The following is a 72,089-nucleotide window of genomic DNA, read 5'->3' as shown; positions in this document are numbered from 1 at the left end:
CTTTCACCCTGCAGTTTTCTACTTCAGTTCAAAACAAAGATCTTTCCCTCTCCAGTCATCTTGAAAGTGAGAAAAGTGAATGTACATGGAAACCCTTAACACAAATCTGTAGGACCCTAAAGGACTGCATTGTACTTATTCTCACGTTAAGAGATCTATATTTTGCTTCGGTTTGATTTTTACAGCTCATGTGCACCCACAGTCAGCACTGTGAGGGGAAAAAAAAAAAAAAAAAAAGAAAAGAAAAGCTATCTTCAGTAGCATGATAAGTTATCTTTCCAGTGATTTCCCCCCCCCCCCCCCCAATCTGAATTTAAAATGAGTCAGATCTGGATGGAGGAATACCACTTGCTGCTTTATGTGCATATGTACTGCATTGGATGTGCTTCTATACAGGATTTGTCTATGTGTGTGCATTATGAATGTGTTAATAATGACTTTTTTTTGTTGCTTATGAGGTTTTAGTAGATAAAAAGGATAAATGTAGTGTGCTTATACATAGCAGTGCACTGGGATTAAAAAAAGAAAAAAAGCATAGTTGAGAACCTACTTAATTAACTCATCTTAAGAAAAGAAATTCTTTCAAACACCATGCAGAATTAAGACACATTCAGGCAGGTTTCTCGGAGACCAAAGTAGCAGACAGATGCCAAAAGGAACCAACAAATATTTCCAGTGAGTTACCAACCTAACCTAATCTGTTTAATTGTGTTTGTAAATTCACGAGGCACCCAACTGCTTATCCAAATACCCCACTTCTGTGGATCAGGTCCTAAATTACGATGTGTGTGGCATATTACTTCAAGTACCAGACTTCATTAAAGATCAGTCCTTTCCTTATTAACGTCCACTCCTGCAGAGATGGAAGCTTCTGTTCAGAGGCACCACGTCCTCACAGATCCTGGTGGTAACTTCTGCATTTAGTAAAACTATCCTTTGTAGTAATTATATTTTCCAAGTGAAAGCAAAAGAAATCAGTAGCCTTCCCAAAACATAGCTTCTTTCATTATCCTTTAGCAAGCAGGCTTACTCTGGTTAGATACAGCCAACAGAAGAAATGGATATCCAGAATTACCCGTATGAACACAGAAATATTGGCCTGAAGAAGGGAAAGAGACAAGGAAAAGAATATTTATACATGGCTATTCTATTCCATTTATTCTCTACAGGACAAACTGACATGCATTCTTGGATGTGTCTTTGTGACATGAAAATAGGTTCATTTCAAGTGCTAGCCAAACAAGAGCGATCCGTTTGATGGTACATAACCATTACAGGCTTCCTTACAGGTAAGGCTCAGAGAGGAACATAATTTCTCAAATGTCATCTTGCCTCCAAACTCTTCTCCTCTCAGGGGACATAACCTTCAAAATAGGAGACCCCTAAACCAAATGGACCTGAGAGCTAACGTTTCACCACAAAACACAATCTCAGTTTTGAAAGTAACATCCTACTATACAGAAGAGCTAAGAGCCATTCATCTGATCTGGAAACCATTGGCTTTTTCCACTGAGCAAAACCACAACATGGCAGGCAGTCACAGAAATAGCTGTTACTCATACAAGGTTGTACTCTTCCGGGGTTTTTTTCTGGGATAATATTTCATTCTGTGCCACATCCAGCAGGTCAAGTTTTCCCAAGGAGCTGGCAAATGCTAATGAAATATTCTCAGTAGTACTTCCCAGCTAATTCATCATTTTCCTAAGATGGACCTAATGAAAAAACACTACTCGGAGTGCGATATCACACGCCATCAACATCACCCCAATGAAACTGCATTATTTAATTCTTTTTTTGTTATACCCCCAACTATTTGATCACTGTCAACCCACCACATGAGAAAGGCAATCCTAATTGGGTATTTACAGTTCAGCACGATGTGCCATAAATATTTTTGGAGCACTTTGGTCACTTTGGAGGGACTCGAGAGAGATTATACTCTTTACTGTTTGAACCCCACAGGAACTGCTTGATACGATACAGACTTTAGAAGGGGGTTGATATCTTGGTGTGCAAGACTGAATATCTGTTTTTTCCATCTGATTAATATAAGGAATCCACACCTACCCCATCCCTCTACAGAGTCTCTCCCTCCAGTTCAGTTAGTGATAACCACAAAAATGCTAAATAGAACAAACAAGGATTTACCCTAAAGTAATCTGCAGGTGCCGCATCAGCCAATCTTCCCTTCAGATACACATACAGAAAAGATAACACAAATATTTAGCAATCCATTTTTCTATTCTGTTTCATTACCACCTCAATGGATATACATATAAATACACACACGCGCGCACGCACACACACATATACACATATATATATATATGGAATGGGGGCAGAAAGAGTGAAGATACAGGAAAACATAACGTTTAAGTCCCTATAGTCAAGCTTATTGCTGCATAATCAAAGAGACAAGTAAATCCAAGAATTTGCAGAAATTCCGAGCTGAGATCAAAACTGGAACTTGTTTTCCTTCCCCAAAACATTGTTTGCCTTTAGGGCATTGTAGTCTTCCACCTTCTATATGTCCTCAAAAAAAAAAAAAAAAATTGAACTGTGTAATGGAAACAGGTGCCAGTAATAAAGCCTAGAAACTCTATTTGTCCTCGTAAGAAATTGTCATCTCACTACATAAGTACAGCCTGGTACTGTCGATAAATAGAAACAGCATTTTGATAAAGATAAATTATAAAGCAGTTCTTTGGTCTTCTAAAGAGACCGGGTATTGTGGACAGCTGTTTGGCTGCTGGAGCTACATTTAATGAGATTTATGCACAAAATTGTTTGCACGTTTGAGTGATATATTTCACAATGGCACTGAAAACAATTGGGTGTTGTGGGATAAGTACCTTTTACAGTATATCAAGGTCAAACCTTTTACTTGATGTACTTAACTAACCATGTAAAATATTACATCAGCAAGCCTATGAGGCACTTAGAGATATATTCATATTTGCATAATGTCCTCTGTAAGTTAGTCTGCGGTCCTTAAGGGTGTTTAGAATAACTGCATGCAAGAATATACTTAATCCAATCTCATTTTAGCTTTTGCTCTTTTAAGATTTCAAAATTAATAAATCCTCCTGATACTCCAAATTACCATGAGCTTTTATAAGCATAACTTTGTAACTTTAACCCATTTATGAACATACCCTACAGGCATATGTACTAATGAATAAGAAATAACATTAGAAGTTTAAAGATGGTCTCTTTATGAAGTAATGTAAGAAAATCCTGTTAGCTGGATCAAGTACAAAAGTGTGATTTCTTAAAAATAGAAAATCCTTCACAAAATTACTTGTAATTACAATAACCAAAGGATAAAAAGTAAGAATAGTTTAAGTATTGTGCATTATTTAACTTGGTACATGAAATATGTTTTATGTATATGTATGAAGCATGCAAATAGAAATCTGATCTAAAGTGTGCTTCCATGGCTACGGGATTTTAATTTATTTATTTTCTATTGTGCTTGATTGCTGTCAAGAATACTGACAGATAAAGGATTTCAAATTACCTTAAACACTTGGTGCTTCTTCAAGTGAATTAAGCTCTTCTCTTGTTTGCCTGTAAGACATTTGGAAGAGATGGGGAAATCTTCCTGGTCAAAGATCCTCCCAGCATCCCACAAGTTCTCCAGGATCCACAAGCTAAACGCCTTCTTTGGAGGATTAAAAAGACGATAAAAAATCACAATAAATGGGTCAATAACTGACATTTCTCCTTCTGCTTGCCATGGGGTTGAAGCAGCACCCGCTGCCTGCCCACCATCAGGAATCATTACAACCCATTGAACGAAATATCCCGGTGACCAAACCCTGTGAGTAGGGGAAGGGAAGGGGACTGAGTCCCAGACACTGATGCTGGTGGCTCATGGGGAAAAGCAAGCCATGTGGGAACCACATGGAAATGGGAAATAAAGGTTCATTTTGCCCACCACCTACTTAATATGGGCAGAAAAAACCCAGAGCATCTCCTGCTTCCCCCCACCCCTTCCCACTTAAAGTTAAACATTAAATGGCCAAACTATAGAGACCTCCCCTTTCCCAGTTATTACTTATTATGATAATCCATCTTGTTTTGTTCCCAGATCAGCCTTAATCACTATTCTCCTTGCACAAAATAACTAAAAAAGGGATTTTATCTGGTATGAGCAGTCAGTGTGTATCATCAGAGCTGCTTTAGATCAATGGAGCTATGATACTAAGAAAAGCTGAACAGCTGGCCCTGAGACCTTAGTGTTCCCAATAGATTAACTCTGTTGATTTCCTAAGAGTGGCATTTCAGCATATCGAGAATGTATTGCTTTCAGAAGGAGGACAGGTGCAAGTCCCAGACGTCAAAGGAGTCACCCTTTTATTGTAAGGAAGCTGAAGTGTATTGACAGGTCTTACAACGAAAGCCATTTCATTCATCACATGTTGACTTTGGCAAGTTTTTGCCCTGCTCAGTGGAGCAAGAATAAAATAAATTTAAAGCAATGACAACCGAGATTTTGCCAGGTGGGTGTGCTAGAGATGCTCTACCGCTCTTCCACTGGATGTCACTCTGACATTGAGCCGAATTCTAGACTTTCCGCAGACCAAAGTGGCTTTGTTCAGGGAATAATGTAAGAGCTGGTGGAGAGAAAAGCTAAGTGACTTCTTATTAAAGCAGCTTCAGATATCCAATAACTCTTTGAGAAGTAGGATCGTGCCTTGTCACAGGGATTGACGGGGCAAGACAGCACATAAAGCATAATTCTTCGGCCTTAGCAAAAAAGGCTGGTAGGGGATAGATCTGCTGTAAATAAATCTGTTGGTTTAACTACTGAAGCTAAAGGACAGTAATGCACATGAGCATAAGAGAGTCTTGATCTTATTTAGGCTGGAAATTAGAGGAAGGTTTTGGAGTGTAAGATCAGAGAGGGTATAGAGTTGCCTGGCTAAGTGGACTGGCAGGACAGCTCTACCCCTCCACGCAAGAAAACAAACCCCAGCTAGGATTAAAATGGACCTTGATCTGTTTATGAATGGCACTACAACACATCACTGCATGGGTCAGGAGGTGACCTAACTCTGTGACCTGGGAGGTCTCCTCTATTCTTCAGTTAGCGGCAGCACCTTAGCTACTACCCACCTCTACTACACACTAAGGCAAAGGATTTTTTATGGAGTACATTCCACAGGTGAGAATGACCGGAGAGATTTCTGCTTCTTGGCATTCTCCTGCCTCCCCTATGCTTGCTCTGTCACATTCATAACTCGAGGGGACAAACAGGACTAAGAGACATCCTGAATGGGGCAGGTTTTACAGCACCAGAGACTAAATCACCGGGAACTGTATTTATCTCAAGTCATTAATACTTGGTCTAGACAGAGGACTGAAAGTGAAGTGATACATGATACATAGCTGCTGGAGACGTTACCCGTGGTATCCCAGGAAATTCTTTAATGGAGGCAAGCTTGTTTGCAGAAGTAATTTCAGATCACTTCCCTTGCAAAGCCTCAGAGGCTTTTGGAGATGATGGTTTAGGTGCTCTCCACACTCCTCCTGTCCCCCCATCTGCCTACCGGGTGGGATGCCATGATACGACTGAGCCCGAGCACACAGGGTCAGAGGGCTTCAGGCCACCCCTTGCTTTCCTTCCACAATGCTGCACTGGAGTCTGGCAAAGCTCCCCTGCAGCAGAAACATCTGGATTCCCAAATCTCTGACCTCTCAGTGGTGCTGCCACGCATCTGCTCTGACAGCACAAATGGTCTTACAGCTGCTGTCCTCCTCAGCGCTTGCATGAGGGATCCCCTGTGTGTCTCACCCCGTCCTCCAACTTCCCAGGCAGGCTATTGGAAAGACAGTCAACTAAATTGCTACCCTAGTAATGAAGAGAAACCCCTTCACAAAGGAATTCGCACCATCCCATTAAAACAATAATTAAGAGTCTAGTCACCTAGACCATCTCTCTGTTCTTGTAGTCTACATTATGAACACTGAAAGTCGTCTTCTGTTCGGAATCAGCCTCCACCAGAATACGATGATGCCTGAAGAAATGGCAAGAGGCAGGTCAGGGTTTGGATAAGCCTATCTAGCTTTCACTAACCGTAGGTAATAGTTCAGGTAGCTTACATCCCCATGCCAATAGCATTTGTGCAAGGAATAATATAAAAAGACCACTGTTAGTCTCCTAACAACCAAGCAAAAAAACATTAATTAACTACTCTTCCTCCTGCTTGTGATCATGGATTCTCATGGATCATTAAACAGGCCTTGCAAATGCCAGTCAAGATCAGCCTTCTTCAGACTACCATCACTAATGTTAGAAAAAGACCAAACTGGAAAGCAGCAGGGCTTCTTGTTCTTATGTGGATGGTTATACCTAGATGTTTACTAAGCAAAAACCCCTTCCTTTCAAAATATAGCATTAATATGAATCCTGAGTTCAGACTGTGGGCCTGTAGAAGATCTAATAGGAGAGTATGGAAAATATAGGAACAGCTAAATAGAGTGAGCATAATGAAATCCAAATTGTAGCAATAGGATGCAAATGCTGAGTGTGATTGAAGAAAGGCCAACTAAGCATCTCTGGGAAGGCCATGCTACAGGCATTCACCCTCGCAGACAACCAGAAGACAAAGAAATAAAATCGAGCATTTCTGAAAAATTCAGAGGTCCATGAATTTTTGCAGAGAACTACCAGCATGTCCTGGACAGAGAGAAAAGAGGGCAACTTATAACAGCAAAGATTTCTAGTGTCTGCAAAACCAGCAGCAAAAAGATGATTTTGCCATAGAAAGATTATTCCTTACATCTAACGGTATGAATCACTGTCCACAGAATATACCTATTTGTGACTGCATAATAATTTTATGTACACAGTCAACAGTGTCAAATGTACAGAGAAAAGATGTCACTGAACCTTAGCCATATGACAAGTTTGAAGTGACTTTACCACCGTATTACTGAAATTATCAAGGAAAGAAGAGTCTGACATTCCTAAATTTCTTAAAGGATGAATAATTTAATTTAATTCCCACACTGAATAACAGATTTACTTGTAAATGCTCAGACTTTCATTCTGCACTCAGGGTAAGCACCCTGGCTTTGGGGAAGAAACACTGTATTTTCTTTTATACACAACAGGAAGTTTGAGACAACCCTTCAACTGTAAATCTCAATTCCCCTCATTTATTGGGCCATCATTGATGCCTGCATAACAGAAGTCAGAGATTTGAGAGTTTTGAAAGGGTTTAGATACACAAGTCCCATTAGACTCTTAGGAACTGTTCCTGTAAATCTTTCAGGCAGCTCTAAAAAATTTTAGTCTAAATTCCTTCCCCCTCCCTTTGCATATTTTAAAGAAACTAGATACAGCCCTGGAGAAGAGCAGCAAGCAGAGAGAAGGCTACATTATCATCGGTGTTAGCAAGGTAAAACAAGAGAATTGGCTTTGCATGGTAGGAAAGTTTAATAAAAGGGCCTTAGAAGTGCCATCACGTTTGTCCTGCACGTGTAGCTGTCACACGTGGTATCAAGTGAGGGATGTTGCAATGCCATGTGGTACAAGGTAAAGTTAGCTGCATATAGTGGTTGGCCAGAGATGAAAATGCATCTGAAAGACTGCAAGTTACTACTGAACATGACAAGAAAGATAAGTTTAAAAAGCTGAAGAAAGGAAAGAAATTCATCCCATTTCAATTAATTGGGAAGGCTGAATGGAAATATTTACTCCCAAATAGCACTATCAGCTTCAAGTCTGATTCTCCTTTAGGGGACAGAAAGTTTGATAAAAATGCAACACCCTGGTGCTGATTACGATAAATGCTCATTGAAGACGTATTTTGGTGGCGATAAGGAGCTGCGTGACCTTGTGGAGACCCAGTGCTCCAAGGCAGACACTTGCGGCGGCAGCAGCCGCACCTCCAAACAGGAGCAGCCCTTCTGCAGAGAAAGCAAATAAAGAAATGAGCTCAGCTCTGACACAAAACATCTTTTAACTCAATTACTGTTTACAAACACAGCCTTGCTCCTGTCTGGGGAAGCAGAGCCCAGATACTGTCAAACTGGATAATGAAATGGAAAAGGAAAAGGGAGAGGGGAAGGAAAAAAAGAAAAAAAAAAAAAAAAAAAAAAGCCTTTGCCCCAGCATCCTTCCTTTCCCTAGCCCTGATCATTTGGAGAAACGCATCCAATCCCACCCGGAGATGCAGTGAGGATTGGCCTCCCAAGAGGAGCAGGCAACATAAAAGTCTGGAATGTTCTCTGTCCTACACCCATCACGGCATGGCATTTGAATATTGGATTTAGTGTTGTGCTTCCACAGATATAAAATTAGGCCGACAGAAGTCTGGATTCAGGCCCTTGCTCCATACTGCTAACTTGTAGAGAGCCGGTAGCCAAAAGCATTTGGAACGGTTGTCTCTCTCCAGATGCTGCCATTCATTTCTGTGGGAACAAGACCACTTACATCTAATTACAGTTTCTGCTCAAATTAACAGGACAGAAATGACAGCAAAAAAAAGTTCTCTGGACTAACTGGGAGACCTTTCGTCAGCACAGCTTATAAAGCAGTTGACTTTCAAACATACCGACTTCTAAATAATTTAAAGTTCACATGTTCCACTGCTCAGTTTGTCTCATCAGCATATTAAAGCAAGAGCAAAAGGGAGAGAAAAGGGACAATTTCATTAAAGAGATCTCCTGCTTGTGAAAGATTTGTTAAATGACCATGCAGTCAGCTATGGAATTGGGATCATCATGGCATAAAACATTGTTTTCATTATCTAACCAAATGCAAATTGCACATCACATTATATGATGTGGACTAGAAGTTATTCAAAGATACATGTTTTCACTGATATTGCATATGGACTGAAACATATGTATGTAGTCTTACACATGCATACGCATCTGTCTCTCACTTAATTGTGGAAATCAGGTCTAATTCCACTGAAGGGTAAGGAAATCTGGAGTTTTCAGATGAGAATGAAGCCACCCATGTACACCTCCCTTCCTTGCATTACATTTACCATCTGGATCATATCAGTAGTCCATTGGATGCAGAATATTTCTGCGCTTCTAGGTCCATAGGAATTTTGCTATTGCCATCAGCTGGACTATGTTATCATCGTAGGTGTTGGCTAACTTTGCTTAGACTGGTCCAGTCACAAAAAGGATGGAAATAGAGGAAAGTGTAAGGCTATGAGGTTCCTTCCCTCTATTTCATCAGGCAGCACTAATGCGGTGGCTACAGTCCCATAAGGGTTCTCCACGTCCTGCTGGTGAATCGACATCCGATTCAGGTTTCCTCCCTGCCAAACAGACAATCTGCGCATGAAAATCATTCTGTGCTATTAATCATTATTGATTTATTATTCTGGTCCAACCTTGGATAGTTGCTGTCTCTCTTAGATCTTAATCAATGTCTGGTAGATAAAATAATTCATATCATTCCAAAAGAGGGGGTTACATCAACATAATTAATAGCTTATACATTCAGTGGAAAATTCTGTTCCTTTTTTAATGTAAACTCATCAGCAAACAGCTTCTTTTGCAGTTCCTTACCAGCAGTGCTACTGCATTTGGTTATTCCATGGATGCATTGGTGCAGCTCTGTTCTAAATATGAAAGGGGGACATAGGCAATGCACAGCTGTCATACAGTGTAGGAACACACACTGTCCCACTTACTAATAAGGGTTGTTTAATCATTCCTAAGCTCTGAGTGAATCTACACCTGATACATACAGATACATACAAGCAAACACTTATCAGCTCAGAATGAGCAAATTACAAACTTGAAAAGGAATGGACAAATAACCATGCACAGAAGTTGCTGCTAGATATGAGCCCTCTGAAGTTACAGGTAGGTAAGGGCCAAATACAAGCAATGAATTACACTTTGTAGGATACCCATAACCCATCTTAAGACCCATACCACTATCAAAAAAATTAAAATGAGTTTGTAGCTGAGTTCCAATATAGCAGCTCCTAAATTTTGAAAGTTGTTTCTCCCCCAGACTTCACAATTGGACACAATTTTAAAGGATCTGATAGCCAGGTCCAGCTCCTGACTTGTCCCAAGGGGTGAAGTAAAATCACAGAAACCATCAGACATCCATTTTGTACGTGCCAGTTGTGAAGGCAGCTGATTATGGAGCAAGAATTTACAGACTGCAATGCACAAAATTTGACTTTTCCTTCCATTTCAGCAGCAGAGCCCTTAAGACACCCCTGTCAAAGTAAAAATCCTTCTCTAGAAATATGGACTTCACCTCACACTGGACAGACTTTAAGAAATATTTCAAACCTGAGATGAACAAAAGAACAGGAGGAAATATTATACAATGTGGATCTAGATCCAATTCATAGGAAAAACATGAATTAGTTTTAATTGAAGCTTTTCTCCCCTGTCCTGTCTTTCCTTAGGAGAAAAGAAGGCTCTCCATTTGTTCCCACTTAGTTATTCCAAACACACAGACATGGTGTTTCAGCACATCGTGCCTGTTTAAAAGTGATTTTCAAACAAACACTGTAACATCTATTGGACATGCACAGAATTCCTTGCTAAGGGTCCAGCCCAGTTTCCACTGAAGTCAGTACTTGGAGTTCAATGGCAGTTGTGTTGGACCTTTAAGGTGAGATTTTCAAAACCTTCCCAGTGACTCACAGGGTATCTACAGTTAGTTAAGCTTGTGTCTGAGCCTGCTCCTTAACTCTATAATCATCTGCACAGTTAACCTTCAATGCACCTATAGGCTGATGCTTGAAGACCTTCAGGAAGTGTAGGGTAAGAGAAGAACCAGCCCTTTTGGGGAGCTGGGAGGGAAGAGGATGGGAACTCCTTCCATAGGTGGTGCAGTAGGAGCTCAGGCTGAAGGAACAGCTTCTCGGGATGCTCCGCAGCTGCATTGCTGGTGATGTTAACTCCACTGTTTGACTTTGCGCTGAGAGGGACTGCAAGTGTTCACACGGTTGGTGACAGCAAAGCAGAAACTTAGAAATTTAGGAGCACCTTTGCAATGGAAGCACTGTTAACTAAGAGTACGTGAATATTGCCACTAGACCTGAAGCCATTTGTATACTGAATATTAAGGTATGTTCATCTCTTCTACTGAATCCAATCTCTAAAATCTCTCTAAAATCCTACTTTCCACAGAATTGATACTTCAGCCTACCCTCCAGGGAGGTTCCGTGGAGTAGGGAACCACAGCAGTACAACTCCATTTTTATGTATTCTTTAAAACAAGTTAACACAGTTTTAGTTTCTGGGAATTAAACTCACACTGGTGATTATAAGAAGAAACCAATAGGTATGAACCAGGTAAAAGAGAAAAGAAACTTTTATCTTCAAGCTGCTAAGAGATTCAAAGTTATTTTCTAAGGGACTAGCTTGATTTTTTTTTTTTTTTTCCTGGTAGAAAAATCACAGAGCATTGAATTTGTATAACAAGGAAACAGACAACTATCAATTTGTGATCAGCTTGCACCATCTTAGTCTTTCCCAGAAGAGATTTCTTTCTAGCCAAATATTAGGGATATTGTCAGTTAGTTCCAAGGATAAGTTCCTGGAATAACAGCCACTAAGTTGACAGGTTTAAAGCTTTATCTAGAGGGAACACGATAGGGAATGTGCAACAGAACAGATTTTTCACTTGAGACTCATTCCAAGAGCTGCAAAACTACAACAGTTTCCAAAATATAGGACAGACTTCCTCAGGTTATTGCCTTACACGCCTGTCTACACAGCCAACGATTAAAAATTCACAAGAACATCTTGTCATACAGCTCAGCATTCAACTTGCTTTCCAGTCTCTGGATCTAATCTTACCTTGAGCATTCCTTATCTCAGGAGGAAGCTAGTCTTGCAGTTAAGACAGGACTAGGCTGCAAAGTCACAAGAGTTCAGGTCCCAATCTTGCTTCTGAGTTTTGAAGAACTTGTTTAATCCCTCCAAGATGCAGCTTTCCCTGCGTAGAATGGGGATAATACCACTTGCTTTTGGTTGTCTGTTCAGTCTCTCCAGACCCTAAGTTATTTAGGAAATAGTTTCTTAGCATATATTTACCTTTTGCTTTGTGGAGCAGGACATCCAATGCCATTGGAGCCCTTAAGCAATGTAGCAATATTAGTGAAAACCAGTGAAATAATGCCAAAAGGTATCATTGCGTATGCAGCTTTTAAAGCCAGGTTAGACAAAAAAAACCTCTCCAGAATGTTTTAAACAAAACTGATCCTGTCTGGAAGACCATGGATCAGCTACATCATTGCTTCTCAATATGGTTCGCCACTTAAGAACTGTTTCTTCTCTCACCCTGGTATGAGGCTTCTGGGTCTGAAGGGATTTCGTCTCTAATTCAATGTTTATTGCATGAACAGCAGGAAGGCATCACTGAAGAAGGAAGTTTTGTGACTCCTACCCCGACAAAAGCTGAATTGTATTTCAACTTAAAATTGATGGTCCTGATGGAGAGACTTCAGGATGAAATTCTCCAGCTAATATAGGTCAGATGTCAGGACAGATGATCGTAGTAGATCCTGCTAGTCTTACAAAAAATTGGCTAATCCACTGTGGCCAACTGTCAGCTCAGGCTCATGAGCAAGCAGTGATTTCTTACTGTATCAACATGCAGGCCATGCAAGGAGCAAGCACAGGGAAGCCTTTGCAAAATTCTGAGGAGCAAATAGCCCAAATATTGCAGGCCATTCGGTGATTTTTTTTGCATATCAGAAAAAGGGACGTGTTCGGAAGAATACAGCCTGCAAATTGTTCACCCCGTTCCACTAAGCCTACTAAAGCATCTGGAGGTGTCCCAGTTAAGCAGAACTACAATCCCTATTAAGTGGCACTCATTGCCACTAAGCATCGTTGGACTTACATGATTTCCCTTGTAGATGTCTGGATTAAGTGGTTTTGCCAACTAAGCACCTCCTTTTTCTGATTCAGCGGAGCGTACTGAATCGTATGTATTTTACTGCTTTATATATTTCAAATAGCATGAAAACTGGCTGGTTTTGTGGAAATTAAAATACAGTTTATCTGTTGCACAAATTTTCAATACACGTGAGCTCCCAATGCATGTGGAATACATTTCATCCCATCTATATATACAGTCCTGCATTATGTACATAGTGGTTTTCAGCGAGCAGCGAACAGCCTTCCCATGCACTTACCCTGGTCTGATAACATTCTTATGAAACAGAAATCATATGCTGAACGTTGGAATAATGTCAGCGCACAAAGGAAGGGAAAATAAATAAATAAAGAAAACCAAAATCCAGGCACCTTGAAGCAAAGCTCTGAGAAACCGTCTGTCTCAAAGGAAAATCCTAAGGCTGGTGCATTTGGCCACTTTCAGAGCGTAGTTCAGCGAGTAATGCCTCTTTCATTGGACACTCAAAGCTCTAGAGTCACATCTGTTTGTGCTGGCGTGAGATTGGCACGCTGCTCCCGCTGATGAAAGCTGAAGCGATGGTGCCAACCTACAGGGAAAAGCATGGCTTTCAGGATTTTTCCTTTCTTTCCTTTTGCTGCACGTATTCTCATACAGTGCCAAGGCGGCGAAAGAAGCGAGCGCGCACAAGTTTTCTTTGGAGGACGAGGGGAAAGGAAGGAGGAGGGGGTGAGGAGTGTGAGGGGGGAGAAAGGCATCTTGTCTGAAAGCTGAACCTGTCAGAAAGCTCTTTCCTTTTTGATGATAACAGAACAGGTCAACAATAATCTGGACCATGGAAGGCAACAGAAGGTTTGCCATTAACTTCTGCAGAGGCAGCTTCAGTCCCTGTGCCTTCAGTCCCCAGCCTTGAGCGTGAACGAGCCCGATTTTCATAATTTAATCTTTACAAATTGCTCCCTTTTCAGGTGAGGCAGATCAAGCATTCAGGTTTTTAGGCTGACACATTTGACCCAATGAAGCATTTAGGCACTGGTGAATTGGGGGTTGCAAAGCCTAACATCCAGGCGTTTGGTCCCAAGAGACCCTACAGCTTCGCAGTGCCTGCCTAGGTTCCTTCATCAGTGGATGGGGAGAGCTGGAGGCCTCTCAATTTGGCTGATGAATCTTTTGCAGCTCATGCTTAAAGCAGTAAGTCTGTGACCTTTATTCAGCACGGTCCAAACAACTCGCACTTCCATTTTTCTCCGTCCTTTCCTGAGATTTGTCAAGGAACAATATGCCCATAGGCCAGTCTGTAGCCCAAGAGATGCAGACTAGGTCCAAGCTGCTACCTCCACCGCAGGATAGGAGCGATGGGCCAGGGACAGGCACTTCATTTCTAGGTAGGCTCAGATTAATAGGAATTGATGCCATGGCCCACAGTTTGAGTCCTAAAATAGGGCTCATCCAGGAATAAACGCGAGACCCAGGCTCTACTCTTCTGATGGAGCAGAGGCTGCAAATTGTTTGAAAGCCAGGTTTCAAATATGGTTCCCTAAACATCAAGTGGAAAGCAGGGCCAGGAAAACAATACGTACTCTACCTCTTGAAACAGCATCACCAGAAGGAAAATAGCACATGATTCATGAGGCCAGGTCTCAGGGAGGTTTTCAGTGCCTTCATAGGGGAAGATTAAAACAAAAATTAAAAAAAAAAAAAAATTTGGAGTTGCAGCAGGACTGAGATTTCAGTCAGCCTCATTCTTGTGCCCTGTAAAATATCTGAGAATAATTAAATCTGTTCCTTTTCTTTAATTAGCCTTGTGTCTCATTAGAGCAGTTCACTGCCATGTCTTTATTTACTTGATTATATCTCCTCTGCACCTTTGCCTTCCCTCATTCACCTAATCTTAACATCTCTCTCTTTCTTCCCTTAAAGGTCTTTATTTTAATGCTTTGATGTTATATTGGCTTCCCCGCCACATGCTTTGTTTAAAAGAAAAACAAAGATAGAAAATCTATACACAAAACAGAAGTCAACTACATCTTGACAAATCAAGCTTTTAAAAAGTCAGAAAAAGGAGATTTAAAGATGAAAGCTCATTCTTAACCCAGCTTCCTCCTTCAGAGACCTTAATACGATCTCTTTATGTAACTGTTTGCCAACTAATTCAAAATATAATGCAAGCTGCAATTTCTCAGAGACATGCATTCATTAGATTCATGGAGAATATATAGTTTTCAGACTCTGATTTATTTTTAAATGTCATTGAGATGTACAGAACGAGACACCTTTTAAAGACATCAGTTGTCCAAACCACCACTGTTTATATCTACAAATTCACAAGAAACAGATGTTTTTCACATGGGTGGAAACAGAGTTACCCTAGAAGAATGGTAACAGCATTCAATCTTAGAGCAGTGGCAAGTCCTGTTCAAGGTATTACCTACGCAGAGAGAAAACAGCAGTTCATCATCAGAGTTTGCCTTTCTCAACACATTACCAAAGCTTATAAGCAGGGGCCATGTCCCAGGCTATGAGAGATCAGATTCCTGATTATAACCTGTAAAAGTTGCTCTGGGCACTTGTAGTTATCACTTCCATCCTCCTGAAGATGCCCTTGCGTTGCACCTATGATACAAGGACATGTGGCTTTACAGGTAGACACATACCTAAACCCAGCCCAAATGAAAATAGGAGTACAAAAGTTCTTTACCACCACTTCTGCTTGAGAAATACACATCTTAAACTGAAGAGACAGTAATTGTAGGGACAGACGTTTCATAGGCACCATTTGAAAGCCCTTTCTGATTTCATACCTAAATAGTGATGCTACCGCAAAGTTGTTCAGCTGATCCTTCACACACTAGCTTGCTGTCATACTCTGAAATGCAAGGAAAGATAACAAGAAGCCATAAGCGGTGGAATATGTTTTTAAGGTTTACTGGCATGTGTTTCAGGTACCCAGAGTATTCATTAAACAGGAAAGGGTTTAATTGAGCTCAACAGATTTCGTTTGCAAGGAATCCTGAGTGGAATCAGGAGTCCAAACACCGATGCCTTTCAGATCTTTGCACTCCTGACTTATTGAAAGCGCTTCGAAGTCCCTGCCCTGCTTTGCCTCCAGCTGCAGCATTGTTACTGAACAATGATACTGCAGCCTGACACCCCATCGAAAATGGAGTCACTGCCTGGAAAAAATGACAGACATCCAAGTTCTGGTAGAAACCAAAGTATTCCCTGCATTTTTCACATGTAAATGGCCTGAAGCATCAAACATAGTCCCATGGTATCATATTTAACAGGACAGGGTAGGAAGACGACCAGAATCTTTGAGATATGTTGCAGTACACATTGGTTAGCTTCCAAGTGAGCCTTCCTCTGCAAGCCTCGCATTTTAAAAATTCCTACCCAGAGATTTTTGTCACATCAATTAAATGCATTAGCGTATAGAACACTAAAGCTAAAATAAACTGCTAGCTGAGCATTATCACCCATAGGATTTGGTTGGAGACCATACCAGCTCTGCAAGCATAAACACTCAGACCCTACTATGTTCTTCAAATACGTAATACAGACCTTATGTTAGAAAGGGTACAATAATACATCTGCAGTTAGAGGTCTTTGAGTGTGGTAGGACTCAAACTTCTTATGCCACCAGACCTCAGGTGATGCAAGCCAGGTGGAAAATGAAAAATAAGCTGAGAAGCAGATTGATGAAGGAAGCAGACTGACAATGAGAGAGAGGGCACAGTACAAGCAAAAAGCAGAAAAAGGAAAGCATGTTGCTATCAGGTGAAGTCAACTTTTGGCTAACCAGTAGAAAAGAAAAGGAGCAGAAGAGAAAGTCTGTTACTAGCAGCATGGAGGCAAGGCACAAAAGAGAAGTGCTGGACTGTGGCCCAAACACACTCTCCCCTTGAGCCAGGAGAGGGCCAGGGGTAATCATACATCCTAGTCATTCTACCCTGCATGCAGGGATCAAGGTCTAATAACAAACATTGAAACTGCAGCTGGGCATGCTCTGACCAAGCCCCCTTGCTCCTTTGGCCACCCTGTTGTTACCCCAGCACCTCGGTGTGGATGGCAAACACCCATTCCACAGGCATTCACCACTTGGACCTTATTTCCTAGTAACAGACCAGACCTCTCAGGTCTTTTCTCTCCCAACATGCGACACGTCACCGGCTGAGTTAGAGGACCAGGAAAAGCTGAGTGCTCAGCTGCAACCCAGCAATATGCCTCTCCCTGGGAGAGCACAAGATGCCACGGGGACACAGGACCCAAGCTGTGGTACAGCACCATGGCCCTTCTCGCAGTCCAAGACCCTTCTCTCAAGACAGCTCCAGCTGGCTCACGAGGTAGAAGAGCAGCACAGGGCAGCAACACTGCACTGCCGGTGTATGAGACACCGGCTTTCCATTTCAGGGAGCAGGAGCCAGCTTTGAGCTTCACATTCAATGCATGAGACCAGAAATTAGTAAGGAGGTGCTCTTAGCATAGGAATGAATGGATGCCAGAATACAGCCTTAGACCTGGTTCTGACAGGGTCCAATGGTGTCCCAAAATCTGATGCCATTAGAGGTTACGGGGAAAAAAAAATTTTAAAAAAATCAGGAAAACAAGATGACAATATAGATGGGTTCCTCAAGAGTCCCAGATAATCAAGATCCTGGCCCTGTCCTCTTTGCTCAGACAAAACTACTGAAGAGAGGAATTTCCTCTGTGACAGAGCGTGCTGGAAGCATGCCCAGGCCCACCACGGCTCCATCCCTGTAGTTCAGCGCAGAGCCCCCGGTGCTATTCACGATCAAGAGACTGAATTCTATAGCCCCCTGCTTCCCCCTGCCCCGCTGGCAGCCAAATTCCTACACTGGCGTTATGCAAATGCAGCTCAGCCCCCCTGCCCCCCAATCCTTAGCTCTATGCAATATTTTATTGAGCTATTGTTTCCCTAGGACAGTACAGAAAACATCACGTTTTGTCCTCCACTGACAGTCTCAAGCCACAAAGGAAAATATTCCTGCCCTCACAGATGAGTTTTGCAAGCACACAGCACGTGCTTACGCCCCATTCGTGGTAGCACACTCTCACGATGGATGGTACACCAGATTATAATCGAGTGCAGCCTAATTCTCCCGCTGATGTTACCCTAGGCACTGTCCCAACAGCGGGCTCCCCCCTCGGCCGGCTGACAGTCAGCTTTCTCCAGCATCCAAGGTGCAAAACTATGCACCCAACATCATCCACTAATTGGCCCATTGCAGCTTACAGGCAGCTGCATTCCCTGCAGACGGGGTTGTGTAACTGGGGTTTAAACACGTATATCCTACGGCATCGGGCGCTGCCGGGATCCTCCGTGGGCTCGAGGAGCCGGCGTGTGCGTCCAAAGCAATTACAGAAGCATGCCTCGTCGAGGCAGTTCACTGGTGTAGCAACATTTTATTTCTCCCACCTGACAAAATAAAAAGCAGGAGAGAATTATTTGTCAGCTCAATCCCTGTGTTAATCTAGTTGCAAGTATAATGTGATTTCCCTCCTGCCCCAGTAGTAGGTATTGCAACACCTTACATATGGATCATTTTAATCTAATATAATCTGGCTGGCTAGAAAGAAGGCTTCCCTCCACCACAGCTGCTTGTGATTAATGCTAAATATACATGCCAAGCTTCAATCAGCAAGAGTGTGCATCTTAGCTAGTCTGTATTTGGTAAATCAACAGTAAACCTATAAAATGCAGAAGATGCTGCAAAGCTTTACATGCTTAAGTTTATCCAGCTTTTTTCAAACGCTTCCTCTATTTGCCATTTCTAATGTATCATGATCTGTTACTTCTTTTCTTTAAGCAAAATTGATTTAAAAGCTGCTGATCACAGAAGATAAGAAGTGTCACCTCACCTTTACAAATAACAAACCGTGGGCAAATACTCATTAACTGTTTTGTCCTCTTCATTTTATATTCACTTACTGCAAACTTCAGCAAGAGGAGAAGCATTTCTGTTGAAACTAAGATCAAGCACATATGTTATAATAAAAACCACAAAGGCAATAAATTATAGCTTTTTTATCATTATTAAATACAAACGTATTCTTATTTTACTATAATTATCAAACTAGGATTAATATAATCTTGTATATGGCTTCCCTTCACGGTGAATTAAATTATGTAAAAAGTCTCCCACTAGTATTCTTACCCAGCAAGAAACATTTTAATTGTAAATTTGCCTTTTGGAGTCTTTAAATTACACACGCACGTTAAAAAAGGCCAGTACTATGGATACTGTGTATCCACTAATCTGTAAATAGACTCCCAGTCCAGGACTCATCTCTGAAATGTGGCATCAATTGCACAGGCTCCCATTTAGTTTTAGTTGAATAAAGCCATACTAGATACGCAAATAACATCAAACTTGCCGGATTAGAAAGGGGCACCTCATACTCTAAATCACGATTGTCAATCATCACCCAGGATTAAGGGATATAGTTTAAAAACCTAAAAGCAAGCACTTCCTTTTAACTTCTGCCTACTGTGCATTTTGGATTATCGCCCAGAAACAGCATTACTTGAAACAAGGCTGCCTCCCTTCTACCATCTCAGGGAAGTGCATCTTCACCATCTGCTTACCTCTGTTTGGGGAAAAAAAAAAGTCTCAGCAAAGCACACAATTTAGATTTGAGAACTACTGCTGACTGCGATTATATTTATAACTCGCTTTTCACAGAAAAATGGGGGGTTATTTTTGGCTTAATAAGTGCTTTCTGAACACACTCACCATTCTTATCACAAAGATGTAAGGCAGTTAAAAACCAGAGCAGCTACTCTATTCTTATACAGACCTGGCAGCCTTCCTGAATCGCTGCCTCTCACACGAAGGGTCTTAAGAGAATTACTTGGAATGCATTTTATTGTACTTCCAAAAACAGAGCAGCATCCCATGGATAATTCTGCCTGTCCTCCTGCACGCAAGACAGTCAACTCTCAGCCTTCTTACTCTGTCCCCCACTTCTCCCCTCCAACACTTCTCCTACGTTCCCCTGGTTGAGATACAAGACGCTTCGGCAAAGCTAGAGTTGCCGCTTCGAAAGTCTCTCCTTCGCTGTTGGAAAAGGCCATGTGAGAGCGAGACTGGTCAACAAATGTTAACGTTGAATGTGTATGCCAGTTCAGTGGACTGAGCTCAGGATTGGGTCATAAGCTGGGAATAGTTTATGGGAATAGTTAACAGAACTGGATGCTCTGGCCCCTAACTCATCGCTTAGTACTTGATTTTCCAGGCAAACAGATATGTGGTTTTCCTTATTTGATGTAAAATTCATGTCATTCTTGGTCTTTGGTTATTTCTGCTCAACAACTGTCATGCCAACTGATGTACCTGCACATGCAAGTTATATGGAGAGCTGGACACAGATGAACAGTTGTGGGACTCAAGTGTGGCTAAATCCGTGTAGAGGAGAAGGTACGCAAGGAATCAGGCAGAGAAGGTAGCTGTCTACATGAACAAGGACCTGTCTGCTCTGTTTGAAGGCATTTCCATCTGTGGTTCTATGCTTCCATTTCTTTGGCTACTACCAGAGAAAACAATATACATCCCATCATTCACATCCATCCTCCTGGAATCAGCTAATGCTTGCAGAGCACTAAGGTATGCCAAATGATGGCACAGACCCATTAAAATTATTCAGGCACGTAAAGCCTCTTCAAAACTATGGGATTTAGACACCCCGGTACTTTTGTGGATCTGAGTTTCTAAACTGGATGTTGCAGTGTTCAGTCGACTCAGCTTTCCATTGCAGATATCTCAAATGTCCTAGGACGTGATCCTCCACAAGCAAAGGTTTCTTCCTGCATCTGTTTATGAGCGTGTGTGTCTCCCCTTCTCTCTCTCTGTATATATGTATATTGATACACAAATATACGTATGTTTACAACTTTTTTAAACATACGGTATGTAATATAGTCAAATTATGAGGAAGAAAAAGACAAACTAGAAGAGAATAAAGTTTCATCAGTGCTATCCTCTTCTATAAAAATAGGATTAAATCTACTTCCACAGCTAATCGAAATCTTTTTCAAAATCAATATTTTTGGAATATCTTTATAATTAAGATGCTCACCAGAATCTGGGGTCATACCCTCAGGTGGTGTAAACTGTCACAGCTGCACTGGCTTCATCTGCACTTCCACAATCTAAATGAGTCAATGATCTTGCTCCTAAGGTACAGTTTACAGCTGCACACTGATTAAAGAAAATATACACTGGTTCTTTAAGCAAGAAGGGGAAAAAACTCAGCTAAGGCTAATCTTATCAACATATAACCTTTTAATCAGATTATTGAAACAACATGTTAATTTATGAAAAGTTCAGCGTTCTATTAAATTGCAAACAACATAGTGAATTGCAACCCAACAGGCTGCTTCATTGAATTCATGCAGCCACTCCTGGCAAAGGCATTCCAAATTTGAACTTAATTAATATTCCTACTCCTGGTTTCCATAGTTTCTTTTTAAACATGAGTACCAGCAGAAACTGGCAGTAACTTTACCCATATTCTCAATAATAACCCCCCTCTGGCTGTCAATATGTATGAAAGGAAAAATTTTTTGCATACCCCAAACAGCCTGTCATTTTCCTGTCTTTTGTCAAAAATATGTTGGCAACTTTTTTTCTCTTTTTTGCTTACACAGCTTAAGATGCTTAACTGTTTCTCTGCTTGGGTTATGAGCGAGGCACCTTCCCTCCTCTGTGTATTGGAAAGAGAGATCAGTAGCCATGCTCCTCCAACCTCAGATGACAGCCACATTGCAAAAAAACCAAATTTCACAGAGGTATGGGGGGGGGGGGGGGGGGAAAAAGCTTTCCTTGGAGAATCAGGAACTTCAGTGGCTAAAATGCTTGGGGAAGTGTTTCATATTTTCCTTCCTTGCCTAGGAACTTCAAAAACAGCTAGTGTCCATCTTGGACCAAGACCGTATTATTCTAAATACGCTTTAAAGCTATTTTTCTACTCCTATACAAAAGAGACTGCTGAGCTAGCCTGAATACCAGAAACACAGACCAAGAAAGTCTCACTCATTCACCATCTGGACAGAAAGCAGGAGAGAAGCATAGCACTGGATCGCACTTGGGCAAGGAGAAGGAGGGAAGAGACCTTCCCATCAGTGCCCCACTCCCATAGGAATCTTTCCAGAGGGCACAACTCCTACTCTGCAGCTTAACAACACTTCCCCTTCTGCATAATGTGGCCCCAAAACACATCTTTCACTGTCACATCAGCCTGTTCACCAAACGAACCCCTCGTTCACAGTATCCAACCCAGTAGCATCTGACTTTTAAGGAGTATTCTTTGTCTTTTGTGCTGGGACAAGCGAAACACGTATCATTTGCAAGGGTACCCATAGAGCAGAGGGCCCCCACGAAGAATTTCAAGTAAAAATCTGCATAACAAAGCCACCCTGAGCTCCGTGCTGCTACAGGACACTGTAATAAAGATTAAGCCCTCAAGCCTGGGCAAGAGTTACTTCAGATTTATGCCTTTGAACTGCTGCACAGGAATAACGCCGTATCACCTTCCATGGGGAGTTCAGTGTCTCTGTTTTATCTGGCCGAGCGAACCCCAATTATTTCAGCCAGTGTCTGATTGAATGTCACTTGCAAGTGGAGTTACCTGGCTAAGCTTTAAACCAGGTTTGACTGAGGCAATGCTAGCTGCCAGGTGGAAAACCTGGTGAGAACTGGAGATGGGTTGTTACCCAAGGATTTGTAATTTATTCCAGTTCATATCCAATAGCCCTACAGACTGTGCTTTTTCTAGAAGAACACTTAATGGCGACAGTTAAGGCACTTTTCAGCAGTTACCTGCTAAAGGACTAGTTGTTCCCTTAACATATAGATCTTGCGATGCCTTGCATGTCACCTCCATTACAGACTTCACGATTTCCTATGTTAGGAACTAAAGCTTTTTCCTAAACTGAAACCAGAATGTAAGCTCAGGATCTCACCATGGATATACCCAAACTGATTCTTCTCTCCGAATTTCTAGGGTGGGTTTTTTTAGGCCATTAGTCCATTTTAACCAAATGTGGCAGAGGCATAAAAGATTTTTGAAAAAATTATGCTCCATTAAATTTTGTGCAAAAAATTCAATGCAAAGTTCAGAAATACGAATTAGTGCCTCACTAAAACAAAGGCTACAGAGTGAGCTCAGCAGTAGCTTGTTGTTTATCCCTTCTGTTTACCAGTCAAAATGTGTGAACTAGTGTCTGGTTAGCATGTATGCTAATATATGAGAGATATGTGAAATGTTAATGTATATTTCACAAGAATCCACAACACAGATGGCCGCTTATCCACCCAGAAGTTGGGGGACGCAGCATAGCACATTGGGTACTCCAGAGCGATATAAGGGAGTCTTAGGAGTCTTCACGGGGAGGAACCTGTTGGACATAATTTCCCAGGAAACCAGACTTGGTTTACTCCACTGTCCAAAGAGCAACCCTTACACCAAAAAGCAATTAACACCCCCCAACAAAATATGACTTGGATACACACAATCAGCAAATCAGCCTTCTGCACCTTCTTTCCAGTGCTGTTAACCCCATTGTTCTTTATGGCCTGAATTCAATGCTGATGCTGCTTTAAAAGCAGGGAGGGTGGACCAGATGACTTTCTGAGGTCCCTTTCAATCTGAATTATCCCATGTCTATCATATAGCTAGGAATGCAAGCAGTAAGACCCATACTTGCCATGCAGCTAAGTACAGCCATAGCTGAATTGGCCAATTGCAAAGGTTAGACCACAGAAAAATCCAAGTCAATAAAGATTAAGCTCACATAGATAAACTGGCACAGCGAGTCTATGGCATACTCTCAACAGGTACAGGAGACAGATAGTGATGCCACGAACCAACTAATCAAACATTAAACACAACAAGGCAACCTTGGGCTGGACAGGACCCATATTTCATTCCATCAAGGCTGATGTCAACCACAATTTCCAAGATTTTGCAGAATAAGAAGCCTGCCTTCAGGTCACCACAGTGCAAAAAGGGGGTCTTTCGTCCTGTCATTCCAAATTCTTCTGTTTTATTGAGTTGAATCAACGAGGCTCTGTTAGCAGTTGCCTCCTGTGTTGCCAGACGGGGAAGCTCAAAGCCACCTGTGAATCAGGAGGGGACAAGATGACAAGCAACTGCTTGACTGATAAAGATCCTATTCTTGGAATAGTTCCTGTCTATCCTGCCAAATATGCCTTGGCTGAAGAGTGTGCGGTGGCTTGGGAGGAGGGATGAAGAGAGGGGAGGGAGCGCTGAGGATCAAAACTGCCTCCAGGTAAGGTAGGCCCAAGGCAGAGTTGAAAGAGAATGGCAGGTCAGATGGAAGCACCCTAGGAGAGACTGGGCATCTGAGAGGATGTCCAGCCAAACCCAGGCTTTTCTTCAGAAGGAGATAAATAATTTCTCCTTGATGTTGGTGGCAGCCTTCAGCTTTAGGGACTCTCAAAGTCCTAACCTCAGGGAATTGCTTTAAAAAAAAAAAAAAAAGTAATAAAGTCACCAGGAAGCCCAATTGTTCCTTTGATGGGACAAAAAAATGTTTTGTGGTTCACAGTTCATAACATAGAGAAGGGCAAACATGATGGCTAGAAATACCATTCATTGTTGCACATGGAAAAAATTCTCTAATTCTTCACCTCCCCGGGAAGGACAGCAGACATTATTTCTGTTATGACCTGAGAAGCATTAGCTAGAAGATGGATCCTGGAAAACAAGAGGGCGAAAGTAGTGAGGACATATGAGAGCAGCTCATAAACAGAGCCCTGCAGGAAGCAGACAGACATGAGGTGCACCCCAACAGACTGCCAGAGTAGCTCTGAAATATCGAAAAGCCTGAGAAGTCACTCAGACCAGGACCAGCACTGCAGAACTCCACCTGCGAAGAAAAGTTCACTGTCTTCAGAGCGGAAGAAGAGATCCAGAAAAGAAACTTTTGAGGACAATGGAAGAAAGTCCGTTTCTACGAGAAGCCAGCGATAGAACAGATGGATGGCATCTGTAGATTGTCTAACTTGTATCGTACCTCATTGTGCAGTCTTAGACAAATGCACAATCATCAGTCGACCAAATGGTCAGACAGCAGCTGTCACTCATGCAGGCAGAGCTGGGATCCAAGGGGGAGCAAAATGAGAGGGCCTGTTCTTCTCTGCCAAGGACCAGCAGGTGTGGAAGGAGAGAGATGCCAAGCAGAAGGGAACCAAGCTAGAAGAAAACTCATTTTGTTTGAAGTTAGCCAGTGTCAGATTAAAGAAATCAAAGACTTGTTTAGAGTAAAGCAAAGAGAAATAAAGGAAGCATTTTTCAGATTTCGGTCCAAGCCTTTTGTCCAGTTTAACCTCTTTTCTCTTGTTCCTCCATTTGCTTGTTTTCTTCATCAGTCACAACAGAATGGCTCCTCCAGAAGAGACTCATCCCTCAGCTTTGAGATCACCAAAGAGACCAAGATCAAAGCAATTTAAGAAGCACAGTTTTCATGCCTGCATCACCATGTACGCTAACATGCTTCTTCACACAGCACTGTCACTGGAGATAAACCCATAAGCAATGCAGTGCCAAAGCAGCCAGAGTTACTGTGCAGCCTTCATAAAGACAACTACTAAACACTGAAAGGCGGTATTTGCCTGCTATCGAATTCTCTGTTCTCTAGTCTACCACCAGACTTCCAAATGAAACAAAATCAGCTCTAGATTCTTCCATTTGCCAGGGAAAATCCAATGAGCCAATCAAGCTGACAGGGCCAAATTCATTACAGTCTTCAGGGGTCAAAATAACAAGTATTAGCGGGCTTCCTTGGCCTCTACAAGCAGGTGAGGCCAACTTAACTCTTTAGGCATCACATTTTAACAAGTGGCTTGCGTCCCTTCATAACTGATGAAGCAACTGAGACTCTTCTAGGAAGCAAATTGTCTGTCCTAATTTAGTTCTATGCCAGGATGAATCAGACTTTGGAATAGCTCCTTTCTCTCTTAGCCCCTGACCTAGGAGAAAACTATGCCTACACAACTAGCACAGTACGCATTTAAATTCACAGAATGGGAATTTGGTGATATCAGGCCCCCGTGATGTTACCATGCCTTGAGAACTGCTCCATTTTTGCCTCTTTTGGCTCCAGTTACGTCTTGCATGGCAGTGCAGAGTAGCTGTGTTGTCTTCTACGATCTTGTTTCATCGCAGAATTGGCTCTGTTCCATTTTCCCCGTCAATCCACATAGTTTGACATCCAAAAATAACATCCCACTAAATTAAAACAAAAAATTAAAAATTGTTACATCACTCTCCCCTAGCTTCCTCAGCACATCTAGATCATTCTATGTCTATTTTATACAGAACAAGTTCTGCTCAAGAATGAGAGCCATTTCTCATCTTTTAAGGCGTGAAGCAAATTGCTGGCACTTAAAATGAAAGGAAAGTACACTTCAATTCAAAGTTCGAGACAAGTGTAAGAGTGCATCTGACAGCACACTATGTAACTCATGCATTTTTTTAAACCAAGTTGACAGACTCTTACAAGTTTCTAAGAGTAAAGGGCAGATATTTCCTGAGCCTGATTAGGACCTTATTCAGTCCTGGAAATAAAGAACCAAGACGAACTCTCTTTAGCTGATATTGCTGTTGATTTGTGCCCTCGCAACATGACTGAACAGTTGAGCACTAAGCACTCCCGTTGAATCATTATTTTCTGCCTTCACTTTTTAAGCTAGGCCCCTAACGTTGTTAAATGTACCATTTTTACACGAAACAAAACAGAAAACTGCCCACCTTCCTGTTCGTTACCTCATACGGTGGGTCTGAATTGAAAACACCAACATGGAGAGAATTATGCGTTGCACAAAGAATAGCTTGGGTTCTCTCAATGTGCACGGTGTCTTAAATGGGAAACAAACTACGTTTTGGATCATATTGCTGCCACATGAGGCATTCTCCCTCTGGTGGTCTGATCCGAGGGTATGTTCTGGAATAATTTCCTAGAGGGAAGCTGACAGCTCTTTCACACCCTTCCCCTCCTCCCTACACACCACCGACAATACTATTCTTACAGGATCGTTATTTAGCAAGACCAAATAAAGTAATTTCCTTTAAAGCAAAGTGCCTTCATAGTGTAAAGACTTCAAAGGGATCTTTGCCCATCTTTGTAGGGACTACCACCTCCTTGGATGTATGTCTTTGTCCCCCAAAAGCCACTTTAACCTACTTTTCAATTTCCAGAAAAGACGCATTCTTTGTCACTAACAAAAGCACCACCTTCGCACCTCACTTGCCAAAAAATTAAGTGCTATCGGCTAAACGCGCTCCACCGTCTGCTCTGACTTACACACCAGTCATGGTAGGTTTTAATTTGATTAGTGATTGGGCTAAAAGCAGCTAAATAAAAATTATAATGCCCAAGAGCCACTTAGACTTGTTCAGACACTTTAAATACCAAATCCCTTCAGCAACATAACATTATCTTTATAGACAAAACTGAGTTTAAAAGTACAAATCTAATTGATCTCAAGTGCATTGGAATTACTATATTTAGGCATTGGATTATGTACTACAGAAAGCCTCATGCTATGTAAGCAACAAAACTAATTGTGGAAAGACAAAGGTATGTGTCTAACGTGCTTATGGACTTTTAAAAATTCATATTTTCATTGAAGCTGGCAAAGTTACAGCTGCTCACACCAGCAGTGAATTTGGCACAGTGCCCTATACGTTGAGCGAACATAAGCCGGCTATTTCTGGTCTCCTTCAGAAGACCTGGACTTCAAGCCCTGCCTCAAAATTACTATTTAAGGCTCTCACTGTTGCAGGAAGAAAAAAGTAAATTAAAAACCAGCAAGTTGATTCTCAACTGCTAAGAAGGACTTTCTTTTCTTTAGTCTCAACTGGGGGCTCAGTTCATGCAGGCATTTATGGCAGATGCTCAGACACCACAGAAGGATGCCATCACACTTTTAAAGAAGCTTTTCAAATGTAATATACTATTTCAGAATAAACAAGTTACCTAGACAAGAGGAAGGAGCAATCCATCCCCACAGACACTTCTGAGATTGATATACATCAGCACATACTAAAACCAAACCAAAACAAACCACCAAAACCAAAAAGAAAACCCCCACAAAAAGGGAGAGATTCACTAGCCCAATTGAACTTGTGGCTGGCTGGACAGTGAAGTAATTTTAAAGTCTTCACATGCATGCATGGATTCTGGCTGCTTTGAACTCTGCTGCTGCATGCAATTCAGTTGCTGTCTCCAGACAGACATCCCTTGGAGGAAAAAGCAACAAAATACATTTTTTCCTGAATACAACCCCATATATGCATCTCAGAACAAAACAACTGTCAAGAAACACTTGCAGACAACATGATTCAAGATATCCCTCTAAGACTAGTGGCTCACCCCGTGTTGCACTTTTTGCAGCATGGGATTTTCCAGTGACAACAAGACTCAGAGAGGAATCTCTCCTCTTGACCCTCCTTTATAAAAGGAGATACATTCACTGGTTAAACAGACTAACTTTACCCTCAGAGGCTTCCAGAAAAATGCATTAAGAGGGAAAAACAACAGCCAACATAGCAGAAGACAAAATAGGTCTTAAAAATAAAAAATATAACAGTCATCTTCAGTTAATTCAGGAAAATCCACAGAGGGAATCCACCTATTAAGCACCTAAACCAAGGTTGTATCCCAGTATTAAAACAAGGGGCTGGGCTGGGTCTTGGAGGTCTCATTTCAAGATGTTTCCTAACAGGCTAGGGAGGTCAGGAGTGGATTTGGATCAGAAATTCCACAAAAGAGCAAAAGTCTTTCTAGGTTGAAGGGTGTTTTTTTGTTGGGTTGTTTTTGTTTTGTTTTTTTTTAAATGAGAAATTAAAAAAACACACACACACAGGGAAACAAAGTTAAATCTAGCCCAGATTTACACATTTTAACAATTCATTCTGCTGTCTGTAGAACACAGCAATATAAATATTGCTATCTCTGTTAAAATGTATTATTGACAATTTTAATACATGTTGCACAGTACATATTAATATAGAAAAATACATGTTATCAGCAGTGCAATGTTGACCATGTACTAATCCATTCCACCTGCTCAAATATTAGTGCAAATAATTATATATTTGTAATGCATCATTGCTGTCTAGTTGGAATCTCTGCCTCCAGAATAAATGTCTCTTCTCTGAAGTTGTTTGCTATTATGAGTAAAATGTTATATATTCATACTCAAATTGACTTTGGGTGGATAAGTAAAATGAGCAACCTTCAAAAATCCACTTGTCTAAGACTTAGCAAGTCATTTTAATGAATTGTTTACACTAAAATGAATGTTATAAAAATGTTTCAAACACAAGCTCATGTTAGCTGGCTTCTCTACAACACTCAAATACCACATGTCAAAACAGTGTAGAGTTCAAAATGACCATCTTCAACTGGCAGCATCAACTGAGATGAACCTTAACCACGTCTTTCAGCTGGAGCTATTTACTCTGATACCATGCAGTTTATCTACCTGTGAATCGTTTCTGGGGATATCTTCTCTCCACAGTCTCACCTTTTTTTTCCAAGCAAAGAGGTGGCCTTGATGAGGTCGGACACTTGGTAGAACAACAGCTCCTGTCCCCAACAGAGTGATGATCAAAATGGGAAAAGCAGATGTACAACCAAGACACTGCAAGGGCTCGTTTGTGCCAGGATATGCCCTTGGCTAGAAGTGAAGCTGGGATAGAGCCGAGGAGGACCTGGGCAGCTCTGAGAACAGATGAGGTGGAGTTAAGGTGAATAAATTGCAAGGGAAGACTGTGGTGCAATCAGCCAGTCAACAAAGAGGTGGGGAGCAGAAACAGCCCCAAAAACTTAAGAGAGTCCCGTTATACACACAAAGGGGAGGAATGACAAGGACTGACATCTCTCAGTCTGCTCTCTCCTCTGTCCTTGCTAAACCCAGGTTTGAGAACAACAAAACACAGCGTGAGGAAGCTTTCAGCAACAGCCACTGCTGCCACGATGCCTGCCTCCCAAAACGGCACTTGTTTCTTCATGCTCTGGCTCCAGCAGCCTTATGGACAATTTTGGGTTTCAGTGAAAGAAGAGAGAGAAGCTTTAACACTTTGAGAAAAAAAATTTAAAAATATTACCTTTCAAAGAATATTGTTTACAAATAAATAAATTACAAATAAATAAATTACAAGATTTATTAAGCTGTTCTCAAAGATACTATGCAGAGATAGCTCGACTTCACATTTCACGTTACTTTCCTGGCACATTACCTAATTGATGCTGAAGCTGAGATACCTGACACTTTTGCCCCCCATGGCTGGTCCCTTCCATGAAGTTTCAATACAATGCACTGTACAGCCAGGTCAGGGGAGAGCACGTGGAAACAGAGACCTGCAGAGATGAGAGAATATGGGGAAGGTAGAGGAATAAACAGGAGAGGAGCTAAACTCCTTCTCCTACCAGGCCGCATGTGGACGAAGAACCACTAGGTAACACGTAAAGGTCTCCTAGAAGCCATGCTGCAAAGTCAAAGGTTTTTCTCTCTCTGATAGTGTGGTAACAGAGGGGAAGGGATAGTGCAATCCTGAGATCTGGAAAGGAAAACAGGGCATAGGGACATAAAGCTAATAGAATAAAAGTAGAGACCAAGGCTTCCACACGCACTAAGGGCTGTATTGACACAGATTAAGCAGTGTCCCACACAAGAGAAAAGACGACAGGCAAACACAGCTGCTTCCCCAGTCTAAGATAACCAGAAGACATGGTATAGAAATCTCCTACCTCCAAAAGAAATTAGAACGGAGGAAAAAAAAGACAAGCAAAGCAGTGAACATGACTGGGCAGGAGATCTGGCTCCCTCCCCTTCTTAAAACAGGTGTAGAAACACAGGGAAAGGAAAAACAAACAACGTGCTAGCCTTGATGTCTAGAAAGAAAATACTCCAATGTAGATAGCAAAACAGAAATCTTGTCTCCACTTACAGCCAGCACAGAGGTGGTGGAAATAATGCCTACAAGCTATTATCCAGCAGAACATGAGGACAGGAAAGGTGCTCCTACCTTTCAGTTGTCCTCTAGAAGAGTAGCTTTTGGTGCTGACGGCTGGCTTATCCTCTCTACGGCTCCTGGGACAAGAAGTGCAAAGAAGGGCTGCTACCTGCATCTAAAATTAGACAAGCAATTATTTAGGTATCTGCTTCCTTCACAGAGGAAAAACCAAATTAAGATAGTTATTGCCATGAAACCTTAATGCAAAGAGCACCCCTCTGTTTTGGAATTTGTCGTGGCATCTGAAACTGAGTATGTTAGTTTTACTGTCATGCACATATTGGATTGAGAAACCTGGAACTACAGGCTTTTGAAGAACAGGCCAACGTGTACCCAACCCGTGAAGGAACCCAACGGGCCTCACCCTCTCCAGGGCACTTTGTAAGATGCAGCATTTTTGCCACACATTTGCAATATTTCCTACAGAACTGGAGCAATCAATTCAGACAGTGCTCAGTCACAACACCCCAGCACCAGCTATATGGCAGAGCATTGCTCCTTTGGCAACTGAAATTGTGAGTTATCTGTGGCCGTTAAACACTGAAGCAACCAGTGATTTAAAATGACTTTGTGAAAGCTAAGAGGAAAAAAAAACCCCACCAAACCACAACCCAAGTTCTCTTATCGATTGCAAGATAAACTGACCTGCTGCCTGTCAATACCATGCCATTCTGAAATCAAGCAGTCACTTACCATTATCCAGATCAATGCAGTCTTCAAAGAAAAAAAAAAAAAAAAAAAAGCTCAGCTGTGGCAAATTCTCCTTCCCTCCAGTCTGACTGCATATTGCTGATGCATTTCTACTCCTCACAGTGGGAATAAGCAGTGCTCACATTCACGGCATCACTACCTATCCTTCACAGCAGATGCACGCTCCTGTATGGAGAGCCTCTTCCTGCTGAATCCAACAGTCACAAGATGAACGAACAGCTCCACGGCAAAAGTATTTTAGCCAGTCCCCCTCTGAAGGGGACACTTCATTTCAGGGTGGGATGTAGCTGTGGAGATCTTAATTCCAATCCTGCTTATTCTCCTAGGTTGAAGTGTATGTCAGGTTTCTATTAATCACATCTTAACCTCCTCCTTCCATGTGCTATGCTACTTCATTTAAAACTGCTTTTTCTCCATATCCTTTTAGTTCATGTCTTCCTTGCTTCTTACCCTCTGTTTCTAAATATCTAGATCTTATTTTTCCAAGCACTTCCATTTCCCAGTTTTTCATATTTTTATTTGTGTTGAGAAGTATTCCTCCAGAACACCAAGTCCTTCCTGCCCTCTGTGCATACACGAACAGAATACAATACCAAATCATGTTAATAAATTATAGGACTTGTAAAAACACAGCTTATTTTCCAGCCTACAACAGTTTACTGCAAAGCCATTTTCACCAATTGTAGACAACATAATTACACACACATACACACACCTCCTCTCAGGCATTCATTTGGCTGCCAGCCTGTTAAATGCCTACATTCTAGGAGCAAACATTAGAAAGGCAATACTTTAACTCATTACATGAACATTAAAAGGCATATTTGTATTTTGGATAGTACTTTATTGTATTCAGAAGCCACTGGAAATATTTTCCCAAATTACATGCTATAAGAGCTCTAAACTTAAAAATGTGTGAAAATTATAGTTCCCCATCCCATCCCAATCCAACTTGTACTGTAAAGTAAACTTACTGACAACGTAGTCTTCTCTAGAAATAGAAACTCTTTCAGTATGTGCATGGGGAGGTTTTTCAAAGGAAGGGGAAAGGGAAAGCTCACACCAGTGATAAACTTGGTCAGTAAAATTACTTTTATTTTTTTTTATTTAATTTTTTTTTTTTAAATAGAAGGGCTTATACAATTGAGTATAAAGATATTTGAAGAACATGAAAATGAAATGAAAAAAAGTGTCTGGAGGGAATTCTTTTTATTGAGGAAGAGCTTACATATCTAAGTTTAAGTATTCACCTACTTTTTGCTGCCTCCTGTTAACAGGCATAATGAAAATATTGCACTGAGCATATGCATGGAAAACACAGCTAATAAAGCAAGAAATATGGTAAATACATTTCACACAACCTTAAAATAATTCAAACAATCATACAACAAATTCTGAAGCACTTCTGTGATCTGCAATCTTAAGACGATGTTCATTGTTCTGAAGTGTTTACAAACTGACACTTTTTTGTAGAAAGATTTTGTATTGGTTAATAAAACCACAGCCTTAAAATTGTTGGCTTTCAGTTACAGAGGTAACAGAGAGGTATCATCTGAATTCACATCAGAGCTTTTGAAAAAAAATGGCAGCAGTACAAGCATGTGCCTCCTCCAGTGTCCAAAACTCTTTGTGGCTTTGCCATGGCCAAGGAATAGAGCTACGCAGCTCAACAAAGCAGCCAGTCTCCCCGAATACTTTGAGACAGTCTGGCATCCGTTCTCTTGTTTACTGATACAATGCTCTGCTAAACATAAAATGAAGCAGAAGAACCTCAACTAACCAAGAGAAATTCCACACGTCTGTGAATACTGACTACACCTGGGAATTCATTTATAAAAGAGGAAAATAATTTTATTTGACCGACCCATAAAGTAAAGTCATAGAAATGCTGCTCTGAAGATGGGAGAGAAAGACATGTCCATAACATATGCAGAGCCCACAGTAGAAATAAAGTGTTACAGATGACTTGTTCAGGGATGACTTAAGTCAGATTGAAGACACAAACCACAGCAGTTCCAACCTGTTTTCCACAAGAGCTCGCTCTGAACAAAGGCCTATTTACAATAATTTTCAACTGCTTGTGGAAAAGCTACCCCAGATGTTTCAAACATCACTGTTGCTTCAATTCACTATATGCACACTACGGGTCCATCCTCAGAAACACCTTGAATAAACGCTGGAGCATAACGGACACAAAAGTAGCCTGTCTCCAATATTAAAATTATGATCAGTGGAAGAAAAGCTTTCGCACACTTCAACATTTTATATTGCTCAGGCACTGAGGATCAATTATCTTCAGCACAGAAATTTTCAATTCTAGGTTTGTGCTAGAGCCACTGTCCATTCCTCCCACATATGAAAAACTGAGCTACATTTTTTCCTTTCACTTTGTTATAATTTGAATTTATTTACACACAAAAGAAGAGACAGGAGAAAGTTCTCTTATATTAACCTAACCGTGGGCACCTTCCCCTTGAAATAAGAATGCCTTAGGCAAGGCAGCTGCATTTACTTTAGGAGCATATATAAAATTCAGTGTGCTGGTATCAAACAGGAACAATAATGTCAGATCATACAATGCCAATACGTTCTGGTGGGCCCTTGAGTATTAGGTTCAAAAAAACCAAAGCCAAAGAAACAAAAAAAAAAAAACCCCAAATTTTTCACCACTTTAGTTCTGTTTAGAATGCTACACAATGAATAAATTACATCTTTCTGGGATAGTGTTGCTTTTACTCCTACATCTCAAAGAAATTCCAAGCTAATTAATTAGAGCAAGAAATTACATTGAGCAGGATAACGTTTTAAATGAAAGAAATGACTTAGAAACACCAATCAAAGATAATTTGATTATGATTAGCTGTGCTGAAGTCTAAGTCATTAAAATTGATGAAGAATGTTTTTACACTGGTCTATTCTATGTAATCCATTACCTACGCTATGCTCTGTAGTTCAAGTCTAACAAACAGTATCTGATAATTCAATATTGAAGACTAAAATACTTTCAATGCACCACTTGCTCTCCTACACCAACATGTTTCCAATTAAAAAAAAAAAAAAGTCAGTAGCAAGTAGATTTGCAAAATTCTTCACTGGGAGAACTTTAGCTTACATGAAATACAATTCAGATTTTTACCTGCTCGCCTTCTACATAGTCATGTTTAAATATGGCTGCTGCTTTATTCTGAACAGTCATTATCCCACCAAAGTTACAACTATGGTTTTGTAAGAAATTATTCCCTGTGCTTTCTAACAGCTGAGGCCTGCCCAAAGGTACAACATTTCTTTCCATGCTCTCAGCTGAAGTGACGAGCAAGACGAGCAGACCTATAATCAACACGCAGCTGAACGAAGGAGTGAAGGATGTTCTTGTCCAGATTAGCAAGTTGTTCTCCTGAGCAAACTTGCTTTAAATTATCCGGGGCTACCACCAGAAGATTGCAAAGTGCATGCAAGGTATCAAAGAGTTGTAACACCAGCGCAATCTGTGGTTAAGAGAAAAGAAAGAAAAACGCAGGTATTAAGAGTTAGAGTTGCTTGAAGTCTTATAATACAATGTCCATCTAGATCTTCAAAATACTTCCTCCCAACAGAGGATTCACATCTATCATTCTGTCCTCGTACGCATAAATATAGACACACGCACATATACATCTGTAGGGAGATACACACACACGCAAAGTTATACGTAGAGCACATAATAATGCAAACTCAATACTTCTTCATTATACACACATAGCCTGCAAGCAATAAAATGCTATCAGGAAACAGCTCTTTAGGACATGATAAAGAACTGCTGGTATAGTAACAGAATATATGACATCAGTATACAAAATGGTGATGTTCAAACAGAAACAAACTATTTTTATGAAGACAAAACATTTGATTAAAAATAAACTCCAGCTACTAATTTTGACATGGCGTTACATCACCAACCTGTACATACTTACCTTGAAGTCTTTGGCACACTTCCTATATTCAGCCACATCACAAATAGCTAACATGCCTCCCATGCAACTGTAGGAATATTGCTGTAGGTGTTCATAGATAAGTCGATGAAAACGAACTCCAAGCTCCATCAAAACTGTGTCCACATTCTTACCATCCATAGAATTTCTAATCTTTTCCACCTGCTTTCTAACATAGCCACAGACTTTAACACAAGCCTAAACACAGAAAAAAAAAAAAAAAAAAGAAAAAATAATTAGGTAACTTACTTTCACTCACTTTCTAGAAAACTGTTCTCAAAGTGGCTTCCACATCGCCAGCTGAACATAAGTCATCAAGTTTTTAAACTTCCCACAACACATCACTGAAATTAGTCATTTTCCAATTAATAATTTTCCAACAGTTTTTTTATTTGCCACATAAAGATGCAAAAATGCAAGTAGAAAGATAGATGCAAGGCAATATTCAATTAAGTTATAGTTCACATCAGTTCAGAATAGAACAGTTTAATTTAGGCTTTTAATTCAAACAATAATGAACCAAGGAGTAGGAGGGAGTGATTAAAAAACCTCGTCAGCTGTAATTATAAACCCAAATTAACAGCCATACAGGCATCTTCACCCTTCCCACATAGTACCAGACTCTACATCCTACTGCTCTACTTCTCACCTTCCCACCTGGCTGCCAGCATTGAGGCCATGCTCTCCCTTCCCATTGATTGTAGTTTGTTCTCTACTCCTCTCTGCATTGCTCCCTGTCCTGGTTTCAGCTGGGGATTAAACCACGACACTCCCTAACAAGAGCCTAATGTAACCCAGCACTACAGCTTCTCAGCAGCCTGTAGGCTGGGATTCAGACAGATTCGGTGGTAGAGACAACATTCTGCAGCAAAGAATGTTCATGCCATACCTGTGATGCTTTGTCATGCTCCTGCCATTCTAAGGAGAAAAAGTGCCCAGCAACTAGAGAGTACCTGATAATTGATTTTCTGAAACTAACAGCTAAAAGCTAATTATCAGCTGAAAACCTCCTTCCAAATCTGGGCCTCTTGGGAGGGGAAGGAATGTGACAGTTTGTCCAGCACCTACTGATTTGTGTCTGACACTAGATACAAAACTGCCAATGTTCCTTTTCAGCTTAAGAAAACAGTCCACAACAGTTTGGAGGTGCTTAGTGCAAAATAGAATAGCTAAGTAAATTAATCAAATGCACATGTTGTTCCTTACCAAACACGCGTTAGACATCTTGTACCTGATAATACTCATGAGCTTTTGAAGCTATACTGATGAACTGGGACTTAGTTTACTTACATTAGTATATTGAATCAAAACATTGTTTTCATCTTCTGGTTTAAAATCTGTCTTCTTTTGCTCTGCAGCCAAGATGTGCTTCATCTGTCCAATCATACAATTCAGTGTCCTTTAAAGTTACAAACACAGACTGGGTTTTGAAGGGAACGTTTTAATTTCCTTGATTTTTATGTTTACATATACTAATATGATTCTATACAAAAGTAAGTAGCATAAAGCAATGAGGAAAATCCCCCACTACCTAACATTTGAGTAATCTACAGAAGATACACTAAAAGCAAACATTTATCTTAAGAAGCAAGCAGTGCTAGGACATGTCAAAGGAAGTACTTCATGTAACAGACATGCACACACACATATGCACTCTTCTGAAGTTGCAAGGCAATTCTGTGGAGAAGATACAATTGATTTTATGTAAGCAGTTAGGAAAAGGAGAATCAGCCAAAAAAACCCCCAACAACCCTAAAAACTCTTTCCTCCAAGTTCAGTGTCTTGGAGCACAGCACACAGCATGCTGGCCAGCTGGTTTTAAAGGGGACACATTAATTGTAAGGTAATCCATTCAAATCCATTCAGAGAAATTGGATAGCATTCTTTGAGAATGAGGGAATCAGAAAGCTGAAGGAAGTATTCCAAAGAGTTTAGTAGAATTAGATTACATTGCATATTATCACATTGCATCAGAAAACACTTGGAAAATAAAGGGGAGCGGGAAAGGAAAAACCTCTTCCTTTGCCAGAGCTTGGTATTTCTCTGTTCTCAGAAATCTAATAGAGTTTTAACAGTGTCATTTACTTCTCCCTTACAGGATTTATCTTTTCAGAACATTATTTAAGGTCAAGGCCCTGGTTTACTTTAAGTCCAAACCAAAGGTCAAACAGCATAGCAGCCGAGAGAGGCTGCATACCTCTCTCAGTGCCTACCTTTGCCAGGAACCTCCCTCTGCATCTCCTTTTTTTTTTCCTCCACTTTTCTTCACCCCCCTCACTCCTCCAAACTGCCTGAAGAAAACAGTCAAGGCCATTACGGGCCTTGAAGGATACAAGTTGGGGTGAAGGGGCGAAGAAAATATGTATCCAAAGAGGGAATAAACTCCATTTTTTCTATACATAGAGCTCAGACTTGCATTTCAGGTGTAATTCATTCAACAATCACATACCGATAGAAATTTAAAGAAATTGTATCTTGCATTCTCAATTTCCATTTTCAATAAATACTCCCAGAAGGCTGTTTACACAGAATACATACTGAAATAAAACCAGTTGAACTAATTTTGTTTGGCTAATACATCACTTTTTCAGAGGTAGACAATTGCTATGAAAGGCATTCAAGAAGCTGCTATTGGACTTTTTCAGATTGGATAATGTTGAAACCATCAAGTTTAAAAAATAGAAGCAAATTTGTAAAACTTGATCATTCCTTTAAGCAAGACAATCAATTCTCAACAGCATCAGCGGCACCACAAAACAGCATGTAAGCAGGCACACAGACACATTTTACATGTAACATTCAACTAAAAACTAACGTCTCTCTTCTAAGTGCCAAAGCACAAATTTTTTTGAAGTCTCCAACCACGTACCGTTTTCCAACAGGGACTTGTTCTCCTAAGTCTTACTTTCACTTTTAAGAGATTAATTATTTTTCACAAACAGTTACAAACTATTCTAATGCTGATGACCAACCTGTATTTGTCTAGATCTAAGCTTATGGCCTCAATGGTTCAAGTATTTCAAGCTTTCTGTTTAAACCTCTAAGGTCACTTCCAGCAGAAGCAGCTAAAATCTCAGTTGCTACTTACACATCCCCTACCTCCACCTTTCTTTTTGCACCTACAGAAAACACAGATGCAAATAACATATCAAATCTCTTCCTCCTCTCTCTGCAGAAAATACCCAGTAGGACACAAATGCAATGCCTGTTTTTCCTATATAGTGCTGTTCTCATCCCTCTCCAGTATGGTGTGATCCTTCCAAAAACCTCAGTAATAATTTCCACAGTAGCCCTCGTTACCCACAGGATGGCTTATTTCCATTACTGGAGAGAGAAAACAGGCACAGAAAGCTTAGGTAACATGGTTTTGGTTGACTAATGCCACCTTGAAATATGGGAACACTACATGCTTCCAGGACCAAAGTAGGGCATCACACAATAGCTCCATTTCCTAATATTAAGCATGTTAGTTTGTTATTTTCCTCTGCTGCGAAACAGTTATGATTTTAATTTACAATTTTTATAGCTATCCCCTCATTTTTATTGGGGGGGGGGGGGGGGGGGGGGAGATTAAATAAGTCACTCACAACCTCAAAGCAAGTCAATGTCAGAACCAAAATTATTCCAGGTCTACAGACTTCTATGACTAGGTCTAATCCATAGCACTGCACAGATTCAAGCAAATCATCTAACCTATTTTTGTCAAACTTTGCTCCTAATGGAAATCCTGCAAGTCTTTAACCTATTTCAATCATCATTCCTCCCTCCTTTGAAGTAGAAAAAAGTAGTTTGAGACAATAAGGTAAAACTGAATTATTGCACTCTTTCAACATAACCAAAATCCTTTAAAGTCCTTCCAGAAGTACTTCCAGGTCAGAAATCTGCCATGGAAAATACGACCCTCTAAACAAACAAAATCTAAATTTCCTACGCACAATAATGCATACTTATGGAATTTTAAAAAATCAATTTTGTGTTCAGAAATAATTCACCCTTAAAAGGAAAGCTAACGTACATCACAAAGGAGTTTTACAAGAAGTAATGATTAACAGAAAGCTTAAATCGCTACTTGCCTATCAATGCCCATATCCAGCTTCACTTCCATTTGTTCTATGATATCCTTTTTCTTCTGAAGGCATTCAGATAATTTAGGAGAAGAACTGCAACAATATAGAGGGTTGAGTGTGTGACAGTGTTAAAATATCAGAACAAATTTGTCTGATGGGTCTGCTACTTACAACAGGATTTTGTGAAGATTTCCCATCCCGTCAGAAAGGACTAGTTTAGATGGAGTTAGCTGGCTTCAGAACAACAAATCAACAGCCTGAACAGCCATCTGACCCTGAGCAGGATTTGCTGAGTGCTGACGGGCAGTACTGTAACACACTTCAGGCAGCATTGTGCCTACTGAGCAATGCCTCTCAGCTGCTGCCAGCCCCCGGCAGGCCAGCGAGCAAACCCAGCCTTGCATGCACACTAATTCACAGCACATCAGCGCGCTCTACCTCGAGCGTATCCAACCCGTGGCTCCCAACAACATGCAGCTTTCATGTACTTCACGTGTGGCTCCCAAGCCATGGCCAGCTGCTCCCTCTGCAGAGCCTGTGAGGTACCCCCAGGAGTCTCAGCAGCCCTGATATCGCCAGCTCACCCCAAGGCGCAGCCACAAACCCCCTCCAGTCCTGGCCTGTAATGCAGCAGTGAAGTCTCTAAAGAGCAACTTGTCTCTCCTTCCTATCAATACTCTTGGAGCTCCCTCTCTCCCATTAGTTCTCCCAGGAACCAGTTGGTTTAATTTCCCTTCTTCCCCCTCCCATTACAGTATTTTATCTTCCCACAACATCAAGCTGAACCACTCCAAGAACAAACTCCTCTTAATAGAAATGAGGATTGAAGAAAATTGCTTTCTTTACTGAAAATGACCATTCACGAGGGAAATGTTCATCAAAATAAAGGTACCTGATCAATGGCATCAGATGATCATTGAACTGCTTGTCAAATAAATGGAAAATAGTATTGGCCTGGTGGACAACATCCAAGAAATAAAGATTTGCATTCTTTGAATCAGAAGAGGGAATGCCTAAAGCAAAGAAGGTTTCATTAGGATTGTAACGATATGCAGTTCTTGTAATTAGCATGATGATTTTTTTAAATATGCAGAATTTTTCCATGAATGCTTAAATCACAGGCTTAGAGTTTAAAAAATTTACCATGGTGCCATATATAGAATACTTCTTATAGCTATATCAGGTAATAACCATGAGCACAGAAATATCTTGCTTTTAAAATTTCTAAGGCAAAATGGAACAGCCAATGTAAAAAATTCTTCAGAACACGAGTTTTATGCTTTCATGTAGGAAAGATAGGTTCTCACTGTCAAGACTTTAACTTCTTTAATACAAGCAATTTTTTTATTTACTGCCACTCTTTAAAATGGACAGGTATACAAACAAACACGGAATTCTTATAAAACATAATACACTAAGCCTTAATATAAAAATATTCTCCTGCTATGGCACAGAGAACAATTAGAAGATGTAGGGAGTGCTGATGTCCCAATTTCTGTGACACAAATGTTTTTGAAGACAGTAGCATGTTTCCATCTGCGCATCAATTCCCCAAATGGAAGTTACACTTTAGAAGACATTAAATGCTGACTCCCAAATGCACAAAACAAATTTCATTTAACCAATGCACTCCGAACAAGGCAAATCAATAAGGCACAGCAAGGACCTGCAAAGATCATCTGCACAAAAAGGCCAATGAGATGAAATGCTCAGAAAATACTACACTCACCAGCAAGGCCTGTTTCTAATGCATAATCGATGTGTTCAGTACATAAGAACTCTACAAGCATAGAAAAAATTCTGAAAGCATTCTTCGGTAAGTCAGATGGATCAGAGAGCTTTAAAGAAGAAGAAAAAAATTATCCTAAAGGTCAGTTCTACATATATTTGAAAGTTTATCCGATATTGCGTAGGAGATAAGCTTAAAATGTAACAAGTATTCCAGAATAATTAGAATTTTATTCTAAATGAAAAGTATCCATACAGAGAACTATTCAGGAACAGCCTTTAGTATCAATAAACCCTTCAGTGTTAACAAGTAAACTGAAGCTAGCACGCAACAGGATGCTACAAAAAGCAAAAGTATATACCTTTTCTAATAATAATAGTAATAATAAAGGAAGTTATTAATTAATAGTCCTTAAAACACAATTGTCCAGATATAATCTCAGGAATTACCTAAACTGCATACCACTGGATGCTGGGAAAATGTATACAGAGAAGATGACTCTATCCACACCCTGCCTTTTTTCTCTTTTACTAAGCTTCTGCCACCGGCCACAAAGACAGGACACTGGGTTAGATGGACCTTCAGTTTCACCCAGTGCAGCTGTTCTTTTATCATTGCCACAGTACTGCAGAAAAAATAATACAGGCTGAACCTCAGCTACATTTACCACAGTTCAGCTGGAGTCAACAGAGCATGAAAATTTTTATTAAGTGAAGTAATGCCCACATATACACAGAGCATCTGTACCTTCATGAGCTGTAAGCAACATGGGATTTTGGACAGAAACCTGTCAGTAAATCCCTTTTCTAAAGAAAAACGCGACAGGGCTTTTGCACATAAGAAATACGGCTTTGGTTTTTAAGGAATTATGTGAAGACTTTATGAAGCTAGGAGTAGGAAAGATTACTATTGCAATTCAAGTTAATTTACATAACAACACGCCCAAAGATTTCTGCTATATTCCCCAAAAACCAAAACAAAAACCCCAACAACAAAACACCGTTACAGAGATTTCCAAACACCAAAAGGTTGCAATATACGGTTACATCCAGAATTACCAACTTATTTTTCCTAAAGCAGTCACAGTTGTGACAGATAGTGTATTTGCATGCATCTGTCATGTGATATAAATATTACAATTAGTTAGCCAAGGACACGTTTAACTTCTCTTTTGCATAGTGAGTCGCTCTGTCCACAAACAAAACCCTAGCAGCAGGTATGATAACAGAGAAGTCATACACCTGGAATTCTAAAAATCTCCTTATATGCCGAGATCCATTTAGCATTGGTTTCCACCCCGATACATACAATTGTTTTCAGACCAAGTATGAAAAATTCTGATCCCCACAAGGAAAGAGAAAAAAGAAAGAAAGAAAAAAAGTTGTACACAATTAGAAAAGGTTAGTTTAGTATCATGAATTTAACAAGTGTTTCTAGCAACTACCATATTGAGAAAAACAATGATCTACCTGCTTGTCTTGCAGTCACTGACTTTCACCACTAGGAAGGTGGTCATCCCAGTGTATACAGGTAACAGTGTTATATCTGTATTTTGTTATATCTTTGGCCCCTCTAAGATATTTAGAAGTTTTAATATTTTATATACTAAGATGTTAAGTTTTTCTGCACTAAGTTAATTTAGAACGTTAGAGGCATTAGAATTTGTTAGAAATCAGTGTAGTGAGCTAAAAAAATCCCTAGCATTTAAGTTTGCAATTAAATTTCAAGGGTTTTCATTTACACTAAAGTATCAGACAAACAGTAATTGACAGGCAGTAAAACCAGCGATTTAATCAGAAGGAAAACACTTTTTTTGTTAGACTAAAGCAATTAAAGAACAGTAGAGAGTTACCAAGGTAAACCATGTTAAAGATTATTCCTCTCAGCATTTTATTGGAGATATTCTCTAATGCTAGAGGAAATGGCACTTCACACAGAAAAACAACTGTTGAACTATTCTCTGTGTTTTTAAAGCAGGAAAAAAATTACACTAAAGGCTTCTCAAGTCTTGGGTCTAATTTAGTAAGAACAGCAATGCAGACAATAGGTTTAACCCTCCCCACTTCTTCCAAAAATAGACAGTATTATAAGCCACAAAGTACAACTAGATCCATATTTAAAATCAAACCCTTAGCCTCCACCATGACCCTGATTCAGTGAAGAACACAAAAGAGATTTAATTTGTTTAATAACATCCTTCCTTTCTTCCTATCACACTTCAGCTGAAAATTGAACCTCATGATTTAATTTCACACACAAAATTATATCGCTAATGGAGATCACAGGAAGCAAACTTACCCTGTGACATCTTTCAAAAGCTTGTTTAGTTTCTTGCAAAAGGTTAACCACCACTTCTTGTGACAGAAAAGTTTCTCCATGTGTGTCAATACTTGGCCCCAATGGTAAGTTTGTACGTTGCCTTATTCTCTCTTTGAGGTCTTGAATACTAGAACAGAGATATACCAAAAGAAGATTTCACTGGATGGAAATTTTGAAGCTCAAATTCAACAATGATTTAGGATATTTTAGTTGTTAACTTAAAAAACAGAACCCAAGACACAGTTTAGGATATGCAAGCATTAAGACAGTCTTGCAAGCTTAAAAAAAATTGCCAGTAAACGCAAAACTACCACCTCTGATCCCATGGTCAACTGTGTTCAACCATGGCGTGTTCACACCATGGGACCAGCTATTCCCCATTGTGGAATAAGAGTAATTTCAATTGAATCCTATGGCACTTATGCCCTGCAGACAAAGTTTAGCCTTCATACATTCTGTCACATTGTACTTTAAAAACACTAATGAGAGCTTTCTGTCTCATCCACACCCACAAATACTCTCATCCTTATCCACTACCTCAGCAGTCCTGATTTAGTCAAGCATGCTCCAACACATTTCCATGCATAAAACAACCCATAAAGTCAGTCACTACAATCAATTTAATTTTCCCCAAGAAAATTAAATTTTCATCTTTGTTTTTTAATTCATTTAATTCCTTTGCTGCTGCTGTTCTCTCCAAATCACTTTTCATTCCTGACATACTGAACCCAGTAGCTCTTTGAAAGGTGCAGTAGTCTTATCACCTCTGCTTCACACAAGTTTTAATTCTTCTTTCCCACTTCTCACTACTCCTTTATTAGAGTTTCTCTACCCTGAGGATAATGAAGTCTTGTTTTACCTTTCTCTAAGTCCATTGCATCTTCTGGGCTCATTAAGAGCTTTCTCACTGACATTGCTATGGTCTTTTCCCCTTCCTAGGTCTTGGGAGGGGACCACAAGACCTGGGCAGGTGAAAAAAAATGTATGCTTTTAGATACACACATATACATGCTTTAGGTACCTTAATTTTGCTTCAGTCCTTTTGTGGATCTGGATCCTAAGTTGAAACATAGGTTTAACTGGTATTTTTCATTTCCCATGAGCGTATAAATACCATGCATCACCTTTCACATGTACTGAGAGCAATACACTTTTTAGCAGAAGTTAACATAAAGTGATAGCAAATTATAAAAAGTTGTAGGTCATTTTAGAAGCCTGCTCTTTTGCAGTTCATCACTGTACATCTGACATGGCAAATACTATGCTTCTCCCCTTACCACCTCCCTTCCATTTTAGAAGTACGAAACTTCACAGAAGAAACTTACCCTCCAGTGCCAATGGACCTCTTCTGATGGTTTTTGGAATCATAATAGCGTTGCAGAATCATAGCACTCCTACTTTTCAAATAACCAATTTCCACCTCAATGTAATTCTCCAAGTAGGAAATGAAAATGGATTTGATAAGCTTAGACAAGAAAGTCTGCTTATCAGTACCCAAGTTAAATTCCATCAATTTGCTTGACAGATTAGTAGTTCTTTATGCAAAAGAAAAAGAAGGGGAGAGGAGGAAAAGGTTGAATTTGTATGAATTACAGCATTACATGTTTGTAAAGTACACAGCACAACGGAATCCTGATTGTGATTAAGACTTCTAGCAGCTCTACACTTAAGTAAAGAATTTCTCATAATTAATGTTTTTACACACAGTACAATTGCAATCAAGTAAGTCGCCAGTGAGATGCAGAGAAGTGGCTTTTGCACAGTTTTAAAATTACTCTCAAAGATCACTATACTAAATACTTCCCATTAAAAATAATAATACCAATTTTAAATTCTTTAGGAAAGCAATCATTGTAAAGGTTAACGGCCATAAAAAATTTTCAATTTTTATGAGAAATTTACATTTTTGTCTTCTCTTCCTACATCTTGATAATAAATCAATCTATTACAAGAGAATATCTACAACAATAATTTCATCACCAATATATAAAAATACCTTGTATATAGATCATAGAGATTCTTAAGATACTGTTCCGCGTCCGATTTTCTGTGTTCTTCTAGCTGATCCTTCACATAACTCTGTAAAATTTGGGTACATCAGTTAGAAGATTAACTAACAACCACAGGTCCTTCTCACTACTTGCTAGATTATATGTAGTTTACTGTAAAGTGTATATCTTAGTTAAGGTAATTCATATATTCTTTGTTTTTAAATCTGTAATTTACAGATCCTGCATTATCTACAGATAGAGTTAAATGCATCTTTTAGAAGAAAATTATTTAATAATACAAAGCAGTAGTGTGTGAAGCAAAGACAAAAGACAGATTGCTTTGAAAATACGCTTGACCAACAAACACAAAATCCGCTCTTCTTAAGAATCAAAAGCACCAGAGGCCTAGGGGCATTTCTGCAGTTGACAGTAAGCAAAAGAGATGCTTACATATTTGTTTATCATAATACATACACAAAGCAGATACAAGCTTAGAGCCTTCTTGTCATTGAATATTTGGACAAAAATATTATTCACCATAAAATACTAAGTCAAAACTGACACACAAATTTGGGGTTGAAACACAGGCTCAATCTCTATAGTATAAGGACAATAACATCTACAGAGAAATTGCTTTTTGCAACAAATAGTCATGTTGTTGATGTTACACACTTAAATGAGTGTATTTGCAGGATGGTAAACTTAATATTTTCAACTATTCCAGACTTCCACATACATATTGCATTAGCTGCGAGACAGTATTCACAATGTAAGTTATTTTTGCTTATTCAATGCTAACCTCACACATGAAACCCAATTCCAAGAATTAACAGATTAAAGATACTTATTAAATGTTAAACTTCTCTTCCTGACATATTCTTGGTAGGGGGCATACAGAAGGAATCAAATATGCGTATGACATCTTGTAAATTAGCTAATGAACACACTGATTCTCTTATAATTTTACATATTGAATTTGAGTATTTTCAGTTGCACTGTATTCAGAGTACAAGCTGCTTTATTTGACATAGGCTTGATTATCTGTCTGAATTATCACAGAGCAATCAGCTATGATTCTACATCCTTATACAAGATTACAAATATTGTAAATTCTCATTAGTTGTTATTACTAGATAGAATATTTTTGGATTAAAAGCTTCCTCAATGAACTTCAGCGTGTTAAAAATTGAAATACCTGAAGTTTAACTTCAAAGATATTTTGAATTAGTTTGGCTAGCACAGTCTCCGGATTGCTAAAGACTTCTCCGACTTGCTTATTCACTCGCTGGCAGAGAATGGCTGCATCTTCAAAGACGTCATTCCTCAGGAATGCACCCTAGGGTTTTAGAAGCACATTTCATAATATATTTACAACCACTTATATGACTAAATAAATCAACACCCAAAGAGATACATGTAAAACAAAATGCATTACCTCTTGACACTGTTTTATGTACACATCAACGCAATGGGAATAGCCCTATGGAAGGAGCAAAACAACTCAGTGTTAAAGGAGGTTCTCCATGCTTTCAGTATAGAATGAAATCAAGGAAATACAACCCCCGTGAAAAAGTTATTGCAAAAAAAATAGATTCACCAAAAGCGTAGACTCTTTCAAACCCATTTTTGTCACAAACCTAAGGTAACATCACTTATCACCCACTCTACATGGATATACACCACAGGTTTCAATACTCTTTCTCAAGCATGAAAGTCAGTTCACACACATACAAGAAAATATTATCTCAGAATGGGCTCTACTGACACTGCCTCCAATCCCCCATCATCTGCCTCTTTTATTCCCCTGCATTTGGTTTCAGATGGAACATCTCAGTATTTTTAAAGTTACATGTGTTATCCAATACGGTGGTTGTGCCCATGCAGATATGCTAACTTAAAACAGGCACTTATTGTATCGTGGGTTGTTTTATGTATGCATTTAAATTAAACTCCTCAGTTTTTACCTTAAAATGAAGCAAAACTGCTGCTACTTCTCTCATTCTTGAGATTTCGCCTCTCCGCTGTGCACTGGTGAACTCCTGAATTAGCTGGCACTCTAAATCATGGTACTTACCTGGAGAGGGAAAGGGGATAACAACAAAAATCCATCAGGCTACATAATACAAGCACTGACAAAAACTGTAATACTGACAGTATTGCATACTTCTTTAATCACCTTTAACAATTCAAATATAGGAATATGGATTGAACTGCATAGATAACTTACTTGCTATCTTTGATTTTACTTCAGAAAACCTGTTAACAACAAAAATACCATGATTAAATTCAAATCCACATCACAAGAGAAATCACAGACATGCTAGATCACGAGTAACAGGCACTCTACTTAAAAATGAAAACATGTGTAACTTTTCTGTCATCTTTGTGTTATGCTTTATATCCATAAAAACCTACAAGCATCTAATTCAAATCTAGCATTAAGTCAGCACAGCAAAATTATCCCATTAAAAGTCTGTTAAGCAGTTTAGGATGTGTATGTAAAGATGATCCTACAACACGAGTTTGTGAACACAAATTTGAGAATAGAGGAGACAGAAATAAGCACACAATCCATCTCAAAAGCTAAATGAATCACTAAGTAAAGCACCAAAAAAGTAGACAAGGGAAGCATCAGAAAATTATAGCTATGCAAAGATTTTTTTTTTTCCTTTTTAAAGATGTTCAGATAGAATTTTACCTGTCAAAAGGCAGTTCCTGTGCAATCAAATGCAGTTTCTGAATAATATCAGCTGCCTCTTTAATCTGTTAAGAGTAAAACATGACAGAATTATTAAAGGAGGTCTGATTGTGGGCTATTCCTCTCCTCCCCCTCCACTGTCCAATTTTCATACATGTCATTCCTATAACTAAAGCTGGTTGAGTTGATATACCTGTGGAAGAGATCACCCCCTTTAAGTTCCTGTATGTACTTTTACGGTGCTTAAGGTTTTGGGGGGTTTTTAAACATAAAATTATATAGGTCAAAACATTATAAAAAGTCTTTTATTATATGTTAACATTGCACGTCTATGTAGGTGTCTAAGCTACCTGGACAAGTAACTCATCACCGCACTATGCCAACATAGCTGTACAGCTTGCAGACCAAAGATTCCTCAGAGCTGATTAGATCAGAATGTGGCTAAAGCAATCTCATGAAAATTTGCACACTTCCATTTGGGAATAAAATATATAGCTATAGCACAGAGCTGGCTGAACTGCAACATTATACTTTACATGGGATTAGGATAAAAGTCTTACTGAATCACACCCAAGTAGAAGAGATCTCTGTTGAACTTGGAAGTGAAATGGCTAGCAACCCTTTCAGACATGTCAGGAAAAGCACTGGGGAATTCTTTGCAATTGATGAAAATAGCCGTGTAGCTGTATCCAGAAAAGCCATGACAATGCTCGGTATGGAGAGGGGAGGAAGGGCAAAAAGGGGATCAAAGCAGAGCATAGTTGGAGTACCTCACATTCTCCCAAGGAAGGAGAAATGGAAGCTGTATTCGAAACTATAAACTCTGAGGTCCAAAGCAAAGATCAAGAAGAAAGTCAGTTAATCATGCATCTACAAAATAGAAGTAGTCACATGAATACAAAAGCTACCAAATAAAGTTAATGCAGCATGCAAATTTCTGCTCTGTCCTGGACAGCAAAACCTTTTATCATTTATTCTTCCATGATCAATCAGCACTGCAAGTGCACCTCAGTAGAGCTTAGTGACCGTTTCACTAGGCTGACTAAAACTATAAAAAACAGCAAGTTGAAAATGTGGGGAACACAGCTGGTTGCAACTGAAGTTCAGTGGATTTAAGCACACAGCGTTGACTGGCCCAAACCCGACACAGCTCTGGGATGGCTTTACAGGCTTTATTATGCTGTCTTGGTGATTGGAAAGCACCTTGAAGGGCGCGATGAAAGCTCTAGCTACTACATTCAGCAAAACCTTTATAAGTTGATACAACAGAGAACATGGAGAACGTACAGTTTATCTTGTTTTTCCTGTTAGTCATGTTCCAGGGAACTGGAGTGAGAGTAAAGGAAGTAATGAAATCCTATTCTCCCACCACTTAGACCAGGTTGGGATTAAAACTTTTCAAGAATAGAACAAGAGACACAGGTAAGAATACAGAGCACATCACGCTAGGTTGGTTGTTCAGCAAAAACAGGGGCTCTCATAAATTATATCCATTCTGCTTACTAAGAGCAGCTTATGTTTTGAACTGTCAGCTTACAATAGCCTCTTAAGTCAAAAGCAGCTACGCTCCTCAAATAAATCCAATGAAACAGCAGCTATTTCTATTAGCTTACAGCAACTTTAACACCTAACAATTGTGATCAATACTGATGTCATTAGAATAGTGTATATATTAGCAGTTATTCACCAATGTTACAAAAAAAACCCCAAATCACCCCACAAACACAACATTTTCTTTGTCTCCTCTTCACACAATAGCTGTTAACTAACTTAGATTTTATTGAATTCAGGGCCTTTTCTTATGCACAACAGAAGCCATGACAAATCAATTCTCCATGGCTTCTGCTTAAATCGAGACATATTTCATTTTTAATTGTATGAGGCTTCTGTAAACTATTAAACCAAAATAAATATAGATTCTATAAAATACAACTTAAAGGCTATAACATGTCTGGAAAAAAATCTGAAAAATCATGGACAAATAATGGCAAGAGAGAATATTAAAACAAAATACTTTTATGAACAAGTTAAAAGGTATAACGGAATAATGTTGAGTGCAGAACATAAATAGCGAAAAGGATGTAAGAATAATAGTAAACATTAAACACAGGACAATGCTATTGCATGATAAACAAGTGAGCTGTTAGATTGTTTTGATAGCTTAATTGTTTTAACTGGAGGGATCTCGTCACTTCAAGGCTCTTCAGCACAGGAGAGGGACTTGTTAGCTGGCAGTGCAAGGGAAATGATAAGGATTCAGAGGATGAAGACACTCAATACATAACACAGGACAAGCTAGCAAGCAAAAACCTTCACAGAGATGATAAGTTAGAAATTGCTCAGTACAGCTAGAAGAAAGTAATATGGGAAGCAACAACTTGAGTGTAGGGAAAAAAAAGGAATCCAACAGATTTTAAGAACTGACCTAGGAAATAACTGCATTATAATTCTTTTCTTGCCTCTCCTTTCACAGTATCCCCTGCCCTCAATGTCTCAAAGAAAAACCCACACTTGTGAGGGATGTGATAGTACAAAAAATTGTAACATACTCCAAAACACTATCTAAAACCCACATCAGTTCGAAGATCAGAAGACACTGACAAAGCTTTAAGGTTTTACATTTAAGAATATTTATTACTATCTCATACTTTAAAACTATTTTTAGTTCAAAGATGTATTAAGATGTGATAACACATGTCTAGGCAGGTTCTTTTATAAACACTACTTTACTTACTATTTAAACCAGGAGGCAAAAAAGTTACAGAACAGTACTAACCTACCTTGACTGAAATTAGTCTCAGTAAGATAACTTGTATCCAGAAAATCTTGTTCATGTTCCCACACACTTCCTCTGCAGACTGACACAAGACTTCTGGCCTTTACTACATTTGTCTTCCTCCAGATTTGCTGAATATCTTATTATTCTTCAGGGTATATAAAGATTAATTTGTTTACCAATTTCCAGGTTTACCCTATTTATCTACCAGTTTTTTCAGATCCTCCAACAGAAAGTATTATGAAACTTTAAGTTATAAGTAGAGTGAAAGTTGAATTCTATATGAGACTCTTCAGCAGGCATAATTCTTTTTAACTTATGCTTTGTTGTTTACCATGTTGCCATTAAATATTTCCTAAAATGCATGTTTTATTTCTACTTAGGGAGAAAAGAAAAAAAAAAAAAAAAAAAGACTAACTTACACAGATCTGGAAAAGGCTGTTCATAGAAGAACTTTTGTTACGTTGGAACGTTTCTGTTTTCCTTGAAGTCCAAGAAGCTTTTATGTGCTCCCTCTTTGATTAGGGCAAACTATCAACTGGTAATTACCATATACCCACAGACCATGAAACGAAAGTCACTATGCAGCTGACTTCTTGGGAATACAACTATATGAAATGATTAGTTTTTCATTTCCCTGAGAGATACCTTCAGCTCAGTAGAGAGGGGATGACTATTAACCTATTCACGGGTACTTTACGAGCTGCATTTCAAGCACATATTTTTTGCTGAATGTGCAAACCAAGTTTTTGCTGTTCTCATATACTGTAACTTTTTCCTGACTACAATCATACCACTGCACAGAATTTAAGGAGAGCGGGAAAATTCTTTAGGACACACCTCAAAAAAAACCCCAAACCAACAACTTTACATGTGCCTTTTTGCTTGCAGCTGGACACTTTTCCTTCAGTTTATTTCTATTAGCCACACCATTCAGATTATATTTGCTTCATGAACATACTCTTGAAGCATAAGAAAAACAAAATGCTTTAACATTTCTTTGAAGTTTTCCTGCCCGGTTCGTCTAAATTCAGAGGGTGGAGACATAACCACAGGACTATACAAAGCCCAAAGGCATGCTGTGACAAAAAGGTATCCAAGGCCAGTGGACTGACCCAACAGAGTAAAGTTTCACAAAGAAGTTGTATTCAGAAACGTTCTGCATTACAGGGTGGATCTGAGGCAAGGGGTTCAAAGGAAAAAGGCAGATATTGTATGCACTCTAAAGTTGCCCTCCCAGCGTTTCTCAAATCTCTGATAATTTCATAAAATGAAAAATGCCAACATTGCCACATTAAACATCACTGAATACAAATGCTTTATCAGCAATCTGCAGCCTAGTGTTGTTAATTTACATTTCAGAACAATGAAACTTTAACAAGTCAGTCACTCACTGGTTTGAAGTCTGACCATGGTAAGTCATGGTAGCAGCTTGTAATTAGGGCAGTACTGCTTATTGCTTTGAACTGCTTTCATCCCGCTGACAGCCCTTACCTTTTCAGAGTTTGTAAAAACATCAGACTTCAGCTCTCCATCCAGAAACTCATTAAAGTATTTCATCAGCTTCTGAGCCTCCACAGCCCGTTGCCGTGGCGTGTTTACCCCCTCCAGTTGGTCGCCAAGGTGACAGACCTTAGTTGCTACATAGCTGATGTGCTCATCTAGTTCTTGGAAATGTTGGAAGGCAACCTGGGAGAACATAGACAGGGACACAAAACTCATGATTTCCACTTACTGTACTTTAGGAAACACCAGATTTACTTCAGTAAGAAGCATAGTGAATGCAGGCATCAGCTTTCCAGGTGCTGTGTCTCAGAGCTACAGAACTACTCAGAACCACTAATTAAGAACACACAACTGCTTAAAGTTTAGTACCTTTCTTTAAACTATTGTGAAGACTAGCTACTTTCAGAATAGCTAACACTCATTAATGGAACATGCAGATAAGCCCCGTTTGACAGGGGAAATTGTTTTCCATCAAACCCTCTTTATTCTTACCTCAAACAGTAGCATGCTGTACCAAGAAATGTTAATAGAGCATGTGATGCTTTTAAAACTTGCACAGCTTAGCACTGACTATACTCGTTAGATTTTACCTGGTTGCTTTTCTGCAGCTCTTGTACTTTCTTGGCAAATTCCTTTGCTTCCTTTTGGCATTGCTGTTCTAGTTTCTCCACTTTTCTCTGGATCCTTTCATCCATTACCTGTAATTCTTGGATATGATTTACAAATTCTTCCAATAATCTGATTTAAAATAAAATACAGGAAAGCAGAATTTAGTTTGAAAGACATTGTCTTCTGCAGAGAGCTTAAAAAAAACTTTAAGAAAAAAACTTGCCTACAAGGCTGATATAATCATGTCTAACTTACAAATGCCATTTTGTTTTAAACTGCATTGCCCTGCTTGCGTAGAACTCTATGCCTACATAAAAACCTATGTGATCACATAAAAGGTAGGCCAGGGGAGATGGGAATATCTATATACTAATCACTTAAGAACATGGCTCTGCCACAGGTACAAAAATCCCTATATCCCCATCTTCCCTAAATAAGTCTCATCAGGGCAAAGAGAGCTTAGGCCACTACAACCCTTCAATGTGTAGGCTATAACAGGAAAATATTTTCTCCTGTACATGTTACTGTAAACTTCTAAATCAGCATCCTATTAATAGGCAATGAATACAATCATATAGTCTCATAATGTTGTTTTGGTTATAACCATGTTGCTTCCTGACTTCACTTCTTTTCTTCTTGTAACACATACCATTTTAAGGGGTTTTTTTTCCTGCCCTTTCCCACCACTTTGATTTTTCTTTCGGACTCACATTTTACTCTTCCCAAACACAGTACATCTGAATGCATTCTTAAGTTTCCTCTATTCTTTTTCATTCCATTTTCAATCTCTCTCTTTCTCATTCCTCTTTTTGTCCACTCTATCCCATTCCAGTCATCTTTTCAGCTTACACTTTTCTAAACATACCAGTCACTGATGCTCAGGGAATGGATTATTCCCAGATTCTCCACAGCCATAAAACTCATGCTAATATCCGAAAACATATGAAAGATTTGAGAATCTGCTGTCCAGGTTTAATGTCAAAGCAGAAGAGGAGAGGAAATGGGAATCCCTTCCAGGGAACTATTTCTAGACTACTCAGGAATTTTTACATGTACTCTGTTCAGAAGGTATACTGTGAATGTGAAGCCCTTCCAACCTGCAGTGCAGCTGAAAGGCAGAATGAGCATGCTGTTCCTCTCCCAGCTCCCCATGCACAGGCTAGAGGCTCAGCAACCAGAAGGAAAAAGTAAAACATATTGTTCTACCCTCACACGACTCCTTCCCAGTAACAACTACAGTACCTCTCTTGGCCAACAACTAGAGCTTTTTCCGAGTCAACACCTAAATGATACTAATGTGATTCTCTTTAGTTGCATGGAGGGTCACCGCATTTTCAGTTTTAACTTCTGCTGCTAAAATGACTGGCTTTTACCCTGCTGCTCAGAGCATGCGAACTGCCTTTTTCTTCACTGTATTGGTCTAAAAACCTATTTCAAGTGATATCTTTACAACAGTAAGTGACTTAAAGGCACAACTTATTAAAGAAAACCGGATTGGGGCAGATGTTTATGACTTCTTTCCTCCACTTCCTGCTTGTCAGAAGCCCAAGAGTAAGCATGTTGCATTAGATTCCACACAAAACCACAAGGAACAGACTTAAGTTTACAGAAGTATATTTAAAATAAAATTTAAATGATAGTAAGTGACACAAAGCATACTTTCAAAGAAAAACCTAGAGAAGTGCAGACAGTTTCTATTCATTTTAACAAGCTGATTCAGTTCAGTTTGGGGTTTGTTTTTTAAACAGGTATTGTGCCAACTCAGCACTTATTCAGCAAGAGTACTCAATATACTGAGAGAGGAAAGAATGCTCAAGTAGAAGAGGTAGCTGCTGGTCAGGTTTCTCAGAACAGAAATAAAGACTCCAACATTCTTTCTACGAAACCAAATCATCATCATCTACAAACAGAAAAGAAAAAACATACACCAAAAGGTCTGTTTCTTTTTGATATTAATTTTGGCTTCCTGCCCAATACTAGAAGATCCCACAGGAAAAATATTTACTGTTGCAGGATTCTCCCACTTGTCCTGAAAAATATGAAAGTGCATCACAGAAGTTAACACAAGCAAACCAGCAGAAATATAGAAGATAGGTTAAATTGAGTTGGTATTGGTACAAATCATTAACTACCCTAAAGTATATACTAGGCACAACTGTGGAGAAAGAGCCACAGGAAGCAATGTATATTTCCAGGCTTCCACCCACTTAAAGCACCTGTAAAGCTCTGCATAGGATACAGGCCCCAGAATGAAGTTAGTAATTCCTAAACTTAAGAGTTCTAGCTCAGGTTACTACAAACAATCTCAATCTGGAATAAGATCACGTGGATGAGAAGTCACTAAGGAACAGCTATTGCACTTGCTCATCTCCCGAGTTACAATCGTGTGAAAAGTTAATTATGTCTCTCAAAAGGCTACCAATACTGGTACAAAAGCTAAATAGTAGCACTATTTGAAAGAATTACTCTTTTCAAAACAAAAGTAGATTCAGAGGTTTGGAGCACAGAAGCTTAGATGTGAACACTGCTGTATGAAATTGTGCATCTGAGTTACCAATGCACCACCCAATGCCAGGCCAGTAACAAGAGAGCTGGCTTCTTAGGGTGAGGTTTCTCAACAGAGCCAAGCCAGCTCACCACAAACACAAGAAGGTCCTGCACTACCTCCTCCTTCCTCACTTCCCCAGCCTTGCTCCTTTCCATACCCACATTCCTTCTCATCCCCGGCTCACAGACACACAACCTCTTTTCCCTTTGCACCTGCTCCCAGGCTTTTCTAGTGCCACAAAATTGCTAACCCAACTAGAAAAAAGCTCTTTTTTTTTTTTTCCTTGTCAGGTTAGTTTTCTGGCATTTTAGTAAGTTAGATTAGCTTATCATGAGATCATGTGCCTAGACCTAGCTCAAGATGAGCCATCACAGTGTGCAGCTAAGAGAAAGGATGAGGGGCACAAGCCCATCATCTCCATTCCACAGCAGCAAGCTGTTCATTGGATTCAGACTATACCACACAAATTCATTTTAAAACAATCTAAGTCAACGTTGCCATGTTCCCACCTTTCTTCCCATACTACCCGTTTGTGCTATTTATTTGCACCAGGACTGTAAACTACTGGCTCTTACAAGCCAGCTCAGGGAGCTAAACTAGCAAGAAACTCATTAAATTGACTTAACTATCATAGCAATGAAGCCTCATATTATGCTTTAATCTGGCAGCTCTAGTGCTTTGGAACATTCACGTCTGACAAGGACAAACAACATCAATTCTCTCCTTCATTCAAAAGGTCTAAATCAGAAAGTGCCTTTCCCTACTCTTGTTACTGAATAATCGGTTCTGAATAATTGGCTTATGGTCACAAATTCTAGCAATTCTCCCAAATGAAAACCTCCTTGGACACACACCAACACTACATACAGGCTTTCTGGTGTATGTGTAACAAAAAAGTACAATTAGAGATGCATTCACTTGGACCATTAAGCAATTTTATTTTACCTTTTTGGATCAAAAGCTTCTCCACCTCTGGAACCTCCTCCAGGTGTTCTCCATGCCAGGCGTTCAATGTATTCATCTGCCACAAAAGGCTCCTAGCCACAGAATAAAAACTCCTTATGATGTGCCACAGCAGGTTGTTCCCTAAGCAGCTGCTTACACATCATTTTGAAAGCATTTAGAAGCTTTACTACAATAAGAGCAAGTACAGTACTGACAATTGCCCCATCACCTCTTATGTTTACATATTTAATATAGAGAACACCATTCTTAATATGGTGGGTTTGAACACCTAGTCTATAGATTGCCAGACTACTAGCAAAGAATTTGCTGCAGGTCTCTGAAGAGTTGCCTCTAAATTACCTGTCCTTATTTCCAGGTGAGCTTATGGCTTGTCATTACAAAGTGTCTAAACCATGCAGCAGCTACAGTGATCTGAGATATTACATCACAAGACCCAGCCATCAGCTGTGCAGCAAATCAGACAGGAGAACTGATCTGTCTGAAAAATTGTGTCGCAAAGTAAGTTTTCTTTGCAGGTGTTCAACTCTCTGATGCAGTTCACAACACGGCATCACAAGCAGAACTGACCAAGGCACTGCCCCGTAGCAAAAACAGTGAGAGATTGCCACTCGACACTATGCAACATCAAACTGCAGCTGCAGAAACAAAGCAGATAAAAAGGAAAAAAAACAAAGCAAGCATAAAAACAGATGATGCACTTGACTTTCCCAAGAAGGAAAAACACGGCATGACTGATCTAAAAACACAAGGTTACTCAAGTTTCTTCCATAATATTTGCTGTATCTTCCATAAAAATACCACACAATGGTGAAGAGTTAAGATTATTTCTCCACCCAGCAATGTTTTCTGAAGGCAGAGACCTCATTATAAAACCAAGACCTGCTATTTTAGTTGGCCTAACACTTAAACCAGCTCAAACATTTCTTCACTTAGTTAATACTAAATACTCAAAACACAGTCCAACACCTATCCTTTAAAAAACTAGTATTTATCACTTCAGCTTCATTGGTAATCTAGCAGCATTGTTTAGATGCTAACATAAGCACATCTAAGATCAGTAAGCAAAGTATTTTCACAACCACCAGGATTTCATGGAAAGCTTTTAAATTACATGCAGCAATGATTCTAAAACTGTGAAACACAACCCAACACAGAGCTGGGAGCGGCTCTGGTTAATAGTGGTATTTGTCACAACTCATTTCTGATAGTGAAACATGTGACCACTGCTTTTGATAAAGCTTGCTTTAAAAAAAGAATAAAAAAAAATAAAATAAACAGACCTCCACAGGTATCAAATTGGTTCCTGTATCAATAGGTCTAAAACCTTGTCAGAAGTAATAAGGAGGGGAAAAAACAGCATTATAGTGTTATTTTAATAACTAAAACCAAGGGTTGAAAAGCAAATATTGCCAGTTCAAGGTTTGTCATTCCTCAGAAACACATTATGCCCCATCTAGTCAGGCCCAGCTGTTAAACAGAAGGATAAAAGTTTTTAAAATATACTTTGCAATGCCCTGAATCCTGCTAGACAGGACAGAAGTTCCACCCTTTCAACAGATCACCCAGTAACTCCTCATCCAAAGACTGACTAGAGGAACCATGTTTTGCTCAGCCTCCTTGGTTAAGCTTCAAAAATAACTGGATGATACCACACACAAACCATTTCTCTGCAAGTCACTCATCTCTTTAACCCAGTTCTTCCTGATACACAACGTTAAGTTTCCTTTATGCGAATCCTTTTCATCAAAAGTTATAATGCAGTGTTTTGAGACCAAGTGTAAATTCTCTCCTTAGGTCATCTTTACATCTAAATGTTTGGGAACATTTTTGCAATTTTAATTATAGGTGAAATGAGCCATTCAATACAGTAACATTCCCTTCAGGGGAGTCCTCCAGCTTCCCAATTACCTTATTGCTCTTCGCAGCACTTCTCCTTTATATGAAAATCACAACCATAATCTTTCTTCTGAAGATCCCGTAATTCAGCTGGAGTACCACTCTAGTTACAAGGATACCAATGTCAGGTACAGTGCTATGGAAGAACCCTATATAAAGGGTGCACTGTTAACTGATGCTCTGTGTGTGTATATAACATTTTCTAGATTTCTCCCTTCCTTCAGGTGTTCGCACTAAAAGATAATTCACATACACACACATAATAACTTTGAAATTTTTTTTTTTCCAAAAACAACATTTACACAGTTTTTCTCTAAGCCTAGCAAAGCCTCATCTCCTAAGGAAATCTGATACACATGCCCTAGACCCTCAAAAAAAAAAAAAAAAAAAACAAACCACCAAAACCAAAAACCCACCACACCAATTTTTCTCTATCCATTGTGCCTCTATACTCCTCTAAAGCTCTCTCAAGTGCATGTGTACAGAGAGTACCTGCAGCTCCCTCCCCTGCATCCCCAAAACCAGCCAGGCACTTGGCAACAAATGCTGTGGTTGACCCCAAAACTCCGTGCCACCCGACCCGCCACGAGGCCAAACTGAACCGGCAGCAGCCCAGTCCCCTCCGCTGCCCTTCCCACAGCGTGGGCACTCACGTGAGTTCCCCCTCTTCCGCAACGCTCATCCCGTCTCCCAGTCTGCCTCTCTCCTTCTGCAACATCTGCTATTCTGAAAAACTTATAAACCTGCATTTTGTTTCAACAATCTGACACGTCAGCAAAGAGTGTTAATTAGTTTAGTTAGACTAAATGATGGCAGAATCACTGCTATATGCAGGTGTAGTAATATTTTAAAGGGGAATAAGCTGGAAAATACCTGTTTTTCAAGAACACTGACATAGAAGATGTGTCCTTCAGCTGTTTAATCATATAACCCCTGTTCTCTATTATTTAAGAAAACTGCAGGGGATATTATTATGTGCAGAATACTGACCAACAGAGAAACAAAATGAGCTTTTCCCTCCAAATTTTCACAAAGAATGTGCTAAAAATAATCTACTTGATTTATAAGGAATAAATTAAGTTCAACAGTGTCTTTTTAAGACATGATTTCACAGGTTCCACTGCAAATCCAAAACTTTTATTTTTGTTTGTATATCGTATCTTCCATATACATTTGCTCTTTTTAATGCTGTCTTGATAATAGGGTTACCCATAGCTGACAGCCTAATTCCTACTTTAAGTCTCCTATCCAGTTCTGCAGAAATTGCTGAAAATCAGCTATTACAAATGTCATTTGCAAGTCCTTTGCCTGTTATCAGATGAGCCCCAACAGTCAATTTCTCCACAGCTTTGAACTTCCCTCTAGCTCTAGATGAATTAACCTGATCCTATCCATTCAGCCAATAGTACTGATTTAATAAGAGATATGCCTGAAGTAAATGGTAACTTGGTTTGATCTGCTCTGTATAAATGAAACTAAAGTGGACCTAGCCACATTAAAAACCAGTTTAGAAGTAATCATTGTTAAATTACACTTTGAGTTATCTGAGGGAGAATTAAGTCCATGTTGTGTTCGTTTTCAGCACAGCTCCTTCTACACAGTCACATATCTATATTGAGAATTACTTTTGAACACACATTCCTGAAAACATGGCAATCAAGTACCACTCTCAGTATACAGCTAAGCATTACTCCCATAATAAGCACATTTTCAGATTCTAAGCTATATGGCAGTGACTTCAAACTATCATAGTAGGCAACGTTAATTTAGCGAACATCAACAAAACCTCTCTTGCCGTTGGAGTGAAAGAGAAGCGAAAGCAGGAGAGAAAGAAATACTGGCTTCCATAACGGAAAACATAATTTCAAGCCCTATCTAGGCAAAGGTCTCACCTATTTTGCAATTTCATCTTTATTGCTATTGCAAAATGGAACAAATTGTTGCATGACCCAAAGCAGCCAAAACATACAGTTTTCTTTCCACATCCAAGTTATCTCACATTCAACATCCCACAAAGAACAGAACCACATTGTCATCACGTTGAGAAATCAACAGACTCCTAGGACAGTTAGGGAGGTGTAGAGAGGGTATAAAACCTGGCATCTGGCTACTTGGAACATGGTATATTAGCCTTGTTATTTTTTTAAACCATGCAAGCCAAAAGATGTGAGTCATAACACTCGTGTCATAACAGTGATTCATAAATACAAGTGCACACAATGCATTCATATAAACCACAGATATAGGATCTTTCAGAAAAACAGGAAGACCTTTCCTGAAGGCTGGGCAAAGCGTGTCCCGGTGTTAAAACACCAAATGAACAACCGTCTCTTAAGTGACTCAGAGAGCAAATACAGGATACCTGGTAACGATACCACATCCCCAAGCGCCAACAAGTGGGGACAAAGACTTTCTCTTAATGCCAGGTCATATCACGAGAGCCCGTGGTCCAGGCCGGGAGAGCAGAATTTGGCAGACTCCTGCCATATTCCTGCCCTGCTCGTGCGCGGCCTCGGGCAAGCTATCCGGTTCCTCGTGCCTCAGTTCCGCAGCGGCGAAAGGGAGGGCGAAGTTATTTCCTGACGCCAGAAAAGTAGAAGCCGCGCTCAGATACCACGGTGCCGGGGTCAACTGAATCCGTGCCTTCGGGAGAAGAAGAGCGGCGGCCGGGCCTGGCATGGCCTGTCACCCCGCTTGAGAGCGGCACCCCATCCGCTGCGAAGACCCGGGGGAAGGAGGCCCAGGCGTGAGGGTGCACCGCCAGCCCTCGCCCGAGGGAAGGAGAGGGACTTCATCCTCCCGAGGCACCACCCGCGCTCTCCTCCCGCCTCACCTCAGCCCCTCACACCGACACCCCGTTCCCTCAGGTGCCGGCACCCCGCGCCGCTCGCCCCCCGCACCCGCCCTCACCCCGGGCGGCAGGGCCCGTTTCCCTCCCCGCGGCCTCCCCGCCCGAGGAGGAGCTGGCCGGGGGAAGCTGCGCCCCGGCCGCGGCTGGGGGGGGGCGGCCGACGCATCCCCTCAGAGAGCCGGCCGGCCGGCCGGCCGGCCCCGCCACCGCCGCCTCCCTCCCACCCCCCGCCCCCAGCAGCCCGCACTCACCTCGAAGAGCTCGGCCGTGGTAGCCATGGCCGTAGGGAAGGCAGCGGGTCTCCTCCGCGGGTCTCCTCAGCGGCCCACCGCCGCCCCGCCGCTACCGCCCATTGTGTCCCGCCGCCCCGGCAGCAGCAGCAGCCGCCGCGGCGCCGCCTCCGCCCGCCGGAAATGGGCCTGCGCCGGCGGCCGCCGCCGGGGAGGGGCCGGGAGCTGCGCACGGCGGCGGCGGCGGTGGTGGTGGCGGCAGCCCCTTGGCAGCGGCCCGGCCGGCCCCGCCATGGCCCTGCGGGCGCTGTGGCTCCTCAGGCACGACCCCGGGGCCGGCGGTGCCGTGCTCTTCTCCAGGTAAGGGCGTGCGCGCCGGGCCGGGGGTGTGTGGGGGGAGCGGGGAGGGGGGAAGGCGGGGACGGAGCGCGGGCCCGGCGGCCTGGGTAGGCCCGAGGGTCGGGCCGGGGCTCGGCGGGGCGGTCCGCGGCGGGGGTGTGTGTGGGGGGGGTTTCTGGCCGTGCTGGCAGGCGACCGCCGCTCCCCGGCCCCGGTAAAGGTTGGGAAGAGGGAGAAGGCTGGCAGGGTCGCATCGGAGGGGCCGGTGTTTTCGGAGCAGCCGGGGCTGCCTCCGGGCCCCGAAGACAGATGCCCTTAAGATAGCGAAATAGTCTGATGCTGAATAAATCCCTTCGCTCGCCAGCGCGCCGCTTGGCCGCTGTACGTTTCTGAACCCGATTTTGAAAATTTCTGGGTTCGGATAATGCGCTTTTAACTAAATCTTTTTTTTATTGTTTTTTTTTACAACTTCTGCGTTTGGCGCGTGACTTTCCTTTCTCTGTTCCTCTTTTTGTTAGCTACTGTAAAGATTTTACTTGCCTCTTCTCTGTCCTAACATGGAAAAGGATAAGGTAGTGATTACGAAATACTGTCAGATGAACAAAATGGGAAAAGTAGAAAGCATGTATTTTGCTTATATTTTGCTTATTTGCTCTTCGTATTGTTATGTAACTGTGCGAAAAGTACAGTATTTTCGGGCAGAAATTGAACTTTCCATTTGATTTTAAGTTTTTGCATACAAAGACAGGGGTTTTTTTAAGTTAGTGAACCGAAGGAGGACTTTTTATTCAGAACTCTTACAGAGTTTTAAGCAAGACTTTGGGCTAGGCAGGCTGCTTTTGTTGGTCTGGCAAAATTTGTTGCCATTTCCTTGTATTCTCTGTGATTTCTGAGGACACAATTCCAAAGAATGAGAGGAAAAATACCTGGGGGATAGCGAAAGGAAAAATACAGAGACTTGGATAGTAGAAATGACCTACAATCCTAGTCTGAATTCAGTAAAACTGAAGAGAGAACCTAGAAGGAGGAGGGGAAAAAAAAAAAAAGAGCAAGTAGACTATCTTCCATCTTCAGGTGCAGACAGATCTCTACATTGGACATTCCTCTGATTGTTTTAGGATTAGTATTATAGTCCTTGTATTACCTACAAGACTAGAGATGAGGCCTCCCCTCTACAAACACAGAGAAAGAGAAAGCCTTGTCCCAAAAAATCTGAGAGTGTAATCACCATGGATGAAGGGGGGGCTGGTGACAGGGATATGTGAAGTAACTTGTCACACAGTAAGCAGCAGAGACAAGGAATAGTGCTCCTTTGAAAAGGGCAAACTAGACTTGATACTTCAAGTGATTTCCAGACTTAGATCTTTCAAGTTCCCAGAGGAAATAATAGGGCTGTGGAAACCCCAGGTTTATCCTCCTAACTGACCTTAAATTCAACAAAGCGCACAGACAATATAAAGAATGCCAGATCACATGGAAACTGTTGGTTTCGGGACTTACACACTCAGCTGGAGATACGTGAGCCCTGATCTTTAACCTCAGAGAAGACATCTGGGACATCAAAGCATTCCACTTTTTTTGAGCTGATCATAACTTAATTCAGGCAACAAGTATGGTCTCTCTCTTGAATCACCAAAGCTCATTCGTCCCTGGAAACTTTCATCTTTTTAAGTTTTCATGACTTTCTAGAAGAGAATACTGAAAAACTGAGATCTGAAGAGCTAACTAATCATCTAATGACTCTGCTAAAGCTGGGAAGATTCAGTGGGAGGAGGAGAAGATTGCTGTGGTGCGGGGACAGCTTCAGCAAATGGAGCAGGCAGATTAGGCCATAAGTAAGACAAAACTAGACTGAAGTATCTCCTCTTCCTTTGTTTTTAAAACATCGGCCAAAAATAGGAGGTGCTCACCAAGGTTACATGTAGCCGCTAGCCAACAACCTTGCACTGGAAGTCTTCATAAATTTTCAAGCTGCAAAACTTCTCTGTTTCCTTGGTCTACAAAATAGACACGAGACTGTAGGGAGGCATTTTACTGTCATCTGTATCCTGTTTACGGATCTCGTAGCTCTGGCTTCTCTCTGCCTATGCTTGCTTTTTCCTTACTGGGGGAAAAAAAAAAAAAAAAAAAAAAGCTGTAGATGCCTGATTAAGAATCAAACAAAAAAGCACAGTCATTGAAAATAAGCCTGAGGAAGTGTAGCTGCCTCCAGCAAGAGACTCTGCTACTCAGTTAAGAAAAGATGGTGTAGGTGGGACTTAGAGGCATCAGGATAAGAACCATGCAAGTGTTCAGGAGCAGAAGGGGGATGCTACATATGGAGGTCATAGATAAAACAAAGTACCACATTGCTGGGATTACAAGTTCCATGGCAATTTAAGAAACAGACTGTCAACGTGTCCTTAAAAAGATGGCATAAAAAGGAGACTAAATGAAGGCACTTGGATATCTGTGCTTGTTTTTCTCCCATGTTTGTGTGTAAGCATGGCTCTGACCACAAACAAACATGCAGCCTGAGAACAGATCTGCTACAAGATGATTCATAAAGTGATTTAACTAGCTGCCTGGCATGTAACCTGTGATATGCACTTTGAAGGTCCATGGATAACTACCAAGGGAATCCACAAAAGAGAATGTAGAAAAGCTAGCCTGTTATCAAACTTAATGTAAGAGACATGCAGGGGAGTCTGCAGTTTCAAAAAAGGATGAAAACCAATGCATTAATAGAAGTAATAATTTTTCTTTTCTCAGCTATTTAGTAAAAGACAACTCTTCAGTTCCTCTTGATAGATTTAGGTTAGCTTGAGAAGAAATTCATCCCTCTCTCCTTTAAAAAATAATACTGCTTCAGAAGAAAAAAATGCTGGACGTAGCATTAAACAGCTAGTATGATTTTTCTCAAACATTATCTCCAGGAAATTTGAAATGAAATATGTATGTTGATGCAACATAGCAGTTTTAAAATACACAAAACCTTGTGTCTCTCTGACATTTGATTACATCTCAATACTTGAAAAAATGAAATTATGAAACAGTCATAAAACCTTTAAGTCACATATACTGCACATGCGGTGTGGAATCCATTTTGCTCCCCTCTCACCCCCCGCCAAACCATGCAGCCCTCACTGGAAAAATTGGACTTATGTACAGTGAAATCTTTTTGGATTTATAATATTGTAAAGGTTTTTAGTTAATCTTGTTAATCAATTAAAGCAACTGCTGCAGATCAATTGTGTAAGCTCAGAAGAGCAATGAAAAACCTGTATATAAGTAATTTGTATGATACTGTCTTGTAAATGTAGTATTTAGTAGAGTAGCAAAGCTGCAGCAGTAGCATACTATATCTAGCAAAAAGCTGTTGAATTTTATTACGTGGGACATCTGTTTTCTTAAATGTCTGAAAACTTGTCTTCAGTGTGATCTCGCCTCTTAGAAATATTTTGCTGTTGAAGTTTCGCTGCACTGGTGTGAGTCATGCTTGGGTTCATTAGTGTCGTTTAAATATCCTATACCTTTGTGCGACAGGAGGGGTAGACAGACAGATTTGCATTTGATTAAAAAAATGACTGTATTTGCTCAAAGTTTCCAGTAAAAATTCACCTGCTAGAATGAATCCTAGTTACTCATGAAATAGTTTTATTGACAAAGATTTAGATTCTGATCCCATCACTGTTTCTATCAGGACGCTGCTGGCTTCCACTTACACAAGGTTACTTTTAGGACCAGGGGGGCCTTTGGGAGTTATCTGAATACCTAAGAGAAACCCATCCTTGATTATATCAATATTTATAATGCTTTTGTATTCTCTGATAGCCAGAAAAGGGATTGTGTGGTTCTGCTTCTAGGAGCTCTGTTGGTATGACATTTTGGGTGGGAAAAGATGGGTAGCATTAAGAGGCTCTTATTTCCATGTCACAGACGTTACCCCACCGTTGAAATACGCGCCGAGACCTTCAATGGGTCAACACATGTGCCTGTACCGTCTGACAGCGCTTTTCTTAAAGCCTTGCTTTTTGAACTGAGACTCATAGATGACCATATTTTTGTGGAGCATCGAGATACTTGTACTCGCATCAATCATTCATCGGTATATTCAGTTCGCACCGAAGGAGGGGATCTCTGGCCCGTGCTTGCTTTTCAGAAGAGTGGTCTGATATATGCATGTCTTCCACTAGTTGAGGAGACCCTGGAGCCACGGCCACCCCTCCTCACCGTTAGTGGGCTCTCGCAAGGACTGGCTCTTTTGTTAGGCATTGTGGACTACATCTCTCCAAGTCGGAAAAACGAAGCTGAGATGAATGCGAAAATAGGCCAGCTTCGAAATTTGCTTATACAGGCCTGTCCACTTGGCACCCCCTTAAACACAAACATACGCAGCTTAAACAGCTCGTTTGATGACATTCAGGAAATGCCTACAGATGAGAATCAACCAGCTTGGAGATCCAACACATATAAAGGCAAACCTCAGGTTAATGTCTGTATCACTGAAAAAGTCAAGTGTATGCAGTATGACAAAAGAGATGTTATGGACACGTGGCAAGTTTATGGAGCTGTTAACTGCAAGGTGAGAGCATTTTATGTGCAAGTCTGACCAAAGTACTTTTCAAGCAAGCACACCCGGAAAGTAAATACTCATGCCATTTTACTTTGGTATGTGATGAGTAAATTTCTGATACTGTAACATTTCAAAGTGTAACAAACTATTACATATTAGACTGATGCGTTAGTGTTTTTTATTTTGATCTTTACTGGTTTTTTTCCCGCATGCTTCATGCATTTTTTCAGTAACTATTTATGGGACTTAAATTTCCAGCAGTAGCCTCATTGCATGTATTTCACCAAATTTTTCTTATTTTAAATGAAATAGGGAGAAATCATTAATGGTTGGACTCGATGATCTTGAAGGTCTTTTCCAACCAAAATGATTCTATGATTCTATGATTTCATACAGTCTTTGCATACAGAGACTAAGAAATGGTAGTGCTAACACCAAGTTTATTTTCAGCTATCTAATAAGCAATGTGTTAAATAATGATTAGAAACAGAATTTTTGAATGAGTCTTCCACAAGTGTCTTTACGTGAGCATTTTTAATTAATTTTCCTACCAAACAAAAGTTTGATCTTCTTCTATCCTACTTTATTCTATTACAACAACATTTTGAATCCACAAATGTTGTTTGTTTGGCTGACATAAGAACAGTTGATAGAGAATCTGGTGAAAGAAACTGGTTGTATAATTATTTTGAATGGTTTTGTATGTGACGATGGTATTCATTGTTTAATATTAAAAATTGGGGAATATTGACTTAATAGATCAATAATAATTATGAAACACGTTAAAATTTGTGTTTTCTGTAATTGATGTGTTTACCATTCTTTGTTCTGAATTATGCTTAGGAAGCACACTATATTATCCCAGTACACTGTATTTGTAACTGCCAGTGTTTTAAGAGGAGAAAGACCTTCTAATAAAGTGGATCATGGTAATTTAATTATTTGCGGGAGGTGGGATACTCACCTCCGAAGGAAGCCAACCTAAGTACTGCGCTTCCGAAGACTGAATTATTTCCCACCAGCCATGCTGGTAGGGATTATGGGGGTGAACACCTTCCTGCTCTCAGAGGGACAAGTTTCTAGGTCATCTTGCAGAGTGGATGGCCTTAGATAAGAAGAAAGCCGTGGTGTAATCGTGCACTGCTGAGCTGGCACACGGAGGGACGCGACAATGGATGCACTGCACGTGGTTGCCATGAGAAAGCTGACATGGGACCACAGTGGCCATTAATAGCATGCTTGAATCCATTAAGCGGATGTTGTAAAAGTAACTGATTTAATTAGACTATCACCAAGTGTGTTTATGTAACATTCATAATGATGTAGCTATACAGCAAGTCCTGGGCTTGCTTATCTGCTATTTTCTTGCTAAAGAGTACTTGTCAATTAAGAGACATTTAGCTAAGACTGCATCACTAGTCCTACTGTGGGAAAGGCTACAGAAATGGGAAAGGGACTTTGTTTTGAAAGTATTTGTCAGTACTAATGTATGAAGCCAGCTGAAAATTTTTAGTGTGGGTTGGTTTTTTTTTTGATGCTCGTATTTGATTTTTCAACATCTGATTCTGACTTGAGTGAGATATTTTAGAATAACTTCTTGACTTCATTTTTTCAAGTGTGACATAGAGGGATCTGCACCAAACGTAACCCTCACTTTGAATCTCCCGACTAATGGTCCTCCGCTCCAAGATATCGTGGTCCATCATTGTGTGACTTCCGTTGACCCTGCCATGCTGATGTCCAGTAGTGCCGAGCCACTGGATGATTCTGTGTATAACGGACCTTACAAATTTCCTTTCATTCCTCCTTCAGTTTCATTCAACTTGTGTTACTACACTTCCCAGGTAATAACATCCCTGACCCTTGTTGTTTTCCAGTCTTCAAACGGGAATGAAAATACCTGTGTTGTTGAACATGTCTGAATGAGTTTCAGTCCGATATGGGCGGGTAGAATGTTTTTTATATAATGAACTACTTGGAAGGCAATTCAGGACTTGAGTCATCTGAGTCACGTTCATGAGGTGCCAGTACCTTTGACCGCTTGGCGTAGCTTTTCTTACTTTAAATGAACCACTTAGATGCCTGAATTAGACAAAATGAATCCAGGCTGAGATGTCAAGTGCATATACCACAAATCTATGTATTGCAAGAGGCCTGAAGAGTTCGGCACAGTCAGCAATTAATATGCATTTGTTATTTTTTAAAGTACAGCAATGAAAACAGTATGTAATTGATCTTATGATGATGGTGTTAATTTATCTTGAGAATGAATATAGTTTTTCCCAGGTTCCTGTCCCACCAATTTTGGGATGTTATCAACTCATTGAAGAGGGATCACAGTTAAAAATAACAGTCAATTTAAAGCTCCATGAGAGCGTGAAGAATTCTTTTGAGTACTGTGAAGCTCATATACCTTTCTTCAACAGGTAAGAATAAAGAAAACCTAAATAAATTTCTTCCATTTCTCTGTGATCTTCCTGAAGTGAACCTGTCAGGAGTCAATAGAACAGATTATGCTCCATCAAAGTACTACCAGTGGACACTGACCTTGCACATGTCGGGAAGCCCCCTTGGAATTACTTCTAAATTCCAGAATACAGAATTGTACCAGAATATTTGGTAACGTTCTGAATACTTCTCTTGTGCCTCCTGTTTCCTTGTGGTATTTTTTGATGTGAAACACTGCCACGATTCTCCAGGTGGATTAAGTCTTGAGATCACTTCCAACCCAGGGTTACCTCTTCCTTAAGACTGCTAATCCTAGCTACAGATCAGCTTATCAAAAATATAGTTATTTAAAATTAAAACGATAGTTTTCATTTAAGCCTTTCTGACAACTGCCATGACTATGCTGTCACATAATTGTAATGAAAATTTAAAGATGAAACGATACAAAGTTGCTGATGATGATCATAGTGTTAATAAAATGCTATCAGTGATCTAAAGACAGTAAAATATGAACAGCTCTTTTATGATTACTAGGTTGAGACCACAGTGATTTTCTCCTGCTCTGTAATTTCTTTAAATAAATTAGCGGTGTGCTCAGATAGGTATGATTTGTCTGTATGCACATAAATAATGCCTTTCAGCATTTTGTTGCTTTCTTTAACAAAATGGGTGTTAACAAATACTGAATTATACTAATTCCAATGGTTTTATTTCTCCTCTGTCATACTGTAGGGGCCCGATCACTCAATTAGAGTACAAAGTTAGTTATGGCCAACTGGATCTGTCACGAGAGAAGAGCCTACTGGTTTGGGTCATCGGTAAGCAGAATACCGCTATCCACTCTTACTTCCTCCCCAAGTCAGTTTTGTATAGTGTAGGCACAGCTGTATAATTTCTTATAGATGCTTTTTCTGGCTTTAGGACAGAAGTTCCCTAAATCTTTGGAAGTTTCTCTGACTGGAAACGTGTCTTTTGGCACCGCAGGCAAAGAGCACCCAACTGATTATGTTTGCTCTGGGAACACTGCTTATGTAAAAGTAAGTCACAGGCTCTGTCAAAAGAGGCCTTAGTAGTCATTTTTTTATTATCTTAAATTGGCTATGAAGATACATTGATTTTTAAATCAGACATAATTATTAGCCTCTTTGTTCTCAGCGTGGAGTTTTCTGTTTTCTTGCTTACAGGATTTGACATCCTGTCATTTTGGAGTGTACTTGCACACCAAGAGTGTGTAACACAGATTGCCAGTATTTGCACAGCAAGCATGACAATATGCATCTGATCATGTTTTCCCTCTCTTTCTATAGCTGTGTTTTAGGATCCCAGACTTTACACTTACTGGATGTTACGTAGACCAGCATTCTATTCAGATCTTTGTACCAGGAAAACCCAAAATTACTGCATGTGAGTTGCTAAAAATATCATTTATTTAACTGAAACTGTGTACTGAACTTATGAACTGGATGTCAATGACTAAAATTACGTAGCTAAAGTTGGACAAAGCTTTTTCCTGATTTGCTTGGGACATCTGAGAAATTTTGTTCTCTGCTTTGTGTTTTTTTCTTTTGTGATGCTTAAAGCATCCCTGGAGTAGGGACTGGCATCTCCCTTTCAGATGGAAGCTCTTATTACTCAGTTACAAAGTCAGTCTCTCTTGGGCTCTCTCCCATTCACCCTGTGATGTTTTACTATGCTCTGCATAATGGCAGAACTTTTACTGGGGTGGGGGGGGCAGAGAATGCCTCTCCGTAGTCTGGCCCCTTGTTTAGGACGCTTTGTCAGAGAGGTGGTATGTGGATTGGCAATACCCAGCTACAGAACTCAGCCCCTGCATGCAAGGTGAGACTGTTGCTGTCAGTGTCACCACACCAACATCCCTTGGAGGATGTGGCTCCACGTTGAATCTGTGGAGCAGACCAAATCTGCTTATTCTTGAGTTAACACATGACTACTTCCAAGTCTGCACCAAAAATACACTAATTGGAAACACAGTAGGCACTCATTAAATCTGAGCAGTACTGTCTAATGGAAGCATTTTTATTTGTAGCTATCTGTTGCAACTTCTGTCAGTCATGTTAGCAGAAGTCTGTAGATGCCTTTTGAAAACTCTGATCTACACTGTTAATTTTGTGACAGGTCACATTCAGTGCTAAATTGTAACACAAAAAAGCAACATTGTCATACTGTATGTTTTCTGTCTAGTATGCAATTTATATTCATTGAACAAAGTCCAACCCATCCACCTGCTTTTGACTTAACCTCTGTTTGAATTTTAAGCTCATGACTGATACATTAGTAAAGGTAATTGAAGCTGAGACTTTAATGTCTTATTATCAGAAACAATTTTCAAATAATAATAAGAGCCTTACAGTTTAAAGAGGCCATTATACCTTTTCTGTAAACTAGTAAGGATGGATTAGTCATCTCTTAACTTGGATGAAGGAAAGTCTGATTGTAAGGCACCCTGTAATCCTTTATTTTTCTTGCCTGTTTTTTTTTCTTTTAGCCCGGGAACTGATTTCTTCCAATTACTACATCTGGAATTCCAAAGCACCAGCACCCATGGTGTACAAAACCTTATTTGACTGATTTGCTTGTGAATGATTTTTGTATTTAAACAAAACAGACAGCTAATGAGAGTAATGTCATGATACAGTGACAATAAATATTCTCTAGCACTTGTACTTGGTATGTTTGCTTAAAAATTTCTGTGGAGGAAAAAAAGAAGAGGTCACTCTCTTAAATACATAAGTTGGTTTTAAATTGTTTAGTCCTGGATAGCAGCTTAGAGAAGACAATTTGAAATGTACTTGCTGTGGCCACTTTTACTTTCCCTTCTAACGTTAACTGGTGATACAGATACAGGCTGGTATGACTGGGCATGTCTTCCAGGAGAACTCCCAGTTACTTCACTGGTTTTGTAAACCAGAGAGCTCATGGGACGT

The 72,089-nt window shown here is 40.2% G+C and overlaps 2 protein-coding genes across 5 annotated transcripts; one reads left to right on the top strand and one right to left on the bottom strand.

Annotated features, from left to right (window-relative positions):
- Positions 1-32,840: 32,840 nt before the first annotated feature.
- EXOC5 (exocyst complex component 5) lies at positions 32,841-61,962 on the bottom strand. Of its 3 annotated transcripts, XM_052783537.1 has the most exons (19): positions 61,824-61,962; positions 56,805-56,896; positions 53,293-53,440; positions 52,691-52,885; positions 48,421-48,485; positions 47,950-47,978; positions 47,687-47,796; positions 47,158-47,202; positions 46,918-47,058; positions 45,728-45,810; positions 45,057-45,266; positions 44,753-44,788; positions 43,711-43,858; positions 41,413-41,521; positions 40,576-40,696; positions 39,690-39,776; positions 36,907-37,015; positions 35,599-35,814; positions 32,841-35,133 (listed from the first exon to the last, which is right to left on the bottom strand). In XM_052783537.1, exons 1-19 carry the CDS (start codon positions 61,848-61,850, stop codon positions 34,945-34,947), a joined length of 2,160 nt encoding a protein of 719 aa, XP_052639497.1. In that variant the 5' UTR covers positions 61,851-61,962; the 3' UTR covers positions 32,841-34,944. The 3 variants fall into 3 exon arrangements, with proteins under 3 accessions (XP_052639497.1, XP_052639499.1, XP_052639498.1); XM_052783539.1 differs by lacking the exon at positions 39,690-39,776; XM_052783538.1 differs by lacking the exon at positions 44,753-44,788.
- Positions 61,963-62,011: 49 nt separating this feature from the next.
- Positions 62,012-71,828, top strand: AP5M1 (adaptor related protein complex 5 subunit mu 1). Of its 2 annotated transcripts, none has more exons than XR_008234617.1 (8): positions 62,012-62,162; positions 66,060-66,705; positions 68,313-68,540; positions 68,983-69,122; positions 69,877-69,962; positions 70,047-70,181; positions 70,452-70,548; positions 71,651-71,828. XR_008234617.1 is itself a non-coding variant. In XM_052783540.1 (8 exons), exons 1-8 carry the CDS (start codon positions 62,095-62,097, stop codon positions 71,731-71,733), a joined length of 1,464 nt encoding a protein of 487 aa, XP_052639500.1. In that variant the 5' UTR covers positions 62,014-62,094; the 3' UTR covers positions 71,734-71,828. The 2 variants fall into 2 exon arrangements, 1 of the variants encoding a protein (XP_052639500.1); XM_052783540.1 differs by having other exon boundaries at positions 62,014-62,162; positions 70,066-70,181.
- Positions 71,829-72,089: the final 261 nt, after the last annotated feature.

This window comes from Harpia harpyja, chromosome 3 (assembly GCF_026419915.1).
Source record: "Harpia harpyja isolate bHarHar1 chromosome 3, bHarHar1 primary haplotype, whole genome shotgun sequence".
In the NCBI taxonomy this organism is placed as follows: Eukaryota; Metazoa; Chordata; class Aves; order Accipitriformes; family Accipitridae; genus Harpia; species Harpia harpyja.
This window is presented reverse-complemented; position numbering and strand designations above follow the sequence as displayed.

Excerpts from the sequence above, each read along its gene's own strand:
- EXOC5 (XM_052783537.1), bottom strand. The coding sequence starts at position 61,850 with ATGGCTACCACGGCCGAGCTCTTCGAG. Across the intron at positions 47,979-48,420 it reads CAGGAACTGCCTTTTGACAG|GTTTTCTGAAGTAAAATCAA; the intron begins GTAAAATTCTAT and ends TGTTGTTAACAG. Across the intron at positions 47,203-47,686 it reads CAGTTTTGCTTCATTTTAAG|GGCTATTCCCATTGCGTTGA; the intron begins GTAAAAACTGAG and ends CTCCTTCCATAG.
- AP5M1 (XM_052783540.1), top strand. The coding sequence starts at position 62,095 with ATGGCCCTGCGGGCGCTGTGGCTCCTCAGGCACGACCCCGGGGCCGGC. Across the intron at positions 62,163-66,059 it reads GGTGCCGTGCTCTTCTCCAG|ACGTTACCCCACCGTTGAAA; the intron begins GTAAGGGCGTGC and ends TCCATGTCACAG. Across the intron at positions 70,182-70,451 it reads GGAACACTGCTTATGTAAAA|CTGTGTTTTAGGATCCCAGA; the intron begins GTAAGTCACAGG and ends CTCTTTCTATAG.